Source organism: Mya arenaria, chromosome 2 (assembly GCF_026914265.1).
Source record: "Mya arenaria isolate MELC-2E11 chromosome 2, ASM2691426v1".
NCBI lineage: Eukaryota > Metazoa > Mollusca > Bivalvia > Myida > Myidae > Mya > Mya arenaria.
In genome coordinates, this window is record NC_069123.1 from 5,397,430 (window position 1) to 5,469,518 (window position 72,089).

General features: G+C 34.1%; 1 protein-coding gene across 1 annotated transcript; it reads left to right on the forward strand.

Annotated features, from left to right (window-relative positions):
- Positions 1-3,276: 3,276 nt before the first annotated feature.
- LOC128205550 (scavenger receptor cysteine-rich type 1 protein M160-like) lies at positions 3,277-41,239 on the forward strand. Its single transcript, XM_052907283.1, has 46 exons — positions 3,277-3,384; positions 3,746-3,909; positions 4,278-4,422; positions 4,623-4,768; positions 5,091-5,238; positions 5,425-5,591; positions 7,577-7,724; positions 7,995-8,143; positions 8,325-8,408; positions 8,681-8,836; positions 9,516-9,672; positions 9,888-10,033; positions 10,327-10,474; positions 10,702-10,874; positions 12,092-12,239; positions 13,700-13,857; positions 16,021-16,171; positions 16,314-16,486; positions 16,929-17,085; positions 17,272-17,411; positions 18,206-18,321; positions 19,567-19,664; positions 19,861-20,012; positions 20,786-20,933; positions 21,126-21,292; positions 21,441-21,603; positions 21,833-22,002; positions 22,124-22,274; positions 22,577-22,656; positions 24,645-24,795; positions 27,103-27,281; positions 27,460-27,619; positions 29,176-29,345; positions 29,476-29,632; positions 30,175-30,344; positions 30,719-30,917; positions 35,810-35,973; positions 36,216-36,425; positions 36,576-36,719; positions 37,221-37,235; positions 37,700-37,720; positions 38,301-38,419; positions 38,841-38,905; positions 39,184-39,353; positions 40,559-40,862; positions 41,161-41,239. The coding sequence occupies exons 1-46, from the start codon at positions 3,362-3,364 to the stop codon at positions 41,237-41,239; spliced, it is 6,603 nt and encodes a 2,200-aa protein (XP_052763243.1). The 5' UTR covers positions 3,277-3,361.
- Positions 41,240-72,089: the final 30,850 nt, after the last annotated feature.

A 72,089-nucleotide genomic window follows, 5' to 3' on the forward strand; every position in this document is an offset into this window, starting at 1 on the left:
ATATCATATCTAACTACACTTCACTGCAGATGTACACGTGTACACAATTTGTTTTAAATAATTTGCACTGTACAACGTTTGGTTTCTTCAGGATTAGGACTTCCTTAGGGTCAACCTTTTTGTTAAGAGCCAATCGAAGTAAAACATTTAGCGGTACAATGCGAACGCACGCAAGAACGCGTTCGTTTCAGACAATAACTAATTAAATTAGATTACTAAATATGCTCATTATATTTCTAGCCTTACACTTATCGCCTTTTACTGTTTTACCAGATTAACAATTCAATGGACATATGGAAATGAACGCGTGCATGTATTAATTTGTACCTATTTTATCTTTATGTGACAATCGCCTTCTAGCTCAAAATGACATTCAGGCCTTAATGGCATCCTCGAACGATTTTTGCATATTCACCAACCAAATACCTCTAAATATATAAAGTTTAAACTTATCATTTTTAACGATTGTGAAAAAACGTTATTACAGCATTATGTTGATCACTCTCGTTGATATAATGTTATGCAAGAGTGTCGTCTTGTGTTGTGGGGGAAACGGTAGTGCCCGGAGGAAATATTTTTGACCGGGTTGTTGACCACAAACCAAACTCTCATACACTCTAGCCGAGGACGGACTCAGAGTTTTACGGAGTGAGCACAAAAAGTTTACATTTTTTTTTGCTCCGAACATTTATCCGATGTCAATGACGCCTTGTGCCTGCTGGTTTAATCTCAGTGATTAAACTATCGCTGCTGCCATTTCAGTGTCTCCTATTCAGCTCGACGGTGGATTGACGAAGTATATGGGATATGTTAAACTAACAAAAGATGGGCGTACTAGTTATCTTTGCGCTGAAGATCTTACAGCTGAAAACGAAGTTGTCATGTGTAACATGCTAGGCTACTCATTTGCGACGTAGGTTTTGTTTTATTTTAATGTAATGTACTGTCGGTACCTTATGTATTTTTTAGAGTACACTGAAAGGTAAATTAAAAAGATATGTATGAAAAATAGTTATATCTTTAGAGTTGTTATATGTCAAATTTCCATATTTCAGGCAACACGTGATTTCTAGTATAGACGTTTTCAAACCGCCGTTTTCAACGCCTGTGTATGTACAAAATATGACGTGCGCTGGAAATGAACAAGATTACCAAATGTGTCAATTAGCGGATTTTCAGTCATCCGAACTTTCCTGTGCTAGTGGAAAACGTGCTTTTGTCAGATGCAGTATGATTTATGATCTTTTTTCAAAATTAATATTAACATGTATTTCATTCATGTAATGTTTGTATAATAATACTAGAACACCTAAACTGACTGATTTGAGTTTAACCAATAACCGTTAATTTTGATTTTTAAAATGAAGAGGAACTAGTTCATCATCTGCAAGTACCATCAATATGTTGCGAACTACTTTCTGGTATGTGCATTACTTCTTTTTGTGCACTTCATCACAGAAATGTGTACACTGGACATGCTAAAAACGTGTTTAAAAGAAAAATGAAAGAAATATATGCAATTACCAGTGAATCATAACTTACACATGTAAATAGTCTCACAAATAACTTACGCACTCAACTGCATCACTCACACTTACGTTTAGCTAGACGTCTAAGTTCATGTATAGATTGACGTCTAACTTTTTGATTATCAAGAATATTCATACTTTATCTTGATTTTTTTTGTTTTAGATACACCAGTTAGACTAGCCGAGATGACAAATAAAGTCACTGGTATTCCCGAGGTTTACCAAAACGGCACGTGGAACCGGATGTGTTACAGTGATAGAAAAATCACAAATATAAACAATGCTCAAGTACTCTGTTTCATGATGGGGTTTAGTAGCAGGTAACAACTTAACTTGTCTATTAAAGTAACATATTATTTACACATAAACATATGTTATCATCAATTTGAAAGTTGTTATTTGAATTAAACGCAACACGTTTTTGAAACACATTAGTTCAATTTTTATTTTGTAGTACTGTTGAAAATCTAAGTCTCAACGTCTACCTTAATTGTGTGTTTGTTATAGATCTGTGCGTACATGGTTTGCACCAGACAGCGATAACATAGAAAAGATGTCCGTGACATGTAGAAGTGGATTGGAAGATGACATTTCCACTTGCTCAACGGATAACTTGACCTGTGCTGAAGTATTATCAATCTCTTGCCGTAAGTTCTAATGAAGCAAGGTATGTGTTTAAGTGTAGATATGTAATTCTACATATTTCGAAGTTATTTAGGAAATGGAAGAGACCGAAGTGTAGCGCGAAGCTTGAAGGAAGTTTCTATGTTCTGTAGAAATCATGTAAAAGGGTGCAATTATTTGTGGACCAATACGAGTATTATTTTATCCAAATTAGGGCGTCGCAGCAAACAAATTCTGATGGTGGCTTAAGAAATATGTTATCCTTGATAGCTCAGTCTGAGCTCTGAAAATGTCTAGAAACGCGGGATCTATCTATACTAAAAACGTTTTATCAGTTATGTTTACTGGCAAATAATAAAACGAAACATTGTCTGAATCGTTTCTGAAAATGTAAGCTATCTAAATGTTCTATGAAATACATGAAAAGGAGAACATTTGAAAAAATAAAACAACAACTGAGATCATTGGTCCAAAAACAAGTGCATACATTGATGTCTCTTCTTTAGGCTAAAAATTAATTTCCAATTTAATTAGAAAATCAATGCGCAATGCTCTATTCTGTGAAGTAAATCTAACAACTGATCAAACTAACAAAAACGACATTTTTAAAGAATAAGACAAGGATATATCAAAGACACACAAGAAGCACAATTTTAAAAAAGAAATTTTGTCTAACCTATCCAATCAGCTCTAGTTGGCATTGAGTCATGTACGCTTGTAAATCTCGTTCTCATTTTATTTTCCTAAACAACATGTCTTCTAGCCAATTTTGTGTTCATTGTGTCGTTAAGGGACTGTACACCAGATTTGCACCAAAAAAGTTTTTTTTTTCTGTAACGAATCTTTGGACAATTATTTAATAAAATGTTTTACTCTATGATATCCAAATTGTAAAAACCCCCCATCAAACTGTAAAAATAGAATCAATTCGGAGACCGGGTTCGAACCGGGGTCGCCAAAATTGCAGTCAAGTGCTGCATATATTCATACGTTGAAAACCATACACCATACAAATAATTAAACCTTAATATATATTCAGTCGAATTTAATATATAAATCCATGATCCCTATTGGAAGTTAAGACGGATGTTCGTTTATTCGGTGGACGGACACCTAACACCGGTCGCTTAGAGGTCAAACACGATGGGGAGTGGGGAACGGTCTGTGATGATGAATTCGACAACGCAAGTGCCAAGGTCGTCTGCAAAATGATAGGGTTTACTGACGACAGGTATTAATGTTTATTTGTTTCAATTCAATGAACGATCTGACGACAAAGTATCATTTAGAGCTCTTTCGGATTAAATTTTATTTTCGAAACAGGTAATAACGCTTATTTCGAAAACTTTCGTCTTAATCGAATACTTGAGGGAGAAATAGTTTAACATATTAAACTAAGTTTACTGACGGTTTAAAGTACGAACGTTTCGGGAATTTTATAGTCGTATGCAGATGGATCCGACAGAAATATTTTACACATTAAGTTAACGCTCTTGTGTAAATAATAAGGACAACTGTAATTAATTTTCTATCATCACTTTAATGTGTGTTTGTTTTCCTATTTCAAGCTATTTTTAACTTTATTGTTTAAGACATGCAAGGTTTATTCCGGCATCGGTGTACGGCCCTGGGGCGGGAACGATATGGCTTGATGACATCAAGTGCTTTGGAAACGAAACCGACATTTCCGACTGCCAACACAGCGAATGGGGAAAAAGTGACTGCAACCATGACGAGGACATATCAGTTGACTGCCGTAAGATTTGTGAACGGATATTTCTGGCTTGCTATGTACAATTATTTTTATAAGCCTGTAGCTCGTTTATAGAAATGAAATACCGTTCATCTTCTGTCTTGCTGCCACCATTGGAGTGGTACAACGATGTCACCATTGCATACAAGTCAAGAACTTTTTATAAGTTTGTTGTTTTCCATTAACATGATATATATATATATAATGTATGTCTACGTTGGGTCAACCACTCAGAATAAAATGGTATTCGATATAAGTTATGCCTAAAAGTAAGAAATTAGACGAGCGTAAGCAGCAGCGTTTAGTAGAATTTTACCAAAAAAAATATTTTAAGTTGTGATGATAAAAAAAATCAAATTTATACATTGTAGAAACACCCACTCGCCTGTTTGGTGGAAATGCGCACAAAGGTCGAGTTGAAGTCCAAATAGACGGAGAATGGAACTCACTTTGTAAAGACACCTTCAGAACGGCTGAGGCCAAGGTGGTCTGCTCAATGCTTGGCTTCAGTGCCAGGTTGGAGCAGTATTTTATATATGTTAAGAAGTAAAAAACTTTATTTTAATGACATAAATAGATAATTAAATGTGTAGTATCTGTGTCTAACAGTTGCCCCTTCAGGTAGATATATGTTATCTATATAACTAAACTACAACATGCCAAGCTCATTAAGTAAACCTTGTTGAGGTTGTTTATGAACTTTCGATATTCTTTAGTGGTGCAGAATTATATACTTCGAGTTCCTCACAGTCCATGGTTTCGACAACATCGTACGTGTGTAAAGGCGAGGAACAAGACTTGAGCATGTGTAATATGGTCGAAACTAACTGTTCATCAAGGATCTCTGCTGGCATCAATTGCAGTAAGATAGATTTTACGAACTGTTAGCGTTGAAAAATTAGCGTACTTTCAGTGCGAGGTGACTTCTCTCCATTTTATTTACTTTTTGATAAGAAATGTTGGTTTCGGATAGGAGTTTTCCTTGTAAACAAGAACATACCATGGCATAGCATCGTGTCAACTAGCGTAGTTATCATACCTTTCACAGACTTTATACAGTGAGTGACATTGACGTCAAAACAAACACAGAAACTGTGACAAAATTTTGATAAAAGGCGTGTATATTATTATATGTACTTATACACTTATCATTATACTCGCATATTCGTAACATTGAATTTCAGAAACGCCTATTCGCCTGGCCAATGGCACTGGTCCGCATTCTGGCAGAGTAGAACTTAAATACAGAGGACAATGGGGAACGATATGTGACGACAATTTTGACGACATGGAGGCCAAAGTGATATGCAACATGCTTGGATTTAGCGGGAAGTCGGTATTCTTATTGTTTGTTCGTATAACTATAAGTATTAAACAATAGACAGTAATATATTTAGACACCATTTTAAGTTTTTAACATTTAATATTTAGATTATATTGATTCAATAAAGTATAGGTTAAAATATGAACATTCTGCTACATGTAATTTTATACAATATATTTGACATTATAATGCAGAAACGCCAAAGCGCACTTTGGTGCCTATTACGGCGAAGGTCAAGGTAATATCGTCGTTGACGAGCTGCGTTGCGTTGGAACCGAAGAAGATATTTCTGAATGCAAATCAAGCGATTGGCTCTCACAAACGGACTGCAATCACAACGAGGATGCTGCTGTTGAATGTTGTAAGTCTTTTTACATTGAAATCGGCGAAGTAAATTAGGTCATCTAGTAAACTAGTTTTAAAAATGCATATGCATGAAGTATTTGTGTATTGAAAATACGCTTTTGTAGAGTGATGTTGATATTGTGATACAAGAGGTAAGGGTGCGATACCTCTTGGTTCTTAAACGTGCTCGGTGTAAAGCACCGATAATCGGAATACAACTTTCCTGGGTTGAACCAGTACTGAGTACACCATTTTCCCAGTTCTGCCCTTTTAATGCCGAGTGCAAGGCTAGGGAGCTACTGGTACAATATTTAAACGTCTTACGGTTTAACGCGGACGGGGTTTGAACCCCCCCCCCAACCTTTCGCACCCGAAGCGAACGCACTATCATTCACACCGCTGTGTAAGCTAACGGACCATTCGGATATTCTATTCGACTCTATATCCACGGTGTTTTCATATAACACTGACCAGTTTCAATAGTTTAACTCGTTTGTCTGTCTGACAAAGGTATTGATATAGTCTAGGTGTCATCAGTGTGCAAAACCTTTGACTATAGTTTAAGGAAAGATCAAATAATAACCCCCCGCCGAATCGAAGATTTCATGGTCAAATATTCAAGAAACTTAAATAGAAAGTGTTTCTTGATGAAATCTTGGACCTATTTAAAACTGGGTCCAATATGATTGAAAATTAGGTCACAAGGTCAAACCTTATATTTTTTTGTCCGGAATGGAAATGATTGGTCGGATTATGCTCAAACTTGGTCTTGATTTACCCCTTGATGAAATATGGACTGCTTGTAAAAGTGGGGCATATGGGGTCAAAAATTAGATCACTAGGTCAAATTTTAGAAAAATCTTTGAAACACATTAGGGCAATATGTATGGTCTCATATTAATGAAACTTGATCAGATTGTTTTCCTTGATAAACTCTTGCATATGTTTTAAACTTGGTCACATGTGATTAAAAATTAGGTCACTAGGTCAATTTTTTTCAAAATTCTTGTCCAAAACTATTTTATGGTGGTGATTGGTCTGATTAAGTTCAAACATGGTCAGAATGTTCTCTTAGGTTAAATTTAGACTGTGTTTTAAAGGTGGGTTAATGGGTCAAAAACTAGGCCACTAGGTCATATCTTACAGAAATCTTTGGAAAACTCTAGAGGCTCTATTTTTCATGAAACTTAATCAGAATGCCTCGATGAAATCTTGGAATAGTTTGAAACTAGTAGGTCATGTGGGGTCAAAATTGATGTCACTGTGTCAAATCTTAAAAAAGTCCTTGTGGGCACTCTAGAGGCTGTATTTATTGCATATATCTGGACCAATCTTCATGAAACTTGATCAGAATGTTTGCCTTGATGAAATCTTAGATAAGTTTGGAACAGAGTAGCATGGAGTCATAAACTAGGTTTCTTAGTCAATTCTAAATGTTATATATATATATGCAATATTTGTTTTTCTTTGAATCAGTTACATTCAAACTCAAACTATATATATGTCATCGACAATTGCTTTCCATTCCTTGACTTAGCCCAATCAGGCGGGGGATATCAATTCAAACAATTTGCTTGTTGAATATACACTTACATATGTTGCAAACTTCATGTGTCTCTCGAAGCAATATAGTAATTTGATAATTGCTAATAATATTCATTTTTTTAATTTCGCTTGGAACCATATAAACCATTTTATCATTTAAACATGTTTTCGAAATTAGCTCACCTAACCAAGAGTTTTTTTATATAATAGTCAAGAGTGTTATATTTATTAGAAACTTTCAAGTCATCCATGGAAGTGTGATGGGAGTTTTCTGCGAACAATTAAAAAAAGGTGGCTTGATCGAAACATAAAACGAAAAGTTCAATTGATATATTCTTATATGAATAAGTTTGAAAGCTTCAATGTGCAAAATAACCAGACTTTCATTTCGAAGCAAAATAATGGTGGAAATAAGCTGTTATATATTTCCATATTTATGCGAAAAAATATTTTCAGTCTCGGAACTACGTCTTCAGGATGGTCCTGCCGACTTTGTTGGTCGCCTTGAAATTCTAAATGGAACTAATTGGGAAACGGTGTGCTCTGACGGTGTCGATAATCATACTGCTCTAGTGATTTGCAACACTCTTGGATTTCAAAGAGGGTAACTTGAGTTTGAAAGAATGGCATCATGAACACAAATTGTTTGTTAATTATGTCCATCAATAAACAATAATTAATTAACCCAAATTGGAGTCTTACATATTAAATACAACACACACGATAAATGTGTGTATGCCTCTTGGCAGGGATTTCGTTTCAATGTTAGACTACTAGGTGTTTTATTGTAGTTTCCAGTGTCTGTTCCATGTATTACGAAATGCACATTATGTATACTTCTAGCGAACTTGGTTCTATTTCTTTATTTAAACAGAAATATCTCAGTTTACACCGACGGCCGATATGGGAATGGAACACTAAAACAAAATGGTTATCAGTGCGTAGGAAATGAAACGGACATCGCAAACTGCAAATATACCGATATTGCCGATTCCTGCACATCTGACATTGGAATAAATTGCTGTATGTCATAGGCTAAAAATATAAATGCAGCTTGAAATTCTCTATTGGTATAATTGTGTAGGTGCACTTGTTCTCTGCAAAATCCACTAGCGAACTGATGAACAGTAAATTACATTTGTTTAAAGAAGTACATCCCTTTCAAAGCAAGAGAGTTTGTTTATCATTGCATTGTTGTTTGCAGTTTCAAGATCTCCAGTTCGTATAAAAGGAGGTCAAACTTTCATGTCTGGCCTTGTTGAAGTATACTTAAATGGCCAATGGTATGGTATAAAAAAATCCTATTTCAGTACAGAGGATGCTATGGTTCTCTGCACTAGTCTTGGATTCCCTACTAAGCAAGTTTGAATGTCTTTCTTTGTATTGTTATTAATCTCTACTAAGCTGTTTAGAAGTTATTTCATAATTATGCCCATATTCGAGGAAATAATGTACTGTCTAACTAATCAATTATTGAATTGCTGAATAAAAATGTTTTGTTTCTTATTTAAGTACCTTTAAATAAATACATTTTATATAGAAACCCATCGTTTCGACAAGCCTATAGGCGTTATTCATTTGTAACTCCTGGAAGATGCATCGGTAGTCTCGGTTGCCATGGTAACGAAACAGACATCACTGAGTGTATTCCAACCAGCGGAATGTGGTATACAGGAAGTTGCAATAGTGTCTATGAATACGTCGGAATCAACTGTGGTATGTCTAATTGTATTACAAATTGCCCATTTGTATAACCAGAAAACAATACAATGATCGTTATAAACCAAGTACGGAAATAAGTGCCCGTGTAGGGTATTCTAAAGGTTCTAATGGCAACTTGCATATCTCGTAGAAGTAAAACATTAAAAAACTGTTAAGCATAATTTGATTTCAAATAAAATCACACCAATTCTTAATCTTAATTCTAAAACACATTTTATTGTATGTGTGTATATGCTTCGCTCCAACTTGATATCTACGCATTTCATGAATGAATTGTTTCCAATTATTGCCTAATGAGCATATTTATAACCGAACCACTACAAGCAGGTACAGATCTAAAAATGAATATTTTTGTAAGTTAGAAATATTAGTTATAGATTTATTTGACTGCAAATATTATGTTGATGTCAGTGACATGGAAGAAGGTCAAACACGCACATCTTCAGAAACAAAATACGTTAAGACACATTTTCAATTGTCGTATTTCAGTTATAAAAATAGCTCATGCAAAACCATGTAGATTTAATTGACAATGTTTGACGATTCTAGACTAGATAAGCTATCAAAGGACTAGATAACTCAAGTAATCAGTAATACACAGTTATCTGAATGCAAAAGCGTTTAAAAAGATCTTAAACATTTGCGTTTCAATTACTGCACGTATTAATCTTAGGGAGGAATACAATGTATCGCTTGACCGATGGCAATTCTATCAAGTCTGGTCGAGTCGAGGCTCTCTACAATGGCACATGGTTTGGAATATGCACGAATAGCAATTTTACAACGTTTGAAGCAAACATGATATGCAACAAAATCGGTTTTACTCAAAGGCACGTATAAAACGTCTTTACTATTTACTTAGTATATTTTTTCTGTAAGTCAGTAAGTTACGTTTCTTTTATATTTGTGGTTAAATACAATACACATGTATCCAGGGGCCAGATTTTATGAATAATTCTGGACCTTTTTTAGTTAATGCAATACACATATGAACTTATTTTTACCGGAAATATCACTATAATTAACGGCAGTATTGCTTCTGTAGTGGATACGTTTTGTCACCGAGCTACACGATGAAAAGTCCATCGATAAATGGCCTTATATGTGATGGAAATGAAAAGGACCTCTCCGACTGCAATTCCAATACTTGGGGACAAGAAATGTCTTGCTCAAATGTTCAAATCTCCTGCAGTATGTCATTTAAGATTTTTGTTTTACTTATTCTTACCTTTTTATTTTCAATACAATACACTCGGCTGATTTAAATATAATTTACGAATAGTAAGTTACTTTCAGTGAACAAAGTAAGTGTTATATTATTCTTTTCATTTTCCACTGAATTTTACTTTCTAAAGACTAACATATGTTTCAAAATTTGTGTCTAATATACTTTTAAGGACTGTAAGCATCGGTATAACTTTTTTAATAGTTATTATGCAAGCGAACCAAAAGTAATGAAAGTTATGTGTAATGGTTTTCACCAGACAGTACTGTTCGTTTGTTGAACGGGACAAGTGAACGATCCGGACGAGTTGAAGTTTTTCACCAGGGGGAATGGGGAACTATTTGTGCAGATGATTTCGACAATGATGATGCCGATGTTGTATGCAGGAAAGCCGGAATACGTTTATGGTAAACTTAAAATTCATTTTCATGTAATTACCGAACAAAAACTACATTTTTTACAATAGCATCAAAAGCATTGTTTTACTTTATTTGGAAAAAGGCAAACTGCAAAAACTCTTTTTTGATAGAACTATGACAAATATAGTATATGGATACCTTTAGATGCAAAGCAGCAGAGAGGTTAAATGGATGAGTAAGCAAGTTAATGCCAATAATTACTTAACATGTTTTAGGAACGCATCTGTTTTAACTGGCTCGACGTTTGGAAGAGGAAACCTATCGAACATTATCAACAGCACTAACTGCACCGGACAGGAGTGGGACTTGTCAGCTTGTAAATCATCACCTTGGCAAGAATCTTCATGCAACGGCACTGATGTAGCTTCTGTTAACTGCAAGGTTTTAAGTATGTAGTGTTTAAGGTTTAAGCATAAAGAAATAAAGATATGTTAGACATAGACATGTTAGAAAAAACAAAAGGAAGTGTGAACTTGAACACGCTCTTAGAACTTTAGATCTATGAACTATTACCTACATGCTGATGGTCACGAACCTTAATGTTATCTGTTTATATTCACAGATGTTGATCTTACTGAATATAAGAACGCTGTAAAAATTGTTCAATACAAGGTTGAATATTTCAGAAAAAAAATGTTTATAATTGAATAGCTAAACCGTTACTGCATTGCACATAGGGGTAATTTCGATCCCAAAACACGGTTCCGTAAAGTAAATCCAACAATTGATCAAACTATGAAAAGAGTCATTTTTTTCTGAATAACCCTCACAATTTTAAAGAATAAGACGAGGATATATCAAAGATACGCAAGTAAGACAATTTTAGAAAATAAATTTTGTCTAATCTATCCAATCAACTCCAGCTGGCATTGAGTCATGTACGCTTGTATATTTCGTTCCCATTTTAGTATCCTAAACAACATGTCTTCTAGCCAGTTTTGTGTTCATTGTGTCTTAAGGGACTATACACCAGATTGGCACCAAAAGTATTTTTCTGTAACGAATCTCAGGACAATTACTTAATAAAATGTTTTACTCTTTGATATCAAAATTGTAAAAAAATCACACCAAACTGTTAAACTAAAATCAATTCGGAGACCGGGTTCGAACCGGGGTCGCCAAAATTGCAGTCAAGTGCTGCATCCACTGTCCACGAAGACTATTAGCTATATACCTAACTTTTTAATATCACGTGATAACATCAACTGGCCAATCACGCATAAGGAATGTATTCTACTAGGTAGACATACCAAGTAAACGTTTTTAATGGGTAATACGAACACACTGCGAAAAATAAATGAATTGTATACTATGTGGTACTTCAATTAGTAAGTTTCAATGCATTGTACACATCGATACCAAGTTTATGTCAGTTTTCGGCTATTTTTTTCTTTTTTTCGCTATTTCATCATACGGAGTACAGCCCCTTTAAGTCTCATTAATTTCATTTAGTTTTACTCCGACAAGGGAGCGAACCGATTGAAGTCATGATATAGTTTGTTACCCTTCAACGTGACCTGATGATGCTACGTTTTTTATATTATATGTTAAAAAATATGCAAATGAGGTGTAACAATTATAAATATGAATTGTTTTCATTTCCAGATTCTGAAATTCGTCTCGTTGGAGGAACAACTAATTTTGATGGCGAGGTTGAAATAAAATATAAAAATATCTGGAGAAAAATTGGATCATTCTACGACAAGACAACTGTTGATGGGATATGTTCATTCCTTGGCTTCAACTTCTCAAGGTAATATTAACCGTTTCATATGCGTTAATATGCACCTTGTAATTAATGGAAACTGGACATGATTCGAGTTGAGTAATCGCAAACGCTCGTCTGATTTCTTCATTCGAAAAGTGGGCATAACCCAACAACTATTTTTGCCAGAGTTATGGGCCTTTCTGTACTAATGAACTATAAGTATACGATTCATATGTTTCAAACAATGTTCATGTAGTGTTAAATATGTAATTGTTAGTCTAACTATTATTCCTGCTGACGATTACGGCACACAAATTTATGCATGAAGCGAAAGAGCGATGACGCGTCTGGATTTGATCAATAACACAAGCGTTAATGCCTCTTAAATAATGAAAAAATAGCTATCAATGTATGTTTAGTCTTTGGTTAATATATTTACTATTAGCCCCCGCCAAACCGAAGGTTTAGATATAAATTTAGCGTTTAGCCGTCCGTGAATATGTCCGTTTGTATGTTTCTCCAACTGTCCGGAGCCATAACTATGTTACTTTAGACATAAAGTTGTGAAACCTATGTCAAATGTGTATTAACAGTAGGAATAATATCTTACTATATATTTGGTTATTGTGGATGTTGTACATTTACAAACATATAGTCCGAATGTTGTCATATTACTTCGAGAATGTAGTTGTATAATCCTATTCTGACACAAGAATACGGACATCGTTATGTTTTTGATATGGTATGATTCACATGGCGTGCAATCCATTGCTCTGAAAAACGCATATTTAGTTTGTACATATGTATTTATTGCATATCTACTTTAAAGAAGAATGAAGATATTAAATTGAATTGATTTGAACTGGAGAGTAAAGTGTTAAAAAGTAATGAAACTTTTTAAACTTTAATGAAACTGTTTAAATCGGTTCAGTAACACAACAATTATTGCCTTTTTATTAATAAATAAATATATGTAAGTCAAGAGTTATTCAGGGTCGGCAGCGATGCAAAAGTCAGATTTCTAATCAAAAAGTATTTATGCGTACCCTGAAATGTCTTAATGCGTAAGAAATATGTTTGTGTGATCAAATTTATCGGAACTGCCCAATCAACAATGATGTCAAACAATGATGTGTGTACCACCAAAGTGCGGTAATATATGCGCATGATTTCTAGTTTGATATGTACATCAGAGTTATCGCCCTCAATTTAACTGTATGAAGCGACTATCAATGTATACTATGAAGAAATTATGAGGTGCCATCATAACCCCATACTTAAGTTTAAAGCTAATTCATATTCATCATTACGCTTTTTTTAAATACACTACTCCTTGCGGAGCTGGGCTTATATTTGAGTCTTAAAATCGATGGTTCTTTAACAATGAAGCCTTGTGCGTCCGTTGTGGCAACTTTCGATATTGCCTGTTTTTATTATAATTCTTTATCATCATTGTTTTATCCTAATAACTGTTAAAATTATTATTATTATTATTATTATTATAGTGATGCCGCGTATACAAACACAAGACACTATGGCGACTCATACCTTTTTCGCAATCTTCAATGCCGGGGCGATGAATCAGATATATCCCTCTGTCGTTCTTCGGATTGGGGACTCAATTATGTCAGTGAAGACTCGTACTCTGCTGGCGTGAACTGCTGTACGTATTTATTTTTGATGAACCACCATTATGACTATCTTAGAATAGATATACTGCCAACTTTTCCACATCGCATCACAACACCATGTTGGACATAATGATGATCTTATCAGGCACATGGATTGACGTTATAAAGGCGTCGATTTCCGACGTCGGATGACTGTCTGGTATATTGTCAAATATACGCTTAAAAGTATGTTTCCGACGTCTATCCGTCTAGTATTGACCGATTATCAATATTCGAATTTTATCTAACTTATTTTTCTGACCAAATATCGACTGGTTTCCGGCTTAACCTTACCATTTTGTAACCGACAATTTGCGGCCAATTTACGATCAATAGTTGTATTCCATTTCGATTGTTTTCATTTAAGGTCAAGTAATGTTGATCATCTAGCTATTTTCTCTTGCCAACCTATTAAGTATGAATTCTACACTACATACTCACGATCACATCGTAAGGTACTTATGTAAACGTACACAACGAGGACCGTATTCATAATGCTTTCGAATAAAAAAATTCAACTTAGTGAACACATTCTAATATTTAATAACGAATATTTTAAATACCGTCTATGTTTGATCAAATTTATTTGTATGCCATGCTCATTTTCAATATATATATTTGGTATTGAAAAGTTATTTCTTTCATTTTATTCGACTTAGAACAAAACCATTTGTTCATCAAGTAACATAAAGCTGAACAAATACGGTCTCAGGACAATTACTGACTGATATCGTGGAGGTTAATTTTATCAACACTTATATTTATGCGAAAAGCTACAGAAACTAGCTCAGTAGCAAAAGGTTTAAAAATAAACCCGGTTTAATGGCACTTGGTAAACGCCAAAGATATAGAACATAAAATCAAAATTAAGAAACATGAAAGAACAGGAAAAAACTCCACATGCAGCACAGTGCATACATACTATATATAAAACACTATGTATGTTTATCATGGATTGTTAGGAACAGCATAGAACGGTCAGTAAAATATTATTTACTGGGGGTTAAACCAGTTTATGTACACAAACCTCACTCTTATCCCAACAATACTAAATAAAGATAAAACGCAAAAGGTAAATCTTATCAAAGTATGCATTAACTTGAGGAAACTTAACAATAACACAAATAATAATAAACCTATAGGTAAACCCAAAGTACTTCTATGATTGGAGATCCCAACTCCATCTGCAGACGGAGGTATACAATTCAGAGCACCTAATGCAAAACATTTCAAAAATACGATGCAGTCATTGGTTGAAACTATGAACATCAAACACAGTCTGCCCTATAAAATATTTCGACCAAGTGTTCGATTTTAGATGCTTAACAACTAAACTATCAAAACTGTATATCAACTGAACTTCCAACAATGTTTACATTGTGTACGTTATACAACGTCTTTTATTTCATTACAATAAATAGCAAGTGACGTTATATTTGTTGCCTCGGTAAGTCGTCATCCTTAATATTTGTTACTTGTATTGAGTAAACAGTTTTCGCTCCGTTCCGGTTAGGGTAAGCGACCGTTTTTCAACGGTACAATACGTATGCAAAGAGGAACACATTTAATATACCATTACATTATATCATATGTAACTACACTTCACTACACATGTACACGTGTGCACAATTTGTTTTAAATAATTTGCACTGTACAACGTTTGGTTTCTTCAGGATTAGGATTATTATTATTATTAATAACATTCAGCGATACAATGCGAACGCACGTGAGAACGCGTTCGTTTCAGAGACAATAATTTATTAAATTAGATTACTAAATATGCTCATTATATATCTAGCTTTACACTTATCGCCTTTGACTGTTTTACCAGATTAACAATACAATGGACCTATGGAAATGAACACGTGCATGCATTAAATCGTACCTATTTTATGTAATGAACCAAAAACATTTTTTATCTTTATGTAACAATCGATTCAAACTCAAAATGACCTTCAGGCCTTAATGGCATACACCAAAGCCGAGGACCGAATCAGAGTTTTAAGGAGTGAGCACAAAAGTTTACATTCTTATGTTTGCTCCGAACATTTATCCGATGTCAATGACGCCATGTGCCTGGTGGTTTAATCTCAGTTTTGTACTTAAATATTAAATAAATATAATACATAATTAACCTGTCGCTGCTGCCATTTCAGTGTCTCCTATTCAGCTCGACGGTGGATTGACGAAGTATATGGGATATGTCAAACTAACAAAAGATGGGTGTACTAGTTATCTTTGCGCTGAAGATCTTACAGCTGAAAACGAAGTTGTCATGTGTAACATGCTAGGCTACTCATTTGCGACGTAGGTTTTGTTTTATTTTCATGTAATGTTCTGTCGGTACCTGATGTATTTTTTATAATCCACTAAAAGGTAAATTAAAAAGATATGTATGAAACATAGTTATATATTTAGGGTTGTTATATGTCAAATTTCCATATTTCAGGCAACACGTGATCTCTAGTATAGACGTTTTGAAACCGTCGTTTTCAACGCCTGTTTATATACAAAACATCACGTGCGCTGGAAATGAACAAGATTACCAAATGTGTCAATTAGCGGATTTTCAGTCATCCGAACTTTCCTGTGCTAGTGGAAAAAATGCTTTTGTCAGATGCAGTATGATTTATGATCTTTTTTCAAAATACTTGCATTTATTTCATTCATATAATCTACGTATAATAATACGAGAATACCTAAACTGACTGACTTGAGTTTAACCAATAACCGTCAATTTTGACTTTAAAATGAAGAGGAACTAGTTCACCATCTGCAAGTACCATCAATAGGTTGCGAACTACTTTCTGGTTTGTGCATGACTTCTTTTTGTGCACTTCATCACATTAATGTCTACACTTGACATGCTAAAAAACGTGTTTAAAAGAAAAATGAAATCTTAACTTACACATGTAAAGAGAAAGTTCTTAAATACCTAACGCACTCAACTGCATCACTCACACTTACGTTTAGCTAGACGTCTAAGTTCATGTATAGATTGACGTCTAACTTTTTGATTATCAAGAATATTCATACTTTATCTTGAATTTGTTTTGTGTTTTAGATACGCCTGTAAGACTAGCCGAGATGACAGATAAAGTCACTGGTATTCCCGAGGTTTACCAAAACGGCACGTGGAACCGGATGTGTTACAGTGATAGAAAAATCACAAATATAAACAATGCTCAAGTACTCTGTTTCATGATGGGGTTTAGTAGCAGGTAACAACTTAATTTGTCTTTTAAAATAACATATTATTTACACATAAACATATGTTATCATCAATTTGAAAGTTGTTATTTAAATAAAATGCAACTCGTTTTTGAAACACATTAGCTCAATTATATTTTGTAGTACTGTTGAAAATCTTAGTCTCAACGTCTACCTTAGTTGTGTGTTTGTTATAGTTCTGTGAGTACATGGAATGCATCAGGAAGCGATAACATAGAAAAGATGTCCGTGACATGTCGAAGTGGATTGGAAGATGACATTTCCACTTGCTCAACGGATAACTTGACCTGTGCTGAAGTACTATCAATCTCTTGTCGTAAGTTCTAATGAAGCAGATATTTGTTTAAATTCAGGTGTGTAAGTCTACATATTTTGAAGTTATTTAGGAAATGGAAGAGACCGAAGTGTAGGGCGAAGCTTGAAGGAGGCTTCTATTTTCTGTAGAAATCATGTTAAAGGGTGCAATTATTTGTGGACCAATACGAACATTATTTTATTCAAATTAAGGCGTCGCAGCAAACAAATTCAGAAGGTGGCTTAAGAAATATATTACCATCATGGATAATATATTTCTGTCTGAGCTCTGAAAATTTCTAAAAACGCGGGATCTATCTATGCTATAAACGTGTTATCAGTTATGTTAACTGGTAAAATAATGAAACAAAACTTTGACTAAATTGTTTCTCAAAATTTAAGCTATCAAAATGTTCAATGAAATACATGAAAAGGAGAACATTTGAAAAAAGAAAACAACAACTGAGATCATTGGTCCAAAAATAAGTGCATACATTGATGTCTTCTTTAGGCTAAAAGTTAAATCCCAAATCAATTAGAAAATCAATGCACTATGCTTTGTAAACTTAGAGACAAAACGTAAATTTAAGTATTGTAATAAATATAAGTGTTAACAATGTTTGTTTATTCTCCTTCGTAACTAACGAATTACTTCCAGTATTATGCTTTTGTATCAAATGAAAAGACTGTTCGTAAAAACACTCATATTTAAACTTGATATATGAATCTACCGTAATATAAATAATTACTTAATTTCTGTAGAGTGTGTGTTTGCCATTGCTATTTTTACATGCATAAATTTGTTATCTTAATTAGCAACGCATCTTGAGCTGCAACACGGGCGAACAAAATATATGGGTCAAATAAGTGCTGTCATTGGAAGAGGAAAGGACTATATTTACAACGTGGACTCGGCTATAACAATAGCAACAGTTTGCAAAATATTAGATATGAATTTTACCAGGTAAACTTTTTATTTAATTAAGGATGCTTAACGCGCTTGTCCTTAATGAAGCAATTATTCATAGTTTTGCATATGTGCCTTCACGTGCATAGTAGATAATAAAACTATAAAAATGAAATTAATAGACTATTTCTGTTTTCTTTCACAATGTTGTTTTTGGCCAACATGTTGCAATATTCCAGCAAACCAACTCAGAACTGATCTGAAATTTAGAGGAAGCATGTACAATATTTTCTCATGATATTCTTGAACGCGTTTAAGTATTCCCAGCTTAAAACGAGTTATGTGGAGAAAAATAAACATGTTTCTTTGCGAGGGATCGTACCTTATGAGTAGGCAATCGATACTGTCCTTAACACAAGCGTCCTCTAACATTGCTATACGTTTGTTTGGTAAACGTATATGTAGATGTTTTTTTATTGTAAACATAAAAAAAAACATTTACACAGACGTAGCCATATTATAGATACTTTCAAATACATGCATTAAAGCTTTCGGTAAAAATTCGGTGGAAGCAACCTCGAAAAATAATGTAGACCCCCCCGTAAATTTTTCAAAAATATCCGATGCGATTTTAGTAAGTGATAAGGGAGGAAACTCATAACGAATACCCTGATTTTGTAACGCCTAGTCTGAACAAAATGCTGAAAAGTAATCAAAATGAGTGCAAAATTTGAAGTTGATTTTTCTTAAAATTGAAATTCCGACGTTGTTCCCCTTATAAAAAAGGTTATCATAACTCATGAACTAGAGAAAAGGTGAGCATATACAACGTCAGGGGTTAATAACAAAATGTCGTATTTCACTGACTATTATGAATTAGCCACCGGAAAACATGTGCATTTTATAAAACTTGTCTTTCATTTGTATTCAGCGTCGGAAATATAGAAATACCATCTACTGCTGAGAATTTTCGAAAGCAGAATATTATTTCTTTTGGGGGAAGTATTCATCAACTGAAATGTTCTGGAGATGAAAGCGATATAGTCGAATGCACTAGAACTTTAGCAACAGTTTCTTCGACAAACTATGGAATAAATTGTCGTATGTTTATTTTATTATTCAACGAATTCAAGTAGACTTGTGTTCACGTTCTATAAATTATTTTCTATTCAAATTAGAAATCCAAATCAAATGGAGTATTATTAAATTTCTTTTAGAAACTCCAATTCGATTTTTAAATGGCCAAAAACATATACACGGAGTACTGCAGACGAGAATCAATAGTACCTGGTATCCAGTATGCTTTGACGGATTCGACGAAAATGCTGCATTTGTTATATGCCGCATGGCCGGTCATTATCACACAAGGTAAACAATATGTCATATGTCATATGCACACTAGTGCTGCTAATAAACTACACATTTATTCGTACACTACTAAACTTAGTTAATACTAGATATTTCTAGAATTCAAGCCGTTATTTTATCCTAACTATTTATATGTCTTGAATGGTTCGTCCATGAATCAGTGCACACATGCTATTTTATAAATACATTTTTGCAGGGACGCCACGTTTTCTTATAAAGAAAGCAATGATTCGTCTGTGTTGGGAAAATGGCAATGTACTGGAGACGAGGTCGATATATCGCGATGCGTTTCGTACAACGAATCTGTTGGCTCATGTTCCTCACGGAAGATAATACAAGTTGATTGCAGTACGTAACAAAATAGCCTTCCTAACTAAACCTACCTGCCTATAGCTACCTTCAAACCTACCTACCCCAACCTACCTACCTACACCATAACTTCCACCCTAGCTGACAGCCATAAAACATAGCCGTTGTGGGGATCTAACTAACGACCTCTTAGGTATGTGGCGGACACCTATAATACTAGGCCACTCTGACCCTTACATTTCACCCTCAACTGCAACAAGTTTGAGTATATTTGAATGTGTTAATGGGTTGAACACATTTTACTAAGTTGTAATTAATAAAAAATCTTTTGAAATTTGAAACCTATTTAAAAGTAATACATACTTGTGTAATGAGGATCCAGGATATCTAATAAAAATGAAGTGGCTTTGTAATATTATCTTTTGAAATAAGAGGATATTGAAACAAATTGTCCGCAATTAACACTACATAATTGCATGGAAAGTATCGAGCTTTGCGACACCTGACACTATATCTATTAGTGGAACACCTTTTGTGTGAATGAAATACTTTATAACAAAGATTTTGGTGACATTGTTATCGTTTTGTTACTGCATACTTAAAACATCTATAATGTATGACTATGCATTTAATATGCTTGCTTAAGGTTAGACCTACACCTATTATTCACAGATCCAGTTTTGGTTCTTCAAATATACTTATGGCGATGTATTGAACTATATGTCGTCCATGTTGCATTAATCTACTCTTTTTTTCTTTGGTTCATTATTATTATCCTATATATATATATACTTTTGTAAAAAAAAATACAGGGGCATTAGTGCGTATTATTGATGGGCCTTCTCCAACCAAAGGGCGTGTAGAGGTGTTCTACGGTGGTCATTGGGGACCAGTGTGTAGTAGCAGTGTGTTATCCAATATGACTAACATCATATGTAGTTCTGCAGGCTATAGATACACGTACGTTATGTTAATGATTATATTTTTGATAAAGCTGCATATAAACATTTGCTAGGGCCCAACATATTGGCAACCTTCTTTATTGTTTGATAAGTATTCAGGAATGTTATGCAGAGGTTTACGCCACAAGTATTTCATGCAATAATATTATTTTTTAAATATTATTTGAACGTTTGTTCTATTCTTTTTCAGATATGGTACCATAAAGAGTGCTAACACATACACTAATAAAACATTCGACAACTATACCGTAACAAATCTTAATTGCACGGGTTATGAAGATGAAATTACAGAATGTAAGTCAGACGAATGGACAGTTGGGTCGTGTGGAAATAACTATCCCCTAGAAGTTGAATGCAGTAAGTAATTTATTCGACAAATGTTTGTTCAGAAAAAGTGTTTAAACCGCAGTATTTGGATGATCTTCTTTGAAGACCCACATGCCACAAAAATATTTTTTAATAATGGGTAATTAATACATTACAAGCAAATCGTCTTGTTTTACAGAGACTGACGTTCAATTAGTTTCCGGCGTGAATAAATTTTTTGGACGTATTCAGCTTACCTTTCGGGATATTTACGGCGATAAGTATGGCAGCGTATGTGCCGAACATTTTGATTCTAACGATGCAGATACTATATGCGGCTTGGTTGGAGCACCAACTAAGGGGTAAAAGCTCTTTGTTAAACCCAATTTAAAATGCGATGTTAACTAAAACAGGCCACACTACATAAGAAACTTAATGTTTGATACCTTTTCCGGTCATAACTGGAAAAAATCCTAATTATCCACTATTTATCCAACACTTTTATAATTGCAAATAACAATTTAATAAGAGGAACTAATGTGTATTTTAAACAAAATATTTGTTTTTGATTTGAGTGCCATTGCATTTTAGGAGCGCTCTCATTTTCGCCAATAACAAGTATGGCATGAATGGAGGCTATGCTATAGAAAACTTAGAATGCATCGGTAACGAAGAAGATATCCAAGAATGCAAGTCGTTACCATGGTTCTCGGAAAATAAGACATGCCACTCTTCAAATTCATCAGTATCAATAAATTGTAGTAAGGAACTTTTAAAAACATATAACACTAGATAAAATCACCGTTCGTTATTGAAATTGCTTGATGAATTTCATTGTGACTTGATTTTGGGTATTTTAAGTAATGTCTTTTCGTTGAACAGGACCGTACACACCTATTCGTTTGACCGGTGGTACTAATTCGTCGGGTGTGGTAGAAGCATGGTTTGATAGAAGTTGGATTAGAATTTGCAGTAGTGATTTTAGTTACAATGAGGCAGCTGTCATTTGCAGGCGCTTAAACTACACAGTTGGGTACTTATTTCAAATTATCCTATGCGTGTCAAATTCAATGAAATAGTTCACCTTAGATAGGATTTGGTTTGAAAAAAAGTATGTGAGGTTTGGCTATTGGAACCAAATTTTCTCGCAATGAAATACCTACTATGAAAGTAGGTGTATAATGTATATACATAATGTATATGTACATTTTTAAGAATAAATGCGTCCCGGGTTACGGTTACAGTTAATCTTTCTGTGAAGTTCAAATGTTAACCGGTTTATGTATATATAATGTGTTTTAAACCACTTAAATTGTAGTTCATTCCGTTTTATAGTGAGCCAGGCATCCATTACTATGGAACCGGCTACATTTACGGTTTACAATGCAAGGGAACAGAAACAGATATTTCACAATGTACTAGTTCGGCACAATGGTTACCTAATTCATGTTATTACTCAGCCACCGTACGGTGCAGCCGTAAGTATAATACATGTATATTGTACTTTCGTTCAATTTCGTTTAAAATACCTTACGGTAGCATAAAAGCTTAGTGACTGATAGCGAATGTAATTCATAAAAGCATGAAAATCAACTATTGACTTTAGATTTTTGTTTGAGGTTTACAAAAATAAGTTCAAAATTAAAGCTCAATATGTTATTAAAATATTTTACAATAACACGACATCAAATTATTCATTTCTTTTTTATCAAAAACATATCTCAACAAAATAACCCTACTTTGGATTAGAAAGGAAGTACAAATAAAATTTTGCGTAATAAACTAAACAATTTATTTGGCCTTGCCAAAAAACTCTTTCTCAAACCATACGAATGTTGTACAACTAGCGCAGTGGTTAGCGGGTATGCTGGCCGGCCTGGGCGTATGAGTTTGGTTTGTGGTCATTGCTGAGTTTGTCTCTGTCAATTATACCCCTTAGAAGAGGGGTTATATTGCTTTGCACACGTCGGTCGACCCGTAAGTCGATAGACCAAAGTGGTCTGAGTGATATCTCGACAATGCCTGGACCCATCGATCTCAAACCTGATTTGGAAGTTTTAGGTGACCAGAAGATGACTTCTATTGTTTTTTGAGATCATCAGCTCAAAGGTCAAGGTTACAGTGAACTTGAATAAAAAAAGGTTTGATCGAATGATAACTCAACAATGCCTGTACCTATGGTCCTAAAACTTGACTTGGAGGTTTGGCGTGACCAGTAGATGACCCCTATTGATCTTGAGTTAATCAAGTTACAGTGACATTGAACGTGAAAAGCTTTTCCCAGTATTAATTGACAATGCCTGGGCATGTTGTCCTCAAACTTAATACAAAGGGCGACCTTACCAGTAGGTCAGCCCATTGATATTGAGTTCATCTTGTCAAGGTCACAGTGACCTTAAAGGCAAAACGTTTGTCCGAGTGGTGAATTAACAATGCTTGCCCCCATGACTCTCAAACTAGATATGAAGGTTGGGTATCACCATCAGATGGCCCTTATTAATCTTATGGTTATCAGGTCAAATCAGGTGGCATTTCAGTATATGGATATTTGATTCAATCATCTAAATATTCATGAAAACAAGGCGCTCAGTGGGGTATAATGCTTGGCAGTTATTTGTTGTTTTTATTGTATTTCGGTACATAATATAATAATAGAAGTGACATGGTAAAATTCTGATTAAGGTTTTGCATATAAGCACAAGTAATACCCTCAGTAAATACTTCAATGTATTGCAATGCAACTTAAGACAAGTTTTTCCAATCATCAAAACTATTTAATATATTGAGTAAGATAACTGTATCTAGCATATCATGTGTATAGTGGCCTTTTAGTTTTCGTCTTAGACATTCTGGTTAAGATTGTGCAAGTTAACACATACAAATTAATATATCAGCAACTTCTAAATGTTTGAAGTTTACTGATTAATTTATATTTACATGGAAAATAAGGTTTTTCTATGTCAGCGTGCATAAGTCAATATAATAGCAATTACCTTATGTATTGCATTGAAACTTTATTTTATGACCTCAATCGATCTAACCTACTATCTAATGAAATCAGATCATTATATTGCATATAATCCAAAATATGGCACATTATTAATAGACGTTTAAGTTTGAGTTTATAGCGGTGCACTAGTCAAGTGCGCTGTCAATGTGACAGCTTTTGTTTTATGAAAGAAATCATTTCCCAAATGTGCATACAATTTTTCTGTACGGAAGATGCCATATCGAAATAAACAAGCTTTATACAATGTATTTTAAATTATCTTTGAAAATTATTTGTAATTTTCTTAAATTGTAACCAAAGACAGTTGTACAGTTAGCTGTATTGGTACATACGAATATTGCTTGCTAAATTAACGTTCATAGTTTATTTGATATGTAATATTTGTTTTTTAAGACAACCGCGTACGACTTCGAGACGGCATTAACAAATATCAAGGACGAGTTGAATTTCAGTATAACGGAGTCTGGGGAACAGTCTGCAGCAAATATTTCGACAAATATGACGCACAAGTAATATGTCGATTGGCGTCTGCTCCTGGAAATCAGTAAGTTAAAACTGTCTTAAGTGCATGTAATTGTATAATGAAAACTACAGGAAAAAGCATAGTTAGCAATGTCAGGCAGACATGGAGAATAAAACAGTTTGTGAAATACTTATATTTTTACCGTCCCCGACGGATATTGCCACGTATAGGAAAACATTTGAAGCAAAGACTTAGCGAATCCCCCGGTTAAGGGACACACACTTAAGGCCTAAGCTTAACGGGAGAAAACACTTTCTCCCACCTCAGATAAGTAGATCGAATAATTTGACCATGCTAGATATTCTTATCTTGCCCACGGGCGAAGATAAAATGCCCGTATGGAACTCCTTTTTAACGGTCACCACATTATAATTACCTCCCTTGTTGAAGACTGACGTCAGTATCATCAAGGAAATCTTGTCTTATGGTAATATTTAGAACGCTAATTAATTATTTATCGCTTCAAATGTCACCATAAAAAAAGCTTTCACGCACCATTCAAGAAATAATGCTTCATTTTCCTTAGAATTATTTAAAAAGACCGATTTGACTATTATTATCAACTGGATCACTTCGCGCATATCCACGACAACCTGATGCTATCGCATATCCATACGCAATTGTTTTCACTAAGCACAAAAGAGTTCAAGCAAAAAATACATTTTTACTTAATTTTGTTTAACTGAGGTGGGAGAAAAACCATCTACCATAGCCGCTTGTATAAGATAGTTTCATCCCGACCCTCGCGCAGGGTGTTTTGCGGAAACTCGGTAAACCCACGTTTCCGCAAAACACCCTACGATCGGGTCGGAATGAACCTTTCTCCCACATCAGATAAGTTGATCCAATAATTTAACCATGCTAGATATTCTTATCTTGCCCACGGGCGAAGATAAAATGCCCGTATGGAACTCCATTTTAATGGTTACCACATTGTAATTACCTCCCTTGTTGATGACTGTCGTCAGTAACATCAAGGAAATCTTGTCTTATGGTAATATTTAGAACACCATTTAATTATTTATCGCTTCAAATATCACCATAAAACAGTTTTCACGCACCATTCAAGAAATAATACTTCATTCTCCTTAGAACTATTTAAAAATACCGATTTGACTATTAACATTAACTGGATCACTGCGCGCATATCCATGACAACCACGTGCTATCGCATATCCATACGCAATTATTTTCACTAAGCACAAAAGATTTCAAGCAAAAAATACATTTTTACTTAATTTTGTTTAACTGAGGTGGGAGAAAAAACATCTACCATAGCCGCTCGTGTAAGATAGGTTCATCTCGACCCTCGCGCAGTTTGTTTTGCGGAAACTCGGTAAACCTCGTTTCCGCAAAACGCCCTACGCTCGGATCGGAATGAACCTATCTTACACTCTCGGCCATGGAAGATACTTTTCATGTCACATTTCAATGTTTGAGACTGCAAATAAACAAAATAGCTTCAGTTATAAATGATGGCATTACCGACTAGAAACTGAAGTTTACTTGAGATTTAAATTACTCTTTTAAAACCTCACACTTGTACCAATACTTATCAATAAAAGTAAAAAAAAATAATTATAAATTGAGACATAAGCCTAGTCGTAGGCATCATCAACTTGAAGACGACGAGAAAAAGAGCAAAAAAAAACAAAAAAAAACATTCCCTATCTCACGCATAAACGTTGGTATTTCTTTTTTAAACTGTAAATAAGATAATTATCGCGAAAAAACAGAAATAAGAGTTATTGCGCTGTGGACGAAGGATCTGATGATGTTCCAAAGCAGCCACACGTCACATTTAACAAATTATGTGACATATCAACTAATATCAAGTAATTTCATGCACCCGACGAAGAGTTGCAAACTATGAAACCATTGGAATAATATAGTCACGCAAAGCCAGGTGTCCAACATAGCTCGCTGAGGTTGGAAGGTTTCAAGACATGTATTGTATTTGCACAAGTGTCAGGTTAAGTATTTTTAACCGCTAGTAAACGGCTGTTTTGCAGATAACACAAATTAAAGTTGTTTTGCGGCGCTATGTGTTTCACGTGCCTGTCATGTTTCATCTTGTGCCTCTTAAAAAGGTCTTTGTTATGTGGTGGATCTGGGATTTTCCCTGTATTTTCCATAAAAGTATTCATGCAGTTTTATAATTTCACACAAAAATGCTTTGTGGAACATCGGTAGAACAATATATTTTTAAGAATAATTTACATTCGAGTATAACGTGCAATTTTTTTCTGAATGCCGGACGTTATCGCTATGTTTATAATATTGTATTGGCTTTTTCCTGCAGTTTTCATTTAAATATTGTTAACACAGAACTGCAATAATACATGACCGATCTAAATATGGCATTGGCTCCGGATCGTTGGTCGTCGAAGATTTGAATTGTACCGGGACTGAAGATAACTTGGACGAATGCGGGTCATTCCCTTGGTTAGAAGGTTCTGCCTCACCGTCATGCAATTCACATTATTATGACGTTGGCGTCAACTGCCGTACGTATTTGTTATTCGATGATTGAGCAAGATTTAAAGTAATAACAGTTTTTTAAAATCAGTTTTGATGTATTTGCCTACATTTGTATTGAGATTTTTAATGTAAACACGAAATACACGTGATCGAAAAAGCGAAATAAGCCTTGTTTTATTTATTTACATATATCTTTTTCTTCAGGCCCGAACACACCAATTCGTTTGGTAAATGGAACAAATGCGACAAAATATTTAGGACGGGTAGAAATAGAATATGATGGAAAATGGGGGCCGATTTGTGACAGGTCGTTCGATGCAAATAATGCAAAGGTCATTTGCAGAATGCTAGGTTTGAACACTGAGTAAGTTCGCTACAAGCAATGTTTACAACGCACATACTTAAAGGTTTTATACATGAATCGCGCGTATTTTCCTAACGAGTTCATAACCACCGTTATAGAAAGAAGTCGTGACGTAGACTTACTTTTCTTGTATCCCCATACAATGTGTTCATAATATTAATTAAGATGCAAATTCAAGGGATTCTATCAATAGTTTTTACCTTTTTAAGTGTTTGGTAATTGTTTTAACTAGTAAATAATAAAACAGTGCACACGAGATAAAATTGGGATGTTTGTTAATGTTGAAGCGATTTAACACATTTACATGCGTATATTGCAGTATAAATATAAAACAAATCTGAACCAAAATTTCCGAAATTCAAGCTTATAAATCCGAGTCTAATCGAAATAGATGACGGTCGAAATAAGTAAGGAACAACATTTGTTTGTATTTTTCATAAACATTTCTTTAAAACAAGCTATGAAAATATATACAGATGAAGCCATACCATTTGTTTAACCCTAAACGTTTAAAGAAATCAAAAACATTTACTGATTTTCAATATCATCATAATATGCGAACATGTTTTTTAATTATTTTTAGAGAAACTGCATCTTTGGACAGAAAGTTGATAAGCCATTTATTACTCTTAAGACAAAATCTTAGTAAAAAAATAAAGAAAGTTACTTAACTTATTATATAGCTGAATACTAATATTCATACACAAATGGAAATATGGACGCTTGGCGACATTGAATTGTGCCATCTTTTTGGATTTTACCTTATTCAAAGAGAACAACAATATAACTGGTTTTGAACGTTTCATGTACAGTGTCAATGTATTTTTGTAATGCCCCCACAACATTGGGGTTGGGACATATATATTTGACCTTATCTGTGAATGCGTGCGTCCGTGATTCCGTCCGTAAATATTATGCGAACTTATGTCCCTCAAAATTCCCAAACTATATTAACTTGGGTCGTGAAACTTAAGGGAATTCACAATATGGCGATGAATTTGTGCACCTGGAGTTTCGTTTCACACGCACCAAATAAAACTAAGCTATGGTTCTTAGATAAGCAATTATTGGCAGTTCTGGACTTGTGACGCTCAAAACTATATTACTCAGAGTAACCAAGATGTATTTAAGATTCTTTTGTTTGCTTTTAAATTCACGTTAACATTGCAATTTTATGAATGTTTTTAATTTAAGTGTTCCTTTAATTCTCAGTTTTAAACCGCATAAAACTATACGTCCCATTTTGTAACCCCGGTTTATCAGTCTTCTTTTATCATGCCATGTCAATACATAGACATGACAATATCTGATTAGCGACCTACGGTCTTAACCCACATTCTTAAAACGTCATGTATGTTAACAGGAATTAACGCCTTATCACATAGAAAAACGCTCACCTCATATAACCGGGTGTGACGTCACCATTTAAAAAAACACATTTCGATATATTTATTGTGTTAATGTTGATTTATGATGAATACCATCTAGGTTTTCATTTTATATTTACGCATGTTGTCACTAAAATGTCTCATGTATTCAAATATGGCTTTTTTAAGGAGCGCTATCTATCACGGCAATGCGTTTTACGGAACTGGAAATACAGGGGCTATTATTTCTAATCTCAACTGCCACGGTCATGAACAAGATATATCTGAATGTGGCGCAGACACATGGTCTGAAATCCACGGATACTGCTCGGCAGTCAACAATGTTGCTGTACAGTGTAGTAAGTTTAACGTTTGATATTTTTAGTATTCTCATCGAGTCTTCTCAGAATATTTGAACCAAACGTTTTTGTGTTATTTTTTGTATACATATAAATAACTTAATTATCTTTTTTATTATTTGAATTTAAGATACACCAGTTCGAGTAAACAATGCATGGACGTTGTATTTGGGTGTGGTTGAAGTTTATATCAGAGGTTCATGGAGAAGAGTGTGTTTTGATAATTTCACAGATGCCGATGCAGAAACGATCTGTAACATTGCTGGTCTACGACATAACTATACTGGGTCGGTTATTAGTAACCATTAGTCGTTTCTTTCCAAAACATTTACTTAGTTTTAACGTGACACTCTCATTTAAAATCAAAACATACGTATGTTTTACAAATATATATTTAACCTTTAACTCCTTACTAAATAATGAATTTCTAAAATATATTAAAAACTGATAACAAGACCGTATATTTAATAGCTGAAATCGTAGAAATATTAAATGACAGTGATCAACTATCGTCTAATTTTTTCCCCTTTCTTTCAAATTTAACACAGTTTTCTTCGTAACAACCACTGTCTTTGATGTTTATTATCTTTTTTGGTATATTAAAACAATTTTATTAATTGACGTGCATCTTATTTGGGAGTAAATGACAGGAATGCGCATCATTTTCTTTCACAAGACCAATTTCTTTTCCTGCAGACGAGTAAAAAAAGTAAAGCTTAATTTAGCGTTCTTATCAAACCTCCAACATTACTACATGTAATACATGTGAATTACTGTACATCAATCATAGTATATATATTAGTTGTTAATGCGTAATTTTTTTTTTCAGGAACGCCACATTCTATGATGCCTCTCGATTTGGTTTCTCGCACTCATATACATCATTAGGAGGGTTCAACTGCACTGGTGATGAAGATGACTTGTTTTTGTGTGGTAATGGTGAGTGGGTAGAAGAGAATTTCGATTGCCCTAGTGGCATAAACGTGGCCGTAAACTGCAGTAAGTATTCATTTCAGCTAATGGGGCAAAAACGCAATATCATGTATATATGACTTACGGTATTGTTAACACTGCAATGATTGTTTCAGCCCATCCTACAAAAATAGTAGTGTTATTTTCATTCGTTTTCATAAAAAAATCAAAAGCCGCTTACACATTCTGTCAGTACCAATATGCACATTTCAAGGACGTCTAAAAGATTTGGGTATAAACATGACAAGTAATGCCTCGTTGTTCGTCTAATAGTAGGGCATGCCTGTATAAACACATATTGTGTCAACTATATTGTTTAAAACGATATTTATATTGCTTATCATGCCCTATCTGCAACATGTTGCTACTGTCCAAATATAATATAATATAATCAATTACAGGAGCTGATACCCCAATAGCATTAAAGCGAGACGAGCATGCCAAGCATGATCTTATTAAAGGAGACCATGGGTTAGTAGAGATACAGTACCAAAAATACCAAGATGGAAAGTATCAGCCTCATTGGGGGACGATATGCGACGATAATTTTGGTGACAACGATGCACTTGTATTGTGCAGCATGATGGGATATGATTATGGGTGAGTTGAACTGTAATCAATGTTTAGCTGTTTTGCTTGGTACCAAAATGTCTCGTCAAAGTCTTTGTGTCGATGTCAAAGTCGACGGGCAAGAATTTTTTAAACTTGTTCATATTATGTAAAACACTATTCATACTATACAAATGAAACGTGGAGCAAATGTTGTCAATACTAACGCAAATCAATATCAAAGCCCATAATATAAATAACTGTCGATATATGAAAAACGGCAGTAGATTAGCGTTTGTACTAGGTCCAAATCGTTCTTTTTCTCAATACTTGTCTGAAATGTTTCCGACCGTATCCTATTTTCAGATATATTTACCTGCTTTGAATATTAGTTTTATACTTAAAGACGATTATCGGCAACATGTCTTGTATCACCTTTGAAGCATTGCAGATAAATACGCATAACTTTAACCGCGGTATTAATAAAATTGAATCAAATGCTCTCGATACAGACATTCGCCATGTTCAGTAGTTGCTTCATATAGATTTTGAAATCACATTAGATTAAAGGTCAATACCATGTTGGACTTTTATTACTAACAGGATACACATCTGTTTCGCGGATCTAGTATTTATGTATGGGCAATGAGGGACTTTAGTCGGTTATCTGCCCTTGTCAAACAGGTGCTCGTTTGGTGGCGCTGTTGTCGAATAGGTCCTAAGTTTACTTCCGTATTACAGATCGATAACAGTGGTGATAAAATTCCGATAAAATTTTATTCATTTGATATCGCAACATGGCTTCAAATTTTGGCACCTTATCATTAGGCCAGCTTAAAACGGAGCTAAGGCGACGCAATGCAAAGTTGACTGGACGGAAAAAGGAATTAATCGAAAGGTAAACTTGTCAAAATGTAGCCCGAGGACAACTAGTTGTTAAATCGATATCTTGATAATTCAAGTTGTTTAACAAATGATTTTATCATTTTAGTAATGTTAATAAAGCTTTGAAAGGTGAACACTGTTGTGTTTTTATTGCAATGACTTTTAGTTGATTATATGCTCGTGTTTACATGTATTTTACGACAAAATACAGTGGGTGGGGAATTTTTTAACACAATATATGGTATCACAAGTTAATTTCGTATCTTTCCAGACTGGAGGCATATGAAAGGAACCAGAATTTCAACAGGGAAGAAGATCTTCTACCAGAATTCAACATGAGCCTGCCCAAGACTAGTGGATACAGATATGTAAATTCAGATGCTAAAATGGCACCAATAACAATGGAGAAGGTCATCGAATACATGGACCAGTACCGGGTGGAGTTTGATGAAAAGGTAAAAGACATGTACGACGACAAGTTTCTTCTTTACATGCCACTGTCGGCACCATCTCTGGACTTTGTTCGTGGGGCATGTAAAGCAGAAATGAGGAAGAAGGTTAATTATGTTGTAGACATTTCTTTACACAAGAATGGATATATTCATGAAGCGCAGTGTGTATGTGGTGCAGTAGAAGGCCCATTTGGACATTGCAAACATATAAGAACTATGATATATGCATGTTGTAAATTTGTTAAAGATGGAGAATTTAAAGTTGAGACAACATGCACAGAAAAATTGCAGTCATTTCACAAAGCAAAAAAGCATACTGGTTCCCCCCTTAAGGCTCGAGATTTAAACTTGGGCGGTGCAGATATTTGTGACATTAAAGATTTTGACCCTCGGCCACAAAAATTCCGTAAAGTTGATAGATATCAAGACTATTTTCACAATATTTAAAGCTGCACCCTCACAGATTGACAGTTATGAAATATATTTATTTCTTTTATCTTAGAATAAGTCTTATAAGATAGTTCACAATATAATTTATCTCATTTATTTGGAAACTGTTAGAATAAATTTCAGTCTTTTAAAGTTTTAGTTTGAGAGTGCAGCTTTAACTCTGACTTTGTTGATTGAAAAATATTTGTGAACAATGTATCATTGTGAAACACTTGTTTCCATTTACCAGCTGTATATATGTATAAGGTCTTAGTTGAATGTAAAATAAAAATGGTTTAATGTTTTATTTGTATTATTTTGTATCTGGTTTATCAAGTAGAAAGGACTGGTGTCTTTATACAGTTACACGTGAAAGGTAGCAGATTGGTCGAGTATAAAGATGATAAGAGTATTATGCTTCAACTGGTGTTTGAATCTAAATAAATGAAAATCAATGTTACATATAAATCCCAAATTTTATTATCACTAATGTGCAAGTAGTGCACACCTGCCACAGATTGTTTAAATACTTTGACCTCATGTCATATCCAATGATTTTAAAAAAAAACTTCGGCTTCAACATAAGAATATATATGAAGCATAAGCTCTGATGAGCTTTTGAGCGACAAACGGATTCATGTTTGCTTTAATGAATACCATGCACAAGACACACGGTATTAAGAACCATTTATCGTGTGCGAACCAGCACTATTATCAGCGGAGTCGATATTCTCACCTGACGGCCATTGATGGCAACTTAAATTTAATTTTAGCACACCTAATACCAGAGACATGTGACTGTGTCTATTTTATAAAACCTTGTTGGCACAAGTAACACATTAAAGAAAACATCAGCATGTTTAAATATTTATTTACAAAAAAAAACACAACATAAAAAGTTAATGTTAAAGTAGCACTCTTACTCCCAAATAAGATTAATAGACCAAAAAGGTTGAATTAATGTTGAAAACTATGGTTCTTTTGAAGGATCTTTTGATCTTGCTATCAGTTATTAATACTTTTTATAAATGCATTATATCATAAAAAGTTAAAGCTTTATCACTCATTTTTGTTATACTTGTGTAAGTTTTGATTTTGAATAAGAGTGTTGCTTTAATATAAAGGTGAACATATTTTTGTAAGTTCAGGCATATGAGGGCACAATGCCATTTCTAAAATTACACAGCATAAACACACAAAAGTTATTTCAGATGAGAGTTTGTTTTCTGTTGCTATCATGGGCTCTGTCAGTATCTTGTATGGTTTCGCCAGTCCAATAATCCTCTCTACATGCACCCGTTTACTTGCAATTTTCCGATCCCTTATCACAGTTTCATTGGACATTCTATTTTTTTTCTTAAAGAATGTTGGAATGTTAATAAATACATCATGCGGCGCAAATCTTAGCTAATGAGCTACGCTCCACAATCTGCCTGTCACCTCTTGTTGAGCCTCCGTATGAAGGTGACACCAAACCCCCTGGTGAAGTTCCTATCAGTACTTTTACAGTGTTCCTGTTTTTATATGTAGAAAACGTGGCTTGCTGGGCGGTTGGGTTTTTAGGTTTTTTAATTGGACATTCTGTTCCATCTACTATAACACGTGTGTTTGGGTAGTTTCTTTTGAAAATGCTTGGAGCAAAGTGCTTAACAAGTTCTTGGCTCGGCCAGATGTTGAGTTCCCTCCACTGTTTCTCCATGAAGAGAACCCATGTAATGAATATGTTTGAAATTACACTTTCAGCAACACTGAACATTCTAGACAGTCCAAAGTTTGTTGTGTGTCGCCTAAGTTTCATTAACACAATTAAAAATTGGTGAGGCACAGTCACACTAATAACAGAGTGATATATATAGTTCAGATGATATGCTGCTGGTCCAAGTGTACTCAAAACAAACATAAATTTCAAATAATTTTCAAGTCCAGTATAAAAATGAACTGCTGCTGAATCATGTTCAAAGTTATAAATAGAAAATGCTGGTTGTTTTGGTGTCTGAATCACAGCATCTACATATGAAGGTATCCCTTGCACATCAGTAGTAACTTCAGATACAGTTTCAGTGTCCATTGGAATTACTTCCTCAACTGCCCCAACATCCAAATCATTTGAAACAATTTCTAACTTCTGAGCAATAAACTCTGGCTGTGGCTCTTCACTGATATTCGAAATGTCGTGGAATAGCTTCCTCTTTCTAGCATCTGGAGAGAGACATCTGGCCTTGCGTGCCCTCTTCTGCAATGTGTCTTGGCATGTCCAAGAAAACACACTTGGAACGGCGGTTTTTCGGAGAGGCTTTTTCTGTCGTTCGACCCCTGAAATGTAAAAAAGAAATAGAAATATTAAATATCAAAATCATAACCACCATTTATGATTAAAAAAATAGTTATGATTTCCAAGTAAGTCTTGCAGAGGTGGGGTTTGGGTGGGGGTTTTGCACAAGTTTATTATTTTACCCCCCCCCCCCCCACCCACCCACCCACATTACAGGAGGATAAAAGGGGAAATGTGAAAACAGGGAGAGGGGGTTGCAAGGTCACTACATAATCTGACAAAATTTTGGTATGCGGAAAATAACTGAGAGCCATTAAGAACAGATTCGAAAGATATACATACGGACTGCACTGTACATTTACTGATTTAGTTCCTTGACATGTATATTGTATATATGGTCAGTGCGCAAATTAGGGCTGCTATTATTTATTTGCATTGAAATCTTTTATATTTATAATGAATTAAAACATATACAAACGCATTATTCTCACCAGAATACGTCTCAGAGTGGTAATCATCTCCCGTGAAATGATTCTCACAGATGTACGAGTACTTCGTAGGTGACCACATTTCGAACTTCGATTTTCCCCTTTTAATTGCGTGCACCCATGCATCTCGTCGGGCTTTGTCCTTCGGAAACTTATGACGTCCTTTTCGTGAACAAAATGGTACAACACAAGTTGTTTCAGGCTTGATTAATCACTTTCAATGTATAACTGTCAAACGCTTGGGTAAACAACAATGGCGTGGATGAATTGATAAGATCCGAGGATACCCGGATAAAGGACCTACTCGACAGCAGCGCCACCTATAGAGGGATTTTTTGCAGATAACCCGCTAAAGTCGCTAATTAAGGATATATGTCTAAAACATTGAATTCTTAACCTTGAATGATTGTTATCTAGAACATTAGATCGAAATCCCGACATCATGGAAGATTACAAACCAGGTGATATCCTAATCGATGAACTAGAATGCATTGGTTCTGAAAACGATGTATCTGAATGTCCTGCAAGCCAATGGTCTACACACGACTGTAACCATGATGAAGATGTGTACATCAAATGTGGTGATTACTTCAATTATTCAATTTTCGACTTATCTGCTATCTTGATTGTTAACCAAACAAATTACTGTACAAGAACATACTTTTTGTACGATTCTTCGCGGGTTACTAGTAATTTTCATTTTCGTCTTTGACTAATGAAAGCTATTTCGAATAAAATTGACATTTTGTTTAAATGTGCCTTTATATGTGCTGACGATCGTTGTAGGCGATATGTCATAACATATTAATTTTACTTTCCAAAGTTAACTCAAGCTACATAGACCCATGCTCAAATGACGTCTACAAACGATTGCCAAGCCTTGAGATGAGAGTACTGAGCTTCAAAGCAACTACAAAACCAGTTGATGACAGTAAATTGTCTCCCGGCTGGTATTCCGTTGGTAATAACATCCTGCTGAATGAAGAGCCACCGTTAAATCGATGTGGAACCTATTTCCCCATTTTTACACAAGGTATGGGATCTTATTCCATTGGACTGGATTAATAAATGGAATTAGAATTGATGTGTTTCACTTTTGCATTAATAGGACAATCGCAAATTACGGCATATATTTGATAGTATTTGTATTCGTATCAAATGCATTTGACATTATGGTTTCCAGGTGATCCAATATTTAAGGGGGTAGTTAAAGCTATAGTAAATGGATTTCCGAATGCATATTTCGGTGTTAAAGTACAGCAATGCTCGTTTGGGTTTGTATACAAACTAAAGCCAACGCCAGTTCCACAAAGTGCCTATTGCTTCGGTATGTAATTCACGTCCGTTTTAGTAATTCAAAATGTATCATTATGATTAAGCAACACGAATCTTATGCAAACAGATTCATAGTGATAGACAATCAATGCAAATTAATACTATATTTCATGTATTACCGGTCCGAATAGAAACAATTAACACTAGGTTACTCGAGTAAGACGGTAATTAGACTTACCGAGTTTCCGGCCACGCAATTATGTTTCGGTGTTATGATATGTAGGCGTGAGTAAGCGATATGAGTCTTGTTTAACCCTTATCAATTTTCTGTACTTTTATAAAAGATGGTGGTGTTAGGTAAGACATAGTTAATTGTGTTTTTTTTCTCGTTTGACGTTTTATCTGAGTAATCTTGGATCGCAGTTGATTTTGCTACTAGGCTTGTCTCTATAGCTATAAATCAATTGATTGAAATAAATGTCTTTAGTATAACTAAACACATATTGTCACTAAAAAATATTTGTTTAGAGTTCTTTTCCATGCTTATTTTCAGGTATTGGATCTGAAGGTATGTAAATATTTGACCTACACCACTGTTTCTCATCCAACAATCGACCACGTACAAGGCATGTGATACAACATAATAATGAACTTAAAATCTTATGTGTCGGTATGCAGTTCAGATCATGCAAGAAGATATGTATATCACTGCCAAAGCTCGTTTACATCCATGAACACACAAGCTTATGCTCATACATACATAGCTGTTAGCGTGTCATTAATTAACACAGCATGACGGTAGAAATGGTGTAAGGTACGATGAGTAAAGGGTATCCAGTCAAGGGTAGTCAATATTCTAGCCATTTTGATTAAAAATATTTTACCGAATATTGTTTTAAACAGTTGTAGAAAATCATTTGGAAAGGGTGACATACTCAATTTATATGACTTCAACAATACGGTTTATATACTGTGTAGCAATTGGAAATATCAATACATATATACATATCAATATATTTGATTTATTTGCAGATTGTAACGATCCAGACCAATGTAAGGATAATAACACTGTTTGCACAATGCAAAATGAAGCTTCTTATTGTGATTGTGTCAGGGGTTTCGAAAGAATGAATGGACCCTGCGTCGGTAAGAAAGGAAATCAGTACTTGAAATGTCAGACTGTTTTGTTTTATCAAATGTTTAAGAACTTAAAATAATTCTCGAATTATACCACCGTATACTTTTTGCTTATTGTAAAAAGATATCATAATTGGACGTTAACAATATCAAAACAACACTCACAATGTAACGCTTGTTTCTTACGAAATTGTTACCTATAAACGAATGCCTTTATTGCAGTTTCCAATGAACCACTTGTCACGGAAATTCTTGCAAACGGTACTTTCATTATAGTTTTTGTTTATATGTGAGTTATACATATATACACACACATATTTTAAAAGCGACTCATTATTTTATACAGTATACAAATAAAACATAAGCATTATTTTAATGAGATCCGGTCACTTAGACAATTCGTTATGAACGATTTTTTTACAATAATTTGTGCACATTAACTTAGTTATAATAGTTCGTATAGACTATATACGTAAAAGTATTGCTTGATTTTCAGTTTCTGAAAAGTTTGATAAACACAGAACGAGCATAAGGTTAGACTACAAATTACAGTCCGGGGAGAATCTGGACTCCGCGAAAACTTACAATGCGTATTCGGAGGAACTGACAGTAAAGGTAAATTTGACTTATGTAAAGTTCATTTCGTCTGGACCCTTGCTTTGTCACTATTTAATGGTTTATTTTTGTATATTCGACTAATGGGGTTGTTCCTGTATTTTCATTTTAGTTAAATAAAATTCATGGTTAAAATGAAATGTTACACATTTCAAACAATGCATCACTTACCTTGTCTTACTATATATTTCATTTTATTATCATATCTTTTAAGCAAAGTGTTGTACAAGGCGTTAAGGATATGTATATAAGTACTTACATATGTCAAGTTGCTCAATTATATCACAGCTAACTAAAAGACTCCTGCAAAAACATCAATTAAAATATCGTTATATCATAGAATATATGTATCAAACTTAAGAACAATTGTGATTAACAAAAAATGTTGATAATCGTAAAATAAATTACATTATTATAACAGCTTGAGGCTCGGTTTCGACAGGAAGTTGGTGTTGGTCTCGAAAAGGTAGTAATTGTTTCGCTGAGGTAAGACGATAGTATTTGTTCTTTCACCCCATTTCGTAAGAATTAACGACCTTAAATAAGATGACCTTTGAGAGTGTTTTAATATATCATGGATATACCATTAGGCATGTTGCTACTTGCTATTTGTTTTTTGTTCTGTTTTATTGATTACACACAATGTCTATCAGTTTATAATTCAACTTTAAGGCAGCATTTTCTCAGCAACTATATGCGATTTCAGTTTTCCAACTTTAACAAATACAAATACTGTAAAAAATGTTTTGAAATGTCTGTTTTAGTGAACCAAGTGAAAGAAGTTTAATCATCGAGTTTGTCCTGGTGACATCAAAAGACGATTTCGTAGAAAAGGCTTTGTCTATTGCTTTAGTCGAACTGAGCCAAACCGCCAGTTTTGAGATTTTTGGTTCAACGGCAAAAGTTTTGAGAGTTGGTGTTGGAGACCAAGATGGTCAGTTATACCATTTTCTTCAAACGTATAAGGACATTGACAATATAGTTGATTAAACAAATATGCTTACAAGCTTCGGTGGATGCTCACTTAATATTTGTATCAGCACAGTTAAATTAAGAGTATCATTATCTTGAAAGATACTTATCTTTAGTATACGTTTAACGTTTATATCGATATCATCATAGCAACATCTGTAACCTAGTTAACCTACTATTGGACCATACAACTACACTTTTCTATAACTGATGTGATACACATAATAGTGTTACTTTTCAGCCAATGTTTGGTATACTTCTATGTCCACAATCAGGCAGTTTTATTAACTTTATTCTGTGACTATCATTTATGCTGTTATGAACACATATTTTAGGCAATTGTGATTCCATGTTAAATTAAATGAATAAACAAAAAACAAACATTTCAGTCGCTGTGACAAATGAAAACAGCGTCTTAAATGATTTGATTTTGTGCTCTGCATTTACCGCTCTCAAGCCTTGCCAACGTGATTTTGAATGTGAGGTCGTGGATGGTACACCAACATGCAGGTAAATTGCAATAGAATAACATTTCTTACTCAATTTAGTGTTGTGATCGTTAGGAACACTTGTATATATTCCGTTTTTTTTTAAAATATAGATGATAGGTTAGCGGTTGCTAATGTTTTAAGGTATGTTATGCTCTTGCACCTACATTTAAATTAAAACAATATAATATATACTAATTCTAGAAGTATTTCTTTGTATGTCAATATATCCATAACTTGTGTTATATACATATAAAACAAGAAGTATGTAATTTGTTGCTATAATACAATGTTTATTTTATGCTAAACGTGAAAACTATTAATGTATGCAAACCTATTGCAATAAACCGATCTTCTTAGCCTGCTTGTACTAAACCCGTAGCCGGACTCGAACGCGAGCAATTGTCGCCAATATCTGAATAAACGTAAAACCCAAGATCAGCATTTTTATAATATATCATGTTGAATTTATTATCATATTTTAAAAACTACTAATACTCACGTTTGCTAATGATTCTGTTTTGTATTTCAGCAGTTTGGAGTCTTCATCAGACGAACTTTTGAAGGGTATCTGTTTTGCTAGTCATTTTCCTTACCACTCGATGCACATTTCATTAAAAGATGCATTTAGCTGAAATCTTGGCATACATAACAAAGTAAACACTATACATATTTTCAGGCACATCTTTGATTGTTTTGATTGTGTCAACTTCCGCCGGTATACTGCTGCTATTGTTGATTTTGGTGTTGGTAGTCGTGGTATGCAAACGGCAGAATAAGAAAAGAGACAACCAACCTGTCAGAAGTTTGGAGCCAAAACACAAGGACAATGTGTACAGAGACATGCATGACATTGCGCTGCAAAAACAGATGCAAGAACTTGAAACAAAAATTCCGCGACTAAAGTTGTCTGGTTCCCAGCTTGCTTTTGAGAATGGTACCAAGGATAGCACGCATTTTTACGAGGGGACTGTGTACACTAGGTAAATAATGGGGTAACGTTCACAACTACGTATAATTATTCAAAATATCGATGTTTTTTTAACATTTGTATGAACTATTGCGTTATATAAAGTGGTATTTAGGGGTTTAGGGCTTTAAGTAAAAAATATGCGTTCAAATGAAGGCAACTCCAAATTATATATTAATCAAAATGATTTATTGTGTGAAATCCAAATTTCGAACTGGTTTAGAAATTGATCTGAACACATATATGTCAAAATACAACAACAAACGTGCACAGATCGAAATAGTTTAGTATTTTACGATACAATATTTCAGATCAGCCGACGATGATGGGTACGAGTATCTCCCTGTAGACGATCATGGATCTTACTACAATGAAGGATTTCGTAACTAAGACAAGACATGGATTTTGAAATACCCGTTTTGTTTATGGACCTAAGTTCTAGATACTATATATTTGAACTACTTTGCTAACTATGAGTGTGTCTATAACTTTTCATAAATGATCTTTAATTTCTTAGAAGTTTGTTCATATAATGTGATCATGGTAAACTGATTTTTTTTTTTAATTTTTACTTTTAAGTGTATTGGTTTTAGTGCTAGGTCTTTCTGTCCTCAACGTTTTTAGCTATTAATAAAATATTGCACCTCTTATTTGTTCGCTGTATTTGCTCATCATGTATTTAACATAAAAGGAGAACAAAATTACATATCATATAATAAATTGCATATTTCCATTCTACAAATTTACCGTATTATATAAACTCGGTACATACATTATTCTAACAGAAAAAGATACTCTATACTACCTGCGAGTAGAGACCAATCTGTTGCATGGGTTGTTATAACATGAGCTTATAATGTACTAATCAAATGTCGTTAAGAATTAAGAAAAAATACATTAAACTCTTAATGCATGACGGGACTGGGCGTCTGTGTGGTAATTTGGTAATTGGTGGTAGATTCATTTTGGTAAATTAGTATTCAGCCATTATTGAATTTGGTGTATCCTAGCAAGGAGAATAAATAATGTAATAATTGTGGAGGATGGGTGCTGTTTAATTTCAAATATATATAAGTATGCAATTTCATTTAGATATTATTATAATTGCTAGAAGTTATCGAATGATGGTTCAAGAAAAGAAAATATCATCTACGTCAAGAATTTTAAATGTTCTTGACATTTGCTTAACGAGATTTTAGATTTTAAGAACTGTGATTAAAGTACAAAGTGTGAGTATGAGGACTGAAGAACTGAGATGCATGTGTTTTTCCACGATCTAATCTTGATTAATAATTGTCACATAATGGCCACAATTCATCAACAATGTCGACCCCATAAATGTAACTATTATTGCACAGAAAATATTGTTGATAGCTATGCAGTGATGACAAACAAGACAAATATCTGATCTTTTTTTCCTTTAGTGAGACCATAGATATGCTTCAAACCGGCTCCATACATTTCTTATGAACTGTACGTTAACAATTTATCAACACATGCGAATCAATGACATAACATAAGGTTTATTTTTGATGTAAGCATATACAACTTTTTATCGCATACAAAATTTTATCACAAACATGCATAAAAATGGAATGTATAACAATAATACGACCATAGCATACAAAATGGTAAACCGCAATTATCGCGGGGGTGCGTAAAAACATAGCTATGCAATATATATCACACAGGAATGTTGAAGAATTTCTCACTTTAGTTTGCTTTAATCACATAAAAAGCTAATTTATGTAATATTTGTTTTTTTTGTCGTATTCAAGAGGTTTACAAATTTAAACATGCTTGGTCTTCCCCAGTTAAACTTTGGTACATAGTGTTTCCGTAAATCCCTATATGAAGGACAAATTAACACAAAGTGGAAATCATCTTCTATATCATTATTTCCACAAATTGTACATTTGCTGTCACTACTTGGAATGATTGAGTACGTTCTTGTTCCAGAAATAGTCTATGTGATGACAATCTTAGTTTAGATATTTCATGTCAATGTTTGATATTATTAATTGATGTCAAGTAGCTAGACATGTCAAAGTTAGACTTTAGAACACTTAACAGTGACAATGCAGACGATGCCTGAACGCTCTCAGGCCACTGTGTAATGACAACATCCTTTAACCTTAGTTTTAATTGTTCAATGAAAAAAGAAACATTGATTTCATAGTCTCTAAATGTCCACACATCGCATAAATGACATTTATGGTACATAAAAGTATGTATGTAACTTGCTAGGCCATTTCCTTATTGGTTTGGCAATTTTACCGTTTCGCGGTACCGACAAGCGTTTCTGTGCGTCGAGGTCTCACTGCCAGACTACGCCTGGCTTGATAACCAATCAGCTGGTAGGAGGGATACCACTTAACCTTTACAAACCAATGGAATCTATATCTCCATTATCCTTTGTCTTCAGCGAACAAGCTTTGCGTGAAACGCTAAAAAATCAATTTTCGTATATATACGTGCTTAATTCTTTGTATAACGTGTACATTTTTATACGAAAGAAGGACTAATTAAATTCTTTCATTGTTGCTATTAAATTTGTGTGTGAGTACGTACAACTTCATTGTAAAAAATGATGTAAAAGTGCAAAATCCTCGGAGATCGTCGTGTATTGATCACGCACTCATCTTCCGGTCGGGAAATAAAGATGGCGGACAGGAAGATACAAATTTTTGGACAATCGTATGTTTATCGCCTAAAACGATTATACATAGACATCAAGGGTACAGAATTTGAAAGGTTTGAATTTCAATCTACAAGATTCGTCGCATATCCGTTACACGGGATACCCAGGTGCTACAGTATCGGATTTGTTTAGCAGACTGCAGGATATTCGTGATTTTAAACCAGACATTGTGGTTTTATTGGTAGAAACGAACGATCTCTATCACCCTTCAATATCTCCTGACACCGTCGCCACTAACATTATTACTCTTATGCAGGCCCTGCATTTTGAGTGTCAAGTGAACAACATATTAATCTATTGTGCGACCCTCCACAGAACTGACCCTTTGATTCAAACTCGTTATCCTGTGGATTTACAGTAGTTCAACCACCGTGTAGACAAGTCCAACATCATCGTTTCCCGGCACTGTTCTAAAGCCAGCCACCTCCGGTTTTGGCGGCCAAAAGGTTTTTGGAGTGACGTCGCCAAGGGGAGCGCTTTCTCCGAGGATGGTGTTCATCTCGCTGATGACTGGCACAGAAAATTATACAACAATCTTCGTGCTGCTATTGTGGCTGAAAAGAATGCACGGTGATGCAACGCAATTCAGTTAAGTTGCTCATGTAGGGGGAACCCCCCGCAATCTGCCCATATTGTTCTTTGTTTGTCCATACCTTGTCCATTATGGATACCGGTACATGTATATTGTAATATTTCAGTTTATAAGCTGGTTATCTGTTATTACGCAATCCGGCGTTATCTTTATAACTTACCTGGTTTTCCGATTCTTAATTGGAAATATTAATGGCTAGATATACAGTTAACATTATACCCTGATATCTTGTTTATTTTGCGTGTTCGCGTGGAATACGATTTATATTACATAATAAGAGTTAAACATCCTCTGCGTATTCGCAGATATTAATTGTTCCCCTGTCACAGGGTGATTTGAATATTCGCACAGTGTCACTGCAAGTTACTTTCCCACGGATAGTGGTGATTTTCATTTCCCGTGTGTCACAGTGATTCAATGTCCACATCATGGTGGCTATGTATTTCATAAACCAAAATTTCCCATGTTTCATGGAGTTCCCCTTCCTATGTTTTTGGGGCATTATGCCATTTTCCCGTGTTGTCACGGTGATTTTCCACGTTTATGTGGCTATCTTTTCCTGTGGTTTCACAGTGAGGTTCTTTTTCCCCACATTTGTGGTGATGTCAGCCTGTGTTCTCACAAAGCCTCAATTTGGCCAGGTTGTCTGGGTATTCCATGTATCCAGGGGGTTATACATTTCCTGGTATTCAGTGTGAATTGCTTCCACTGATTTCATGTTTTACCAAATTTCTACATTATGATCATTTCCGTTTAAATATTGTCATTTTCACAAGCGGTCATCAAGGACCAGGCCTTCCGCCAAGAAGAATGCCCGGTCAGGCCAGCCTTGGACGTTTGCATCTCCCCACACAGTGCCCAGCCCGGAAACAGCGGCCGTATCTTTTCCGGAAGAACATGACCATCACACACCTCTGACAACGGGATCACAGGCCCCTCCAACCCAGTCTCCGGCCCCGGTCACCCGGACAACACCAGCGCTGCCCGAATTGGTGCAGATGCCACCCAATGGTGTTCAACCGCAGTCCTCCGCATCTAACGTCTTCTCCAGCGATGACGATTCTGACGATGATTCAATGGATTGAGCAGTGGCAGCCCACCTTATCAGCCTTCTGCCCCAGGGAAACTTGCAACCCACCCACTATCAACTTTGTATATTTTGTTTACATTTAACATGAATTGTGTTAAAAAAAAGACTGTTCCAATACTCCACATCCATTTTGGCATTTCTAGCTACTTTTATATATTAATGGTGTTATTTCAAATGTTTGTATGTTTGTATTCATTATTGTGTCATTACTGCCTATATTACAGATTTCTGTACTATTTTTATATTAGTGGTGGTATTGGCCGCCAGATAAGTCATCAAGATTTACCTTGTTTATACAAATGATGTATATTATTATTACGGCATTAAATAAATGCCCATAAACAAACCTGGTCGTTTGTTGATTACTTACTAGCTGGGGATATGAGAGTCATAGCCAAGCCTGTTATAATACATAATTGATATTATAAGTTAATTGCCTTCATTTTAAGTCTTCAGAAACAAGCATATTAACCTAAGTTATTGAACTGGAATCCTCAACGTTCATTGAATTCAGCTGTTTTAAAATGAATTGTACAGTGTACTTTTAATCGTTTCAATATTATTATGATCCTTTTTTTCAAAAGTTGGCAAAACGTTTGAGAAAAGTTCTGTTGTCTCTGATTATAAATGCAATAAGCGTGATTGGTGTTTAACAAACTTGAATCGTGAATGATTGAGTTATGAAACAAAGCTATATAAGTAAAAACAGAACCAGGAAACAGAAGGACGTACAGAAGTACTATTAATTGCTGATTTTTTTGTAAATGGGCGCCGTATTATATACTAACTGATACCAATATATATATATTGTTTACATTATTAAACTGATAATAAATCAAACGTAGTTATAAAATATAAACATATGTTTTTTTTATTTATTTAATAGACATAGAAAAAAGTAATTTCAATATTTATTCAAGGGATTCAATTTTGTAAGACTTTTGATATATGGTTCCCTCATAAGAATATTTGAGTTACCTCCCCTTTTAGTATGTTTGCCAATTTGCATATAAAAAAGGAAAATAAATACAAACACATGCATTCACCTATTTCAATGATTCCAGTGGCACGGGTAAGTAAAATGTGTATCACATTTCAATAGGAAATATATTATCATTAATTAAATTGCTTAATTTACCACTGTTCTGCAGAACTGTCGCATTTGTTTCGGTATAAAATAAAGGATCGCAATGCCGAAGAAATTTTACTCATTACAGTTGAATAGTTCCTAGACTGTTTTGAAATTCAAATGCAATTGGAAAGTCATAATGGAATGAATTGCTGACAAAATGAACACTTTAGTACAAAGAGCTGGGCACAAGCAGCTACAATTGTATTAATATTAAAGAAAATTGTTTGGTCACTGTCACATATTTCATTTTCCTCTGCCCTCTTGCTGTGCTTGTTGTTTTTTGTTTGCATTAAACTTACATTGTATAATACAAAATTTATCAATAATATCGGTTGATATTTCTTCATCATTTAAAAATGGAATTGATTGTGCTAGACTTTAATTTCGTCAGAAAAGGATAAATTTAGGTGACAAAGGTGACAGGTTGGACCTTTTAGCACATATTCAAATTATATTGCAGTCTCATAAGACAAACAGTGATGATTTTTCTTTCCGTTGGCTGCATTGAAGAATCATGTTAAGTCATGTTAAAAAATAAAAATGCAAATCATAATGATGATCTCTGCTAATTGAAAGGTAAATGCATAGCCATACACAGTAATAGTGGCACGTGTTTTTGAATGTTATTTTAAGAATCAAAATGTCTAGTTGAAGCTTGACCGTGTGTCTATTGTAGAAGGATCGATTTGCACGTGATCTTATTTTTGTTTCTACATTTGAAATTGAGTCTATAGAATACATCTTTGGAACAGTTGTAGCAGGTTCATGTGCTTTTGTTTAACAGTTGGTTCACGTGTTTTTCTTTTGGTTTACGAGAGAACATTCATCAAGAAGAACTGTTCTTGAACAATGTATTATTCCGTTGCTTTCTTGCTTGTACGATTGAGGAATGGTCAATCTATAAACACACATTAACAATACTGCAGTTATTTAAATTGTTTTGCTTCTGTATGCAGCATGCGTCTACAAATAAACCAAACTGTTATTAGCGTTTTCATAATGTTCATATAATAACATATTTGTCTAGCAAGTTTTCTTTTTGATTTCGTCTTGCAAAACACAAGTCCGTTTTGGTGTCGATCATTCGCTATACCTGGTATGCTAAATGTTTGTTCGCACACGTTCGTTCTCACATTGGGTTTCTCTTATCGAACGAAAAAAAACTCAATTTAAATGTTGTACTCAGATTATGTGTGCTTAACTGCCTTTGTAACGTAGATTTTGATTTTTCTGAATGATTTTGTCGCTTAAGGGAATTGAAACTATGATGTGTGTAATGGATCCGTCGGAATATTTCTGCTAGTAACTTATTCGTCGCAGATTGTAATGAGAACTTATGAATATATGGCAGTGCGTGTAAATTTTGGTTCGAAATTATAACCGACGAGAGGCATGAACATCAGATCTTACAAAAAGGCCTAAAATCAGTATCCGTAAATAATCAGCCCGAGTACTGCTGCAAATAACCGGTTGTCTTAAGATATCATTTTCTCCCACCTCAGACCGTAGATCCAAACATTTAACCATGCCAGAAATTCTTATCTTGCCCACGGGCAAAGATGAAACGCCCGTATGGAACTCCTTTTAATGGTCATCACATTGTAAATACCTCCCTTGTTGAAGACTGTCGTCTGTAGCATCATAGAAACGTTGTCTTGTTGCAATATTTATATTGTTAATTAATTATTTCTCGTTTCAATTATCTCAAAAAAAATGTTTTCACGCACCTTTCAATTTATAATGATTCACTCTCCTCTGAACTATTTAAAGGCCGATTTGACTATTAACATAATGTGAATCACTGCGCGCATATCCATGCCAACCACGAATTATCACATATCCACACGCATTTATTTTCACTACGCACAAAATAATTTTGTATCACTAAGGTGGGAGAGAAAGCATCTACCATAGCCACTCGTGTATAAGATAGGTCCATCTTAACCCTCGCGCCTCGTTTCCACAAAACGCTTGGGTCGGGATGAAACTATCTTGCACTCTCGGCCATGGAAGATACTTATAATCTATAAACACACACGATTTCATGACCACTATCAAATATATTAACTGTAAGCAGATCCTAAATCCATATTGTCGTAAATTTTCATTATTCCAACCCGGCCCATTTGATAGCTCTGTTCGTTAAATGCGCATATAATCGTTTTTAGATATATTTGTTCATAATTTCTCAAGTCTCACTTATAACATTTAATACTGAACCAATGCTTAAATATAAATATTTTGTCTTTCTGTCAAAGCAATTAACATTCAATTCCGACTACGAGAACATGTATTTTATATTTAGCACTGGCCATTTACGCAACACGTGGCGTTTAAATAATGCAAGGGAAACTAAATGAGAACCGCAAATGGGTTATATCAACATTTGTCATCGTTTATACCAACGATCATTATTTAAAACAGTATATGGCGTTAAACAGACCTTATAAATGATATAATGTGATTTATTCCTTGCTTAATTTAATTCACTCATGATACATGTTCAACTGATACATTGTAACCATTACTTAACTTAGCATAGTACGTACCTAACTACGGTATGTCGTTGACATCTGTTGATATATTGCATTGCAAAATGTTATCCATAGTCACAACTAAATATGGTATGTGCGTCTGAAATGCTTTACAAATAAAGAACATTGCCAAAACAATGAGCCAGCTCTGTTGGTCAGTCATTTGAAAAAATGTAATCGCTTGTCGTTGAAAATATTGCAAACATCTTATTTAACTATTATGCCGATGTTTTATATGACAGGGTATAGTTGTAAACAGTCGTTTGTGGTCGTTAGTTCGAGTCGCACACACATGTGAAATGATATAATATGAAACTTATTTGAATTTTATTGAACTGTCGCAAAAAGTTGAATTATGATGTTTTTTTTATAAAATAGACATACACATGCAAATTTATGGTGGATATCTTAAAGGACTTGACCTATCTGGTATGTACGTTTTTTAACGTATTCTGATAATGTAGATATATCAACTGTGATTAAACTTCTATGAGAATGAAATACATGTGCTTCATGTGCATCATTAGTAGGGGCCGACTATATTTAATATTGTCCCAAATGTAGCTTTAACTTATGGTCTATTTCATAAATTGTAGAAAAATGCTTTTGATGTTTTCCACGTTGCACGATAAAATCTGACAAACATTGTGTTTAAAAAAATACTTTATTAAATAACGAAGTCTTAAATTGTATTGGCCCTAAATATTGATTTTTGAAAATATTGATTTTTGTTTTCCAACTTTCCCCCAAAAGGATGATGGTTACACGGTACTATACCACTTTCCTATATGTTCCTCAATCTCCTATGCAGCGACAAAGGGAGAGTTGGACACTAACATAAAGCTTATTTTTTGTTTGTTTTGCAAATGCCATTCAAAAGAATAAATTTCAGATTATTCCCTCATAATGTATAGCCTTTTTTATCCCTGTTTAATGAACTTATAACAGTAAAGTTTTTTCACAAAAACAAATACAAATCTTACAGAATTATCAACAATAATATCTTATTATTGAAGTTAATAAGGTTACACTGTACTACAGCACTTCCCTATTTTATGTTTTTCAATCTCTTACGCAATTATCTCGCTACGCAAGCAGCGAGTTTGAAAAATAACATTAAGCTTTATTTTTAGTATTGCAAATGCCATTCAAAAGAATAGATTCCAGAATACCCCAATATAATGTATAGCCTTTGTTCCTGTTTAATTTAGTCTTATAAATAGTTAAGTGTTTTCACAAAATAAAAACAATGTTACAGTATGATCAACAACAATGTCATTCGATCATTTGTTTACTAAACATCGATCACAAAAATGAAATTGTTTTGTTTCATGTCAAAGCGGTAGCGATTTTATTCAATTTTGTTTATCTTACGTCCCGATGTATGACGTCATATACGTTTATATCGCAGACGTGTAGCTTATTCTTGTTGGGACCGATATATGCTTTTGCGCGCTAACATTGAGCTTGTTTTAAGATAAGCGAAATACTTATATTAAGTTTGCTATTTTTATATAAAGTTAAGAAAACAAAAACTGAACGAAATAATAAATATAATACAAGATAAGTGTTGAATATACCCAAGAATGTAGAGTTTTATATTCTGAAAATATCGATTATTATAAATTTAGTTAAGGAGACAATTGTCCCCCTTTGATTTTGAAACCTTTCTCTTCAACTCTTCTGTATTCATGTCTTATGAATGTTTCGTGAGTGTTTTCTATTTCAAGATGAGTATGTCCTGGAAAGTTGTAGTTAAATGATAATATAGACTCTGAACATATCCACTTTCTTATTGCCATTATAACCAGATATGATAGGCTTGGTATTCTTAGTGTTTCTAATGATCTTTTTATAAAAACACTAAAGCATGACCTGCCGCATTGTTGTAAGTTTGTAGTCAATCTCCATTTTACAAATTCCTTCATTCACGAATAATACAATGAAAAATACAGGGGCAAGCTAAGTAGGAAAACACGCACAATCAACTGTTTAGAGGTTTATGCTATATATACAGCTGCTCTGTTTGCACAAAAGGATGGATACTGACTCCATTAGAGCATGAGCAGAGTTGTTTTATTGGATTTCACTTATTTCAACCGTTTTTAAGTATGATATCGAGGATTAGATCATGATCAAGAAATTCTTTGCTTTAGCTTCCATTGCCGTAGTAAATTAATCAAACTTTCGTATAGAAGTTAAGGAACATGTTATCGTAAAAAGAAGCTATGAAACCCAGTCGTAAAGTAAGATAGATTACATTATGTTGCAATCATGGTTAATTTGAACGCCTTCTAATAAAATATAGCTTGATATATTATTCACATGCAATGATATTTGAATGATTCTCTTTTTATAAATGACAAACACTTTTTATTATTACCCATCTTGCATAAAGCTAAAAACATCATTATCATTAAACACATACTTCCAAATAATGAAATACAACATTTTTTTTTGCTTTCATGTTTCTTCACTGTAAAGTATACTTATTAACATTTAAATGCAGATTTTATTAGTTTATTACACTGAAATTTTAAGGCATCAGTGCCTCTTTGGATTTAATAATAAGAGAAACGGATCCTTACAACGAAAGCATGCTCGACCCTAAAGGGGTTGACTGGTCTTATTATAGTGATATATATAGTCAAACCTGTATGTAGTGGCATCTTGGGGAAAAGGTAAATGTGGCTGCTTACTACAGGTGGCCACTTAGTCCAGGTTGGACTTTCCTGACACATTTAAAGTTTATTTAAATTGAGCCGACATTATCATGACAAGCATGTCACTCTGTGAGTTAAAAACCATGATTACACACTTCATTGATTCCTCTTTTCCTGTAATTTTCCTCTGTCTTTTAGTGTTTGGATTTCAATTGTTACCATAAGCAAGAAATTGATTTAAGTCCGTACACAGTTCTTCTTGCACCACGGCCGTTGTCTAATAATTAAATACACTCGACACGTTGATTTAGAGTCAAATACTTCTGATTTGTTTAATTGTCAGCCATAACCAAAATTAAAAAAAAATATCACGAACAGTGCAATGTAAATATCGTAGAAGAGTAAAGCCGTGAACTTTGAAGATTAATCCGAAAATGAATACACATCATAAATCGTAACTCGTTTCACACCATCAAGTGACAGTGCAAACTGTAAATTCAAAAGTATTATAACCGGCGTTCTTTGTCGGTATTTGACAATTATCTTCGTAATTATTAAAAAACGACCTCCAATTTGTGTTTGCAAATCCTAGATTTCGCAAACTCAAGTACCCTTTAAATACGGTGTAATCGAATACTGGCCTATTCTTTAGTTAGAAGGCTTCATTAAGGTATGATTTTGGTGTTTTTTGTTTGCGAAATGTTTTTGGAAGTTTGTCTAATTGACCCGCCAACTTCGGGCCCCAGCGGGGTTTTCGCAGAGAAACACGGGGTTTTTCACCATCCCGCGGGATTTTTCTCCCGTTTTTCAAAAGCTGGGGAAAAATCCCGCGGGGTTTCAATAATACACGATTCAAGTCATTTTAGCTCAAAACAACATCTTGTATCAAAAGGAGCATTATGCTTCGACACCGGAAGTGAAATAACGCGAAACAAAAAAACCCCGCTTTTTAGTACGGGGTTTTTCTCCTGCGGGATAAAAATCCAAGATTTTACCGATAATGCAAAATCCGTAAAAAACCCACTTCTAAGCTATTATATTATTGTTATGATGTTAATTATCACTTGTTTAAGGATTTTGAAATACTTGCTTTTTATTTAAAGAACAACAGAAATTTTATGAATGTTTTTTACGGGAGAAAAACCCAGCAAAACCTGTTTTGACTATTTATGATTTTAAACGCGATTATTGCACTTCATTTAAAGCAAAAACAAATGTTACTACATATGTATCTTATATGTTTAATATAACAACCATGTTATTTATGTAAATGATATTATTAAAGGTAATTTAACTAATTTCGAAACTTATGAAATAGTGTAATGTAACCTTTTTAAAAAAAAATCTTCCTTTTTTAACCGTCTTTAAAATACTGCAGGAATGAAAATTATACGTGACGTTAAAGAGTTGTAACGTTAAAAAGATGATATTGCTTAAAATTGTTCAATTATTGGTACTTAAAATTGTTTAATTATTGGTACTTGAATCTGACTTTAAACCGGTTTAACACAAACATACAATTACAATTATCAATACCAGGGTACATGTATCATGCTGGAAAATTACGAATGTGTCAGACGAATTATTTTGTTTTTCATAGAAGATAAACAAAATCATCGAGCTTTGCAGAACGATGAATCAGAATGACTGAATGACACTAAGTTTTGCAAAATGGATATATCCCTAACTTCCATGGTAAGTCATATATATTTCATTCTATTGCATTTTTGTGTGGCTTGTTGAATATGTATCAGCTAAGAACACAGGTAGATCTACTTGACACAAACAATTTTAATAAGAATAGCTTAATACACTTATCCCATATATAAGGCGATTATTGATTATGTGACTTGCACCTGTGGCTAAGAAGTAGGACAACTCTTGGTTATGCACCAGTCAGTTGTAACCGCACCCCCCCCCCCGTCCAGGGAATGGCAGGGACTTTGACTTTCGGTCCAGCTAAGCCCGGGCAAAGGCCCATTTTCCCCAGCTATCCCCGGTATACACCCAGTCTCGGGTAATCACGGCCTCCCCAGTTCCGGAGAATAGAGGGGACTTTGACTTTCTGTCCAGCCAAGCCCAGGTAAAATCCTTGTCCTGCAGGGACGAATTGCCGGTAAAATCCCTGCCAAATGATCCCGTACCCCAAGGACCCTAGGTAAGGCCTCCGGTAATCACAGCCTTCCCAGGTCCGGAGAAAAGCAGGGACTTTGGCTTTCTGTCAAGCCAAGCCCGGGTAAAATCCTTGTCCTGCGGGGACAAACTGCTGATAAAATCCCTGCCAAATGATCCCGTACCCCAAGTAGTCCAAATAATTGTACGTTGACAGATTTTTTTTATGATTTTTGATATGGCAAATCCTTAATGTACAAATTGTTTTGTACCAAAAGTGGGTAGTTGTTCCGGGTTAAAGCATATTGCGTCCATTAAATATCATAAAAACAAGTAATATTACCAGATTATGTTATTTTATATTAGATCTGTACACAAAAAATAAGTATCCAACGAATAATTATGAGTTTGACAGTCTATCTCGAAGCTTGTCAGAGGTGGCCGACTTATTACGATTGTGTCGAGTTGTTCCGTTTGGCATAATTGTTGTCTGTGTCAGTCAACTTTCATATTATTGGAAAGGTAAATGTGTTTTGATGCATTAAATGCTTGTTTTGTGCAAAATAACTTCTTTTACATGTATGGTAAATTATGAATATAAACCTTTATGATCAATTTCAACCATAAAATACTGCACTTAATACAATTTCAATATTTTTCAAACACCTCCGGTTTTTACACAAACCCGTTTAGACATTAGGGATTGGAAGAAACCCGTATAACACGTCTATTATTTTAGACTTGTACCCCAAGGACCCTAGGTAAGGCCTCCGGTATTCATGGCCTCCCCACCCTCCTAAAAAACAACATCATTATTAGAAGTATTTATTCTTTTCATGAAAGTCTTTTGCCTGTAATTGCGCATTCAACATCCTAATGCAATATAAACTGTCATGATCTGCCCCCAGATTTCAGATTTAGTAAGCTTCTTATGACACAGACAACAGTTTTGCCTATATATGATCTGCAGGTTGGCGCATGATTATTATATATTAATGGCATATTTAGCTGACTGCAGTGGTCAAAATTGACACCAGCCCAATTTTTATTTAGCAGGGCTTGATAAAAAAATTAATGCCAAGCATTAGTGTTAGAAGTCGGGCTTGTACCTTCAAAAGTCTAATTGGATGACTGACTCAGTATGTGCATGTTTTGACATATTTTTGTTACTATTTGGACTTTCTGGTAGCATAGTTGTGCTTGTTAGATGTAAAATTCTTCCCTCAGAAAAAATGTATCCATGGTGTGTGTTTTTCCATGTAAATGTCATTATAACTATAACTATAGTATATGTCACTGTTATATTTGTCTAAATAACTGTTTCAAAGATGTGATTACTTTCAATGTACTTGTCCTCAGAATTATTAATTTGTAAGTTGTATACATGAATGTAATGTCTGTTCGTGAATAGCTGTTCCCATGGGGTGTATCTCTTCATTGTACTAAATGTCCTTATAACTCTTACTATATAGTATATGTCAGTGTAATGTTCGTCCTTGAATAACTGACCCCATGGCATGTGTCTTTGTAATGTACCATACATTTTAGAATGACTATTATGAATATTACTATATATTGAAAGTCAAATGTAATGACCGTCCCTGAATAAATGTCACTATAGTGTCATTTTTTGTTATAAAGTACATTTTAGAATAACTATTTATACTATATTGTATTTAATTGTAATGCTTGTCCCTGAATAACTGTCCCCATGGTGAGATTCTTTGTAGGTACATTTGAGAATACCAATTTCTGGAGTGTGTGTCAATGTTATGTCCGTCCCTGAATAACTGTCACCATTGGGTGTGTCATTACAATGTACATGTCAGAATTACTATTACTATAGTATAATGTCATTTAGTCAATGTATGTTTGTCCCTGAATAACTGTCCCAATGGTTCAATTCTATGTAAAGTAAATGTCAGGATAATTATTAGTATATGGTTATTGTCAAGTGTGATGTCTGTCCATAAATATTAAAGTCTCCTCATGGTGTGTGTCTTTGCAATGTTCATGTAAGAATAACTTTAACTATAGTGTATGTCAATTAAGTCTAGTCAATGTAACATCTGTCCCGGAATAACTCAGTCCTCATGGCGCTTGTCTTAAAATGTTAATATGTCAAAATAACTAGTACTTATAAAAGTGTATACATCAATGTAATGTCCGTCCCTGAATAACTGTCCCCATGGCATTTGTTGTTACAATGATAATGGCAGAATAACTATTCCTATAATGTATGTCAATGAAATGTCTATCCCTGAAATCCCTGTCCCCATGGTGTGTGTCTTTACAATTTTCATATCAGAATAACTATTTTTATAGTGTATGTCAATGTAATGTCCGTCCCTTATTAACTGTCCCCATGGGGTATGTCTTTGCAATGTTCATAAATTTCAGAATAACTATTTCTATATAGTGTATGTCAATTTAGTGTGACAGGCCCTGATAAACTTTCCCCATAGTGTGTGTCTTTGCAATGTTCATATCAGAATTACTATTTCTATAGTGGTGTTAATGTAATGTCCGTCCCTGATTAACTGTCCCCATGTAGGGATTCTATGTAAAGTACACATCAGGATAATTAATTACTGTATTGTTTATCAGTGTTATGTCTGTCCCTAATTAAGTCACCCTAAGGGTGTCTGGTGTGTGTCTTTGCAATGTTCATGTCAGAAATACTATTAGCATAGTGTATGTAAATGTAATGTCCGTCCCAGAGTAACTGTCACCATGTAGCGATTCTGTGTAAAGTACATGTCAGGATAACTAATTACTAGATAATTGTATGCCAATGTTATATCCCTAAATAAGTCTCCCCATGGATGCACCAGTCAATTGTATTCACGCTAAAGGTCCGGGTTCTGTTCAGGATTTCCACTCCTTTATTCTAAGAATAGTGTTCCTTTTAAATCAGCGATAACAAATAACACAATTGCAATTGCAAATCCAGTCTATTTCATGTATAGTTATATGAATTTTTCATATGTGGCAGGTCTATTTTAGAAGTCTTTTGTTTATAATTGTCTCTGTGGCTGCATTTATGCCACTCTGATCCTGTTGTCGTTGAGATAATGAAGATAAAATTCTCTATTAACAAAAAGTCCACAATAAGAAAAAAGTAGGAGAAAACATAATTAAACTTTTCAAAAAAAAATAATCTTAATCAAGATATGGAAAGGGCCCTTTAAAAAATAATAATAATAACCTAATTAAACTTAAAATTAAAAACAAAAAGTAAGACTTGTTAATTACTCTAAAATCTAGGTGTTAGATGACATTAAAGCTGCACTCTCACAGATATATATACCATTTTGACAATTTTTTTTTTTTTGTCTTGGAAAGAGCAAATTTCTGCCTAGATATCTGCAAATAAATTTATGATTGCTGACAAAATCAGATCGTAGATTTTCACATTTTTTCTGTTTGAAAAATTGATGTTTTTTAAGGAAAATGCATATTATATCATTTTTGGATTTTTTGTTAGTAGTTTTATTTATATAACTGGTTCCATGGATTTTTGCAAAAATTGGCTGGTTTCAAGGCAAACAATAAAAAGTTGTCAAAACGTTCAATCTGTGAGAGTGCAGCTTTAAGTGCACTGTACAAAGAAAGCTGGTAAAAATAATGAATAAACACTTAAAGCAAAATTATGTTTAAACTGGGACCAATAATATGCTATCTTACTCCCAGGTTTAAACAATTGCATATAATAACAATAATTATAGTTTTGTCTGGCTTTTCTTACACAAATAGAAACTATTTTTTTAATCAAACAAAAGACATTAAAACTGCATATCCAGAATATCCTTGAAATAATATCAAATGCCAAAATAAAATGTACAAAAAACAACAAAAAACATCTGAATTAAATAACAATTAGCCACTTTAGCAAAATGGAGAATTATACATTTAAGATATTCACATAAAATTCACCTCAATTTTTCCTTTCCATATGATTATATATATTTCTTATTTTTTTCCCTCTTTGTTATTAGCCTATAAATCAACATGACCATAAGCAATTATTTTAATAAATTCTGTGAAATGCTATGAAATTGAAGTTCAATTCTAAATTGACAATCATGTATCTCTTCCAATATTATAAGGATTTATATTTTAAGCATAATTAAGGAACATGTATTTTGATCAATTAAAGTGCATAACTGCAGATTATGTTTATTATCTTAAATAAATTATAAGCCTATTCATAATCAGATTCATTTTCAGAATAATGATTGTCACATTAACCAGGCTTTCCCTGTATAAAACTGTCATTCATAAAGAACATTAAAAGGCAATTTTAACTCAGCCAATCAGATGTCAAAAACAGTGAAAGGGGCAATGTCAAGTCCAGTGAAAGGGGCGGAGCTAAGATAAATACTGACATGAAATGTAGATGGATCTTACCAACTGAGGAACTATTTTGATTTTCCTCATTTGCTTGTAATAAAAATTAAACTTTTACATTGATACACATTTATCAATATATTATTGAATATAAAAGTGAATTATAAAAGCAAAATAATGACACCAAACATGACACATCTTGCATAAAGATTAGCATTTTGATAAACTTCCTGGAATTGTTATAATCAAAATACCTTGCACCAATATATCAAATCCTACTCCCACACAATGCAATGTAATAAAGTAAAAATATATACAGTATGCAGCAAAACTGTCGTCAAATTAAATCCTTGATTAGGCGAAACAAATATTCTTAGTTTCTACTAACATCCCCCCAAAAAACGGTAGATAGGTAGGCATTACTTTTTTTGGACGATCATAATTCTTTAGCAAACTGACCTGTATCAGGGTATTATTTTAGGTCTCTGAAAAAAGGCATTTTGATCAAAACGCAAAAAAAAATAGGAAAAAAAAATAAATTCAGATGGTTGTAAACAAAGATTTGTATAGGCCTTATTATGTCCATGTTATCATATCAGTGATCAAAATAATCACAAGCCCACAAGCCCTGCAAATGTAAAGTTCTTTCTTGGTTGTCAGGGGCCCAAGGCCAACTTCAACTCTTGATTTATGGTAGGTTCTGTTGAAAGTGTTTGAAGCAAAATACTAGTTTAAAAATATTGGCTTTAAAGGTCTCCATAGTAACACTTCTAAACCTAACAAATGGAGTGAATTATGGGGTTAATTGGGGGTAATAAAACACATCTTGATAGTGACAATTTAAGTTTTAATCTTTCAAGTGGTGGTTCAACTAAGGAGGGATATATATATATTCTGTAACATTCTAAACTTTAGCATAAAATGTTAACTTAAATTGAATAAGAAAAAATATAATTAAAATGTGAAACTTTTTTGTCATTTAAAAAAACTTGTCACAGCTTCACTCTCTCTTATTTTTAAGGCCTTCGATATATTTGAGTGGGATCCTGAAACAACCCCTGACCCAACAACTTAATTTACAAGAACAACCCTGCGTATAAGAACTACAATACTTCTGACAAAAACAAACAAAAGCAACTCCAGATTTATGAACAACTCTGATTACTAGAACATGCATGAACACCAACCCCATCTTCAAGAACAACAACTTCAACCCCAGAACATCAACACTTCCTGCAGGGACAACTACAAAAACATTGGCTTCAAGAACAAATTCATCCTAAACACAAACATCAGCAACAACAGCTACCCGAATAAAACTACTCGAACTACAAGAACACCAGCAACACACTCTTTAAGAACACCAGCATTATCATCTTCTCTAGACTTGCAACTGCAACAAACACCAAAGACAAAGTTGAATGGTATGTATATATGAATGCAAAGTTTTGACATACACATGTATAAGATATAGTTATTTGTCTTATTCCGTAAATATGACCTACTCATTAGAACGTCATTGATTAAATTATGTAATTGAATAAAACTAAACAATCAATTTTCTATCATGGATTCTTTAAGTCAATGAGCATATGACTTTTTTATTGTCTTTTTATTTTGTTAATGTCTCAAAAAAGAATGACTACCTCAAGTTGGCTGATTTCCATTAGATTTGAAACATTATTGAAGTATTCAACAATATATTTTGAATAGGCTTTTTTTATTGAAGATTATGTTCATGCAACATACCTACTTTATTTGTGTGCAATGTAGCCATAAACTTAAAGGGACTAGACACCAGGTTGGCAAGTACAGTATTTCTTCAAAATAAGCCTAGAACTGTCGATGTGATCATTTAGAAGGCTGATAATACAAAAGGGTTATTAGTACTGTGTTTTGATCCGGGAGGTTGTATTTAACTTGAGTGGATTTTTGCAGATTCGGATTTCACAAGGCACAAGCCTCCCGGATCAAAACGCCATACTAATAAGCCTTTTATTATATATACATTACTAATTTACTTGTAACATCACTTAAAGGCCACATGTTTTCATAATAAATGTCATTTTAAAGGGTCTGTCTCACAGATGATGAAATAGCGAAAAAAACAAATTGTCGAAAAATGACATAAACTTGGTATCGATGTGTACAATGCATTGAAACGTACTAATTGAAGTACCACATAGTTTACAATTTATTTAAGTTTAGCAGTTACTTAGTATTTTTCCATTAAAAAAGATTACTGGGTATGTGTTCAAGGTAGAATTCATTCAATCATGCGTGATTGGCTAGAAGGTGTTATCACGTGAAGTTGGACTTCAATTTTTGCGACGCGGGGTCTCCGACACAATCTTTTTTTACAATTATGACATCAAAGCGTAACACATTCTATTAGATAATTTTCCTGAGATTCGTTACAGAAAAGACTTTTTTTGGTGCAAATCTGTGACACAGTCCCTTTAAGGACACATTATTTTGTTTTATGACATCATTTTAACATCACGCAATGATACTTGTAAAGTTGTTGTGACGTGACGTCACAAGAGTTGAAAACGGCTGTAGTGTACTAGAGTGGAATACAGCCTACCATATTTTGCGATATGTATTACGTGTGGATAAATGATGGGTATATATATAATAAATAATTTTACATGATTAAAATAAACAGAGCAATCATTTGACTATCTCATTTGGGTTTCATTGTGTAAAAATAGTGAATTAAGTTTTCCAAGTTTATATTATATCCATTTATGAATACAGATAAATATACTGATGCTTTTTTAAACTTACTGGGATATTATATGTGGTAAACACACCCCAGAAAGTTTCATATCGACAATATGTGCAAAAGCTGTGAAATTATGTGTCTTAAGCAATGTTATATAGCTATTAAAGTAAGATTAAAAGTTATACACTAGTATATCAATCGTATGTAAGTTTTTGACAGTTATCTATTTTTTTGCAATTGTATCATCTGGTGTCTAGTCCCTTTAATAAACACTGTTAAATTCATACATTATTGAAAAAAAATGACAAGCAGCAATTGTCATCACTTGATTGTTATCCTTACCTTGGGGTTAAGTTTTGCGTTCAGGTCAGTTACATGGAAACTATCAAAGTTGTCACTTTGAAACTTGGGGAACTTGTACATCTTATACCCTTCTTCACATTATACCCTAAAGATATTGAGTCTCACCTGTTTTTAGGGTAAAACACGTGAATTTTGGTTGATTTTGAGAAATGGACACTAAGCTTCTTCATAGAAAATGAAAGGATTATGCCTTCAATATATCAAACTCATTTGGAAGGGAATGGGGGAGGATGGGGGATATTTTAGTATTTGTGGACTATAGTCTAATTATTTTAAGTTTAATAAAATAATGTGCTTAGAAGGCGGCTTACAAGCAAACTATCAGAGCTATCACTTTTAAACATTGGAATATTCACTTTCAAATGTACAATATGAAATAAATTTACAATAAAAGGATATAATCAGACGAGCGTTCAGAACCCGCAGGTGGTGCTCTTTGTCATATGCCAAATGTGCTGGTATAAACATTGGCCATTTTTGTGTGAAATTAAAATTTTCCTTTCTTAAATTGCAGGCTAACTTCAATGGAGAGGACAGAGTAATGGCAAAAAGAGGATCATTTTAAAGAGAGGAGGAAGAGGGATATGTAAAGAGTGTTCTGAGGCCAGGATATCAGCAGTGCGTTCAGTCAGGCGAGCGTTTACAAAACGCTCGCAAACATTTTGTTTTGTATCTCTGTTGCAACGCAGCGCATATACGTTAAGCGGGAAACCAAACAGCAAACGTTCGCCGCAAACATCTTTACTGAACGCGTTGCAGATTCACGATGGGGGAGGGAGGGGGGGGGGCGGTGGAACAATTTTTGAGAATTATTGACATACATGTGTATAAATATATATATATATATATATATATATCATGGTAGGAACTGTTTGCCTTGTCAACTGTGACTTAAATATTTAGTTCTTGTGTCAGCCTGTGCTTATCTCAAATATTTAATGACATTTTTTTGGTTTGTTTGATAGACATGATAATTATATAACTATTAAATATGAATGGCAACAATTATAGATAAAACATTGTAACTCAGGTTAACTTTATAATAGATAATTAATTGTTTATATGCAATATATATTTAAGGATGCATATTTCTTTTATTCTTGAATCTATTTTTTGTGTTTTTTTTCATATATCGAAAATATTTTTCATGAATGTGGGTTTTTAATTCATTGTCAGTCTCAGAAGAATTAACAACTTGTGTTGAATTTATTTGCTAGACTGAAACTAGGCTGTTAATATTGGTCAGACTAATTAAATCAGAGAATAATATGTACAACTAATCGGATTACTGACCAATAGAGTGAATTTAGTCAATGATGTATGACCCTAAGATTAAGATTGACTTAAAGCTGCACTCTCACAGATTGAAGTGAACTTCTTTATTTTTTGGCTTGGAAAGAGCCAATTTATGCGAAAATGCACGAAAAATAGTGTCATAAGACTGCATACTTTCTTATTTAAGTTCAAGAAGTGATGTTGAATGCCATTACATTAATTTTCGAACAGAAATCTACAAATCTGCTATCTGATCTTTTGTCAGTAGTCTGAATTGCAAAAAAGAATGTAGAAATTTGCTCATTTAAGACAAAAAAATAGAACAACTGTCAAAACCGTAAATCTGTGAGTGTGCAGCTTATTTGCATATTTTGAACTTATGTTTCTTCATTCGTTTTTTTTCATTTTTAAAGTTATTATCAATTTAGATCTTAGAATATTGTTTTTATATTGATTTATAAATATATAACAGTATTATACTAATATCAAAGTAAATTTGTACTGGCCAATTTTAAATGGACAGTTAAAGCTGTACACTCACAGATATACAATTTTTACAACTCTTATATTTTTTGTCTTGGAAAGAGCACATTTTTGCGTAAATATCTGTAAACCAGTGATAAAAGATTGCTGCCAAAATATCAAATTGTGGACTTTCATATTTATGTTTGAAAATTAATGTTTTATTGCATAAGACATCAATTTTTGAACTGAAATATAAAGATCTACAATCTAATTTTTCAGCAGTCTTATTTAACTGTTTTCTATGGAATTTCGAAAACTATGGCTCCAAGACAAAAAATAAAAAAAAATGTCAAACGTTCAATTTGTGAGAGTGCAGCTTTAATAAATGGCTAAATGTTGTTTTTTAATTCTGATTTTTATAATAAGTTGATGATCGCCATGTATCATTGATAAAACATGTAAAAAAATAAATAATCTTGTTTATTTTCCAACGCTGTTTTGCATTTAAATTTGCTGACATAATGCTCTCCAAAAACTTCTGATATGTGGTTTTAAAATGTGTGTTCATCCTTTATTCAGCTAGTGGATGGAATTCATTAAACTACTGTATTCAGTACACCATGCAGCTCTTCCAATTGTTTGAAAGCAATTATTTCACAGAATCTGATAATAGAGGGACCGGTCTCAAGATTCTACATTGCAAGAAAAAGTGAAAATTGTCAAAATTTATCATCAAACTGTTATGTTTCAACAGTGTACCGTGCACTGAATCTTACTTATGTAATCATATAAGTCGAAATTAACTCACTTTGTCTACAATGTAAATCGAAGTAAATTTAGAAATAGCAATCATGTATTTATCTGTATATATGTTTATGTGACCTTTACATGCTTAAAGTAGATATGATAATACTAATAAACGGGAAAATCATTATGTGCTATTTTTTAAAGATTACTTCTCAGAGAGAGAGACAGTGATGAAATCTTTTAAACACATTAAATGATGTAATATCAGTCTCATAATAATTGGTATTGATTCGGCTAGGCTTGTTTTGAGGTAATATTGAATATCTTGTTTTTGGATCATCTGGTGTCCAAGCTCCCTTTAATGTATGTCTGGGTGGGAATCAGTCACCGGGGTCAGCCACCGGGGCTGAGTAGGCGACAATGCTAGTGCATTGTCTATTATGGGTTTAATCCCCATATTGAACACCCTTATCCATACTGTTTTACCAACCTTTTAACATTCAGTATAAAACATTGTGGACACAGGGTATAGATTACAAAAGTATTACTTTAGTATTAAATAGGTTGTGTCACTTGTGTGTGTGTCTATGGGGGGAAGATTTTTGTGAAGCAAAAAAAAATTGTAGTCATTAATGGTATTTTTCCTAGACAATAAAATAATTATAGATAATTATTAAAGCTGCACTCTCACACATTGAACGTTTTGACAACTTCTTTATTTTTTGTCATGGAACCTGAAAGTGCATTCAAACCATTTATATAAGACTGCTGACAAAAAAATAGTCACAGATTTTTTCTGTTTCATGCATTTTTCTTGAACCGTAAGAAACGGTTTATAGAGATAAAAGATAAGTTTTCTGACTGAAATTTAAAAATCTGCTATCATATATTTTGACAGCAGTCTTTAACCACTGGTTTCAAGATACCAATAATGGGTAATTCGAAGACAAAAATTAAAAAATCTGTTAAAACGGCAAAACTGTGAGAGTGCAGCTTTTAAATGTTAAGTGGCAGTGAAGGGGAGTGGGGTTTGGGGTTAGTTATCCATTATTTAATCGAAATTATATATCACTTGGTAGTTCTTAAATGAAATTTTAAAGTCTTAAATGAAAGTGATCATGTAGACAATAAATAAACTGGAAGATCACTGATGGCTATAACGGCTGTATATCGACGATGCCGACGGTTACAAACAACTAATTATTAAAATCTGATTTTTTTTATTAAATACACATGTTAACTTAATATTATTGACTCAATATAAATATGTAAAACAACTTCACTTCCTTAACAACATCCAACCGCTGGAAATTGAAATGGCTTTTGTCGGTGTTTTTTTTCTCGTTAAATAGCATTCCTGATTTTTGCTGGGTTTTTCTCCCGTAAAATATTCATTAAATTAATAGATTTCTCAAATGAAAGAAATGACTCTAGAATAGTCATTCAAATGAGTATTTACATTAAAATAATGTATAAAAGCTTGAATTGATTTCTTTTTTTGCTAAAATGTAGGAATTTTATTCCGCAGGAGAAAAACCCCGTACTAAAAAGCGGGTTTTTTTTGTTTCGCGTTATTTCACTTCCGGTGTCGAAGCATAATGTTTCTTTTGATATAAGATGTTGTTTTGAGCTAAAATAATTTGAATCGTGTATTATTGAAACCCCGCTCTTGAAAAACGGGAGAAAAATCCCGCGGGAGTGTGAAAAACCCCGTGTTTTTCTGCAAAAACCCCGCTGGGGCCCGTAGTTGGTGGGTCAATTAGACAAACTTCCAAAAACATTTCGCAAACAAAAAACACCAAAATCACACCTTAATGAAGCCTTCTAACTAAATTATAGGTCAGTATTCGATTACAGCGTATTTAAAGGGTACTTGAGTTTGCGAAATCTAGGATTTGCAAACACAAATTGGAGGTCGTTAAAATTTACATTCAGTTAAATGATCAATTTAATGAAGTGTTATTGCTGTAGCATTTGTTCTATGGCAAAATGCGAAATAGATAAACTTCGCTAAGTTGTTAATACAGTGAACAGATGTTGATGACATAAGATTGTCAAATTTATTAAGATTCGGCCACGAGTTGTAATAAGGTTTTAGGTATTGCTGTCGGAGGATTTTGTATTTAGGACATACGAGTAAGAAATGATACTCACATTTTACGGCATTCATGCTACAGTGTAAGCATTTACGTTCCGATCTTATAATGTTTATATACCTTCCAGTTTCAATGGCTAGGTCGTGTGACGAAAGTCTAAATTTTGTAATAGCTATTCTATATTTATTTTCATTTGCTCAGTTTAGATATTTTTCAAACTGAAAGTCATGCTTAAACCTTGCGAATGATGATAGTCTACTTGAGTTGTTAATGTTTGCTTACCAAGTTTGCTTATATATATCGACGATGCGTTGTTTAATTAATTCAAAGCTGATATCAGCAGTGTATTGATTTTGCCAGGTGATTGTCATTCCTATTTGGTTTAATATTACTTTAATTTGATTAGCCCAATTTTTGCCTCCATATATGTTATTGTTATCAGCGTCAGTCTTGAGAAATGTATACGCCTTTACCAATAACGCATTATTTGATTTTAATATTTTAATCCAATATTTTATCATTATTAATCGCCTAGCTATTATCATAGAGAAGCGCCCAAGTTCACCGTATAATCCATCTAAATTGGTCGACTTTTTTACGTTTAAAATTTTTCGGAGAAATTTACAATGGATTATTTCTATATTTTTAGATTCGTGATTTCCCCAAACCTCTGCACTATAATTAATAATTGGTGAAACAAGACTGTCGAATAGTTTACATTTATCAATTGAATGTACCTCGATTTGGTTGAAAACGATAAATAGGTTATGGAGTGCGTATGAAGCGTGCTGTGCTAGTCGCTTTTGTGTTCGAAACCAATTGTCATTTTTAAAGAAGTGGATGAGATATCCGAGACTGTCGTTCTTTTCCGTCAACTTCATTTTCAATTAAAGCTGTGTATTGGCAAAAAATACTTGCGGAAGTGTCAGTGACCTGGGATAAGTGGCCGTTTATTAGTGTTTTTGTGGCTTCATGGGGACAAATATTAGTGGCCGCGGCCGCGTTAGACAGTTGGCCGCTTAATGCACGTACTTTATATAATAAAAACATACGGGGGGAATTTTGTGTGGCCTGATAAGGCAGGTGGCCCATTAAAGCAGGTGACCGTTCAATCAGGTTTGACTGGTAGACCCTAAACCTCCATACGGAGAACTGGATATGCCCGTTTGCGTATTACCAACCAAAACATCGCCAACGCCGGTCTGTGGTACGCACAGAACACGGAATGTACCCTTCACGCTATCAGTGACTTCCGGTTACCCCAACGTTGGTACTACGCGGGACCAGACCCATGCTGACGTCACCGCCTGACCAGCTGTTCGTCTGTGGCACCAGTCTGTGCATTTGGATGAACGGTAAGGATATTTTCATTACCTGGTACACTTGTTATCAGTCAAGTCCAGTTGCCAAACCGCTGGGACAACGCGGGGTACGATTTCACATTCGCTAACATATTAGGACACAGACTCATCAAATGGGAGTTGTTTAAATTTAACAAACCACTTCTGTCATTGGTGTTGATAAAAGGAGGCTGGCTACTAGTTAAAAAGTTTTATATAACATAAACATCAAATGTTTTCGTCCAATCTTAAGTGTTTCTTATTTCATTAGTATAATAAAGATTTACAGTTTTGAGTCGAAATTAAATCTTAAGTGCTTAGCTTAAAGACGTTGGTCAGGTGAATGTGGCCTGAGACCAGTTGTGCACCTGTAGTACCAGTCTTCAATTTTGGATGGACTGTTTATTCGTTATAAAGTGTATTTAGTAATTAATCCTTCGATAGTATGTAGTCCTTGAAAACTCTTGTTTATTTTGAAAAAGTGTACTGTATTTCTAAGTGTCAATGTGTTCGCAAAGTTACTTTTGCAATATGCGACAGTTGTGTTGTTTAAAGAAAACTTCATCCCTTGTATTAAAAAAACGAGCATGCAGTAAAAAGAACTGGGCTCACGGAAAACGATCCTGCTTCCACTGTAAAGCCATTCAAAGGTCAAATAGAATTAAGGATTCCAAAGGTTTTCACTCTATAGTTTAAAACTGAAGCGCTTCAACATGAAGTAACGAAACATTTCCCAGAGGTTCGCTGCCGAATGCCTCAGACGGAACTGTGTCCCGCTAGGCGTGTCAGAAATACGCGGGGTAATGTGACCTACGACTCAATATCGATGTGAAGAACTGTGGGAATTTCTACGTGCACAATCTTCAGCCTACCCGAGAAGACAACATGGCTTATTGCTTCGGCGTTTACCCACCAGGAACGATTGGTACGTACTTACATCAACATGTTTACTACTTATGTATTTATATAGCAACCCGATTGTGACGAAAGCTGAGCTTATAGTATCACTCTCGAGCCTGTATCATGGGCAGAAATCAGTACTATCCCTTTTGGAGAGGTCATGAGAAAGAACACCTGGTGGGGATCAAACCCACATTCTCTTGGGTGAGAGACGAACACCTATACCACTAGACCACTTCCACCCCACTTTGTGAAAACGGATCGCTTCGTTTCTTATCATTTTCTGCCTATATTTCAGATATTGCGGAAACCCAAATTTAGTAACAGAAATTGAAAACACAAATACAGTTGAGAACGGAGCCACTAATCTTTTAGCCACTGTTACGGTCATTTGCAAAGAAGGATACCGATTTGTGCTCGACGGACGTAAACTTGATGCCTTTAGAATGTTTTGCTATCCAGATGGAAAGTGGCACGGCGGAGGGGCATGTACAGCATTGAATACAGGTAAAATTCTTAATTGACCAAGAATAAGTTAAACTAGACATGATGGTATGTCAGTCCTATAATAAATGTTATATTTAAAATTCTACAAATGAGTGCAATCTATATCCATTCGAGATCACATGCGATGAAAAATATGTTTAAGATGTTTTTGAAGAGTAATATTTGGTACTTACTGATGTAAGAGCATACTCTAGTGCCTATTCTGTGTTTGCATTAGGGTGGGGTCTGATCTTCTAAATATTAGTTACATTATCTCCAGTTTGACATTCACAAAGATAATGTCATGACAAGTGTTTGTTCAGCAATCCTTTATAAGTTGTTCAATCTACTTCAGATAACGTATTTGATAATACAAGTATATTAGCTGTTTTATTTGATTATATGAGCTTTTATATTTACCATTTCAAACATTTTCAAAAATATCATCGATTACCTTTTTGTAAATATTTCATGACTAGACCACGTCCTATGTTTCATACGGCGCCACATAGTTTTAACGTAATTTTGTCGTAAATGCTATTGCCATTTTTGTATTAATTTTACATTTTTTATATAAATACCATAGGTTTTAATTTGAGTCATTAACAATAAGCAATGGACATAATTGTACAAAGTTTGGAAATTAGGACGCACTTGATAAACTAGTTTGGTTTTATCCAAACATACTTGATTGCAATCTTATTGAAATCCGCCCGTTTCCTAATGTAGCTAGTCACATTTAGTTTTCCACTTCAATTTAGGGGATTTATGTTGATTAATATGCAGTGGTAGCACTCGACGTATTCTTAAGTAAACGGCAATGCAGTGCAAATCCGATAAATCACAAAGAAATGTTTAATATAAACGCACATAACAAGCCTTGTCTGTTTCACTGCATTTGCGTTTCAATATGGGTTTGAAATCGGGCAAAATCAAGATTAGCGTTAGAAAGATGAAATGAATAAAAGAATGGTTGCTCGTGATAGCAAAATTTTATGATATGTCATACGAGGTCGTTATTCTGCTTGAGATATGGTTCTTTGTATAAAAAAGAAAGCAACAACAAAAATATTTAGTTGCCTTAGGCGTAAGCCTAATGTACGTACAAGATTATTTTGCTTAATAAACACTAATTTCATTATATATTTCATGACCATGTTCATAACAAATAAAGAACCATTGCATTCAAAATTACTGCCAAAAATAGAATAATTTTGTTAAGATCGATCATAAATTCAAACAATCAATGTTGTCTTGGAAGTGGTCTTACGTAAGCTTTTGTTCGAAAACGTGTTGCCGTATGTCGCCAAAAATGGTTTTAATGTAAAATAATGTTAAAATATTTTTTGCTGCAAAATCAGAAGTCAATTTTTTTAAACTTTTAGTTTAAGTGCGTTTGTATCTATGAGAAATTCTTAGGTATTACAAGATTCATAAGCAAGCAATAAACCAGAATTTCTTAGCTTTCAGTTTAAGTGCGTTCGTATAAATATTTTTTACTTTTCCTAAAAAATGAAAATAAACACACACTTTCATTGGCCATCCTAGGTTTTTAAAGACTTAACTTAGGTTTAAACCGAGTTACCAACTGTTATATAAGTTCTTTTTTTATAAATGTACTGAATTTTTAGTAGCATTAAATATGCTGCTTTATTTTTGAATTTCTCATGTGATAGTTTCTGTGATATACTTTTAAGTATTGCTTAATGAACATTTATTCTACAGTATTACATATTACAAAGTTTATATTGAGTGTGCTTTAACCTGAATAACCAACCATCAATCAATGAAGTTTGCACCGTGCACCAAGCTGGCTATATGCATTTACCAAAAGGCCTTTTAAAATCAGGGCAAATATTTATCTTTTTCAGATAAATGAGCTTGAGCTCATTCCGTTAAACAGTTCGCCTAAAATAAAATGTACAATTAATTACTCTTAAACTTCGCTTGATAAAGGTTTTTTCAATATTTATGTGGACCGTGTTTGTTGTTTTGTGTGCCTCGGGTTAATTTTCTCTTTGGATATGATCCATATACCTTTCAAAAAGATCTCAGTAAGTTTTGATGCTTCATTCCATTTAGATTCCATTGCATCATTTTAAACACTATGTAATAGTTCTACACCCAACACCGAGTTATTTACAAACGCTTCATCGCGAGTGTATATTTGATCACGATCATACTGAGTGAAGTACCTTTTTTGTACTATATTTTCAAGGACAACATCCATTTACTTTCGTATGTTCTCTATTATAAGTTATGGGGTTAGTAGGTGACCCGATATGGGATATACGGGGCAGAGGAAACTATATCGGGTGAGAGCGAGGCTCGAACCCGAATATGGTTTCTTGCGCCCCGTATTTCCTATATCGGGTCACCTACTAACCCCGTAAATATATACAAATCACGTCGAAAACCTGTTTACATGTATAAATGTTGCATTTATTTATCGGAATATTAATTCGAATCGGAAAAAATACGCCATTTTGGTCCGATATAAATTTGGTGACCCAATATGGGATCAGCGTGTGACAAGTCCTGGACCAATGGCGTTGCGTCTTTTATGTTGGAGGTGTGATAATTATATCACGGTTGAGCTCTGCCTCCTTGTTGCCGTTCCGATATAGGAGAAGATATATAGACGAAAACATAGAAAAACCCCTCCAATATGGTACAATGTGAACTTGGTACAGTTGATACATAACAATAATGCATCGGAAAATATTTATTTTTTTAGCTATAAGGAATAACGTAAATTCATACAGATTTGGAAAGGTATGGATTCCACGTATCAGTATTCGAGGATCCTAATTTCATCTTCCCTGTCGCGAGCTACGGTAATGGTTTGCCCATTAACAAGCCGGTTTATGCAAACGTTTTCACGCTAGTCAGCGATTGGTCAACTCAAATGCGAATACAGTTGTGCTATATCCAAACAGTCCAGCTCAACGGAGATCATTAACAACGACATTATCTTATCAATGACGGGTATGTAGCGTTTTTGAGACGTTCGAAAGACGTTGAATATTTTTTTATTCATCATTACTTAAAGGTAACACCAAATTATAAGTTTAACAGAACAGCGTTACTATACTGTTAAAATAACATTTTCCGTATCAAATATTTATGTGAAAAACTACAGAAACAAGCTCAGAAGGCAAAAGTTTGAACATAAACCCCGTTTAATGGCACAGGGTAAACGCCCAACACATAGAACACAAATATATTAATAGGGCATTAAATTATATGCACTAAAGTTGAAATCGTATGTTTCCAATGTTCTTATACTAAATTTGCAGCTGCTCGACTGACACAAACACACAGATCATTTCTCAGTTACAACATGAGACGAGGTTTTCATTCGAAATATTCAGACCAGACAATGCAAGCGGAGGTTTGAGGTTACTCTGTGCAGTCATGTTTTGTGGACATGACTTGAACTCCAACTGTTCTTTGGTATGCAATTAAAAATTAAAAAAAATAGCATGAACAGTACATTCTTTGCGTTTGTCATCATTGTCGTACAAAAACGTTTTGTATATAAATAGTAGTTCCGAATCGTTTGAAACACTATTCTACTGAAAACATTAAGACTGTGGAAATACCAAACTTTAATTTACCGTATCTTAATGTTCAACATTTTCATACCTGTCTTGAGGGCTTTCT

Coding starts and splice junctions, on each gene's coding strand:
- LOC128205550 (XM_052907283.1), top strand. CDS start 3,362: ATGATAGGGTTTACTGACGACAG. Junction 3,910..4,277: donor GGACATATCAGTTGACTGCC/GTAAGATTTGTG, acceptor TATACATTGTAG/AAACACCCACTCGCCTGTTT. Junction 13,858..16,020: donor CTCTGCTGGCGTGAACTGCT/GTACGTATTTAT, acceptor CTGCCATTTCAG/TGTCTCCTATTCAGCTCGAC.